At 40.8% G+C, this 72,089-nt stretch overlaps 1 protein-coding gene across 1 annotated transcript; it reads left to right on the top strand.

Annotated features, from left to right (window-relative positions):
• Positions 1-15,480: 15,480 nt before the first annotated feature.
• Positions 15,481-65,788, top strand: ISM1 (isthmin 1). The gene is made up of 6 exons (XM_067469078.1): positions 15,481-16,463; positions 52,245-52,484; positions 56,586-56,859; positions 58,499-58,642; positions 60,491-60,580; positions 64,469-65,788. The coding sequence occupies exons 1-6, from the start codon at positions 16,314-16,316 to the stop codon at positions 64,984-64,986; spliced, it is 1,416 nt and encodes a 471-aa protein (XP_067325179.1). The 5' UTR covers positions 15,481-16,313; the 3' UTR covers positions 64,987-65,788.
• Positions 65,789-72,089: the final 6,301 nt, after the last annotated feature.

Genomic DNA, 72,089 nt, shown 5'->3' with positions numbered 1-72,089 from the left:
TATTGCTGTCATTAAAATTTCTCTCTCTCCCTCCATACATCTAGCTACTTAGTATTAGCCCTCTTGTTTTGTTTAATCGATTTTAAAATAATCTACACTAATTTGCACCACAGCACTTTGTGGCAAAAATTTCAATGTGTTAATTGTGCCTCTGCATTAATAAAATAAGGCAAAATTGAGAAAAAAGCAGAACTTCAAGAGTTATTTAATGTACTGAAGAATAGATCCTTTTTCTGAATTGCCTAGGGGACATCAAAACCATCTGACTCTATAGTTTTGAGGTTAAACCCACACTTCTTTGTTGCTGAGGTTCCCACTGTCAGGAAAAGAGATGTAAAACAGAAACAAGACTATTTTTAGATTACCAAAGTTTTATGGTTGCCAGAACATGCAAGCTTGATGAACAGTTCATTGTAATCCTCAATTGCACATATGTCTCACTTTGTATGGACAAAATGATATCATCTTGATAATTGTTAGCAACAAAGGAATAACATCCACAAACTATGCTCCTTTCAAGGAATGCACAAGAACCATTCTTCCCAAAGGTCTATCTCTAATCCAGTCTCTTGCTTCATTTTAATCAAGCAACAGTCTTCAAATCCTAGTTTCCAACAGACTTCACAATTTTCAAATTTTCCTAGTTTCCAAGAGACCTCACAACCTCTGAGGATGCCTGCCATGGATGTAGGTGAAATGTCAGGAGAGAATGCTTCTAGAACATGGCCATATAGCCTGAAAACCTACAACAATCCAGTGATTCCGGCCATGAAAGCCTTCGACAATACATAAAACCCTCTGTGCTTTAGGAAGATAGGGAAATGGAAAAGAACTGTGAAATAAGACACACTTTGACATTACAGCTTGTGTGATACAAAAAGGCCAAGATAAACAGCAATGGCAAACAAAAAGCAAAACAAAAATACATGCCTAGCATTAAAAATGGCCCATGCAATTCTTGGGAAATATGAGAAATGACTCTCTCAACACAGTAAATAATATGTCCAGCAAAAAATGGACTGTTCACCAGCCCACTTCATCCCATACACAAGATCTAGCAGAGAAAGAAACAGAACTTCGTCTTCTTCATAGGATGCATAACAGTCTCAATCAATACAAATTGAAGGTAAGAAAGGGAAAAGATACAACATGCTAGTTGAAAAACAAAAGCATTTCACACAGGACCTCATCACATGATGGAAATTCAGCATTCTAGGATGCTGCTGCACCAGTTGACCCACAAATATGGTTTGATTCATATTTGATATTTCCTTATCACCTGATGTTTTGACTCTTCCATTGTTGCACTGTATTATCGGATCCCATATTTAATTATTCTAATATCATTGCAGTTCGGCTATTGTTCCTCGTGTGATTATTTTATTTCAGTCTGATATCTTGGCAGTCATGTGGTGTGAATAGCCATGGCTCTCCTCTTCCCTTCCATATTTCTAAGGAGGGTGGAGCCTTTCTACTTCAAGTGTACCAGCAAAGAAGACAATATGGTGTACAGTAGCATGCCTGTACAATGTTGCCCTTGTTAAGGACCAATATAAAAAAGCCCCTTCTGCGAGTCACCCCTTCTCCCTGCCAAAGGAGAAGCGCCTCTCCCAGACTCCTGCCATTTCTTTGGAAAAGGCTCAAAGCTGGGGAAGTGCCTGGGCTTCTCCTTCGCACACCAGCTCACTTTTGGCCTCTGCAGAGGCAAGAGGTGGGCGGGCGAGTGGGCAGGGAAGTGATAGTGAACTTTGATACTATTTAAAAAATTAATCATGCATCAAGGTATTTGTCCACCCCGAAGAACTCCATAGAATTAATAGTGGAATATATGTTACCTGCTAATTTGGAAGACAGTTCCCTTCATATATCAGAACTGATATTTTTGGAAATAGTAGTAAAGAGGATCTAGAACATTAATTACCGTCTTGGCAGCTGTATGTCTGTCATATCTTGCATCACAACGCAATTGGTGACCAGTCTAGACTGTAGCACGTCAGTGTCGAGCTGTAATTTACATGCTGGACTAGGACACTGAGAGACCAGGGTTCAAATCTCTGCTCAGCCATGGAAGCGCACTAGGTGTCCTTGTGCAAATCACATTCTCTCCGATTCAGAAGAAAGCAAGGGCAAACGCCCTCTGAACAAATCCTACTATGAAAACACCATAATGAGATGAAAGACACAACAATAATACAACAACAGGCTATAGTGACCACTTTCTGTCTGATAGGTAGGGCTTGGGCAAACTTTTTTGCCTTGGGGCCGCATTGCAAGTCTAGCCAGAAAGGCTGGGCTGGGCCAGGAGGGAGGAGCAAACAATGCACAAGTATCTATAATAACATAGAACAAAAATGTATGTATGTATATCTTATATCTTGAGAGTCTTATAAGATATACATACATACATTTTTGTTCCAGGAGGGAGGAGGCCAGGCACACGTTGGGTGGGAAGGACCCAGGCCTGGGGAAGGGCAGGGCCAGGAGGGGTCAGGGCAGGGCCTGGACCATTCTCAGGTTGTCTGCCCAGCATAAGAATGGGATTGCCTGCTCCATCCCTATGCCAAGAGTAAGGCAGGACACACAGTGACTCCCCCGATCCTCCTCCCCATTCTCCTCCCCAATCCTTGGGCTGCCCTCTTGGCATTATGCCGGGAGAAGGGCGAGACAGGCAGCAGCTGAGAGTGCTTTGGAGGACTCTCAGCCACCACGTGCCTTCCTCAAGCTGTCCTCCTGGCATAAGGATGGGGCTGCTCACACAGCCCTTATGCCAGGAGGAGGGCGAGACAGGCAGCAGCTGAGAGTGCTTTGGAGGGCTTTCAGCCACCACGTGCCTTCCTCAAGCTGTCCTCCTGGCATAAGGATGGGGCTGTTCGCACAATCTTTATGCCGGGAGGAAGGCGAGACACACAGTGGCTGAGAGTGCTCTAGAGGGCTCTCAGCTGCAATGTGCCTTCCTCCCCCATATTTTTGGCATAAGGACACGGTGGGCCACTGTGACCCTCTTCAAGAGGGCAGGGAAAATGAGGAGGGCCTGAGATTATCACCCAGGGGGGCGCATCCAGCCCCCGGGCCTTAATTTGTCCATACCTGACTTAAACCATTGATTTTCATTACATGCACTGCAGGAAAGAACATTAGAGTGAGAAATTGGAACAATGTGACAATTCACTATAAAGGTAACTGCATTGAAAGGGCTAATTTCATTAGAAATTTAAGAACCTAAATTTGTCATTTAAATCTGTATAATTTAAGCAAAACTGTTCTTATGTCTTAAGTATTAAATCTGTGCCTATGTCAACTGATACTTTATCCTCTCTTACTGCAGTGGCTTATAGCATAAAGCAATAAAATATTTTTGATTGGTGTAGGCTAACTAGGGAAGTACATCTTTATAATTAAATATGATTTTCTGTACTGTTTGCTGTATAGAGAACCCCATTTTCTGTATACAATCAAATTTCATTGAGAAAGTTTTTTTTCCTGCAAACACACATGTGTACACAGAAACATGTGTTTGACCGAAGGCAAACTTTGAGCTGAAAATATCCAGACAGTAAAACAATCTCTTTCAGGACAATTTCCCACATAAACCTCCTTTCCATGAAAGATTAGAAGATGCTCAAATATCATTTCCATAAGTCTCAAAGGACTCTAGAAAGTTGGTGCTTCAGCTTTCTGAGCCATTATTCCTCAGGAAGACTTGGTCATTTCTCAGTTCACTACTTGTGTCTTTCAGTAATCTTTTATTCTTCGGTATTTTAGTTTCTTTTGGACTGACTGACCTCATCTTCAAAAGATGAAGATGACTGGAGAGCAAATAACAAGAAGAAAGCAGTCAAGCATTTGATAGAGTCATTTGTATGTTTAGATGTTTTATTTCCAGTATAGTTTTGGCACATATGAATATCCTAAGAAGAACCACCTGCAATGGTCTAAGTAGTTGCACTGTCTAATAAAACTAGCCAGGCAACTGATTAGTAAGGGGGGCATATTTTGCATCAAGCCAGACATTGCCGTTTTTAGTCATTCATTCTTTATCATTATCTGACTATTGTCTCCAAAACAACAAATACGTTTGTTCGCAATTATATTGAAGTTTCTCTGACTTGACTGTATATCACTTTAGCCAGGACACAATGTACCTTAAGTGCTTTGAACACTCTAATGCACTATTTAAAGGCTTAGGCATTTACTAAAAGAAGCTTCCAGGCAGGCCCGTAGCCAGAATTTTGATTCGGGGGGGGGGGGGGCTGAGGTTTTTTTCGGGGGGGTTGGGGGGCCTGAGTTTCGGGGGAGGGGGCTGAGTCTGAGTGAAAGAGGGTCTACCCTAGCAAACCTTTTGTATCATTACCCCAATACCCCCATGCATATGGGATATATTGAGTATGGTGATCAGATCATGATATGAATAAACATAACAGTTTAAATAATGCACCAGTAAGGCCTTTTCGCGAACCACCATGAGAATTTCGGGGGGGGGGCTGAAGCCCCTCAAGCCCCTCCCCTGGCTACATGCCTGCTTCCAGGCATCTTACCTGCAGAGATAACATTTGAAAATGAGATTAATGGATAGCACTATAACTCAGCAAGCAGGACCCCATGAACTGATCTTGTCCCCTCCTAGCCTCCCCACTCTTTCTAGACACTTTGATCCTTATCGCACTACACTGGTAGAGTGCAATATTCAATTTTAATAACATCTTGTGGAAGTCTGCTGTTTATAGTTTAGTGAGGTCCAAGAGCTCTCTGACTGGAAATTCTAATGGCTCCATTTGCTGAACTGCAAGTCCCAGGATCCCATAGGATGTTGCCATGTGGAACATTATAGTAGAACGGTGCAATGTGGTAGGGCCCTTGCTATTATGCCAACTAAAAGTCCTTTTGTGGAACTTTAAAAAAGAAAGATCACGATAGCATAAGTTTGTGTGGTCTAGAGCCCATTTCAATCAAATGCATCTGATGAGCTGGACCACAGTCCAGACAAGCATATGCACACACAGTAGTAAAACGTGTTAATCTTCAATGTTATACTAAACTCTATGTTGTGTTTGTTACAATAGATTTAACATAACTACATCAAAATGTCTATTCTACATGACAGAGGATCTAAACATGTTTTTTGTATGCTTGTTAAGCAGTTGTTGACAAGGACAGGTGTGATGCATGGATATTGCACAGTGTTAATGTGGTTGTTTTGGCTTTTAATGCTGATTTAAAAAAAAATGAGAACCCAAGAGCTGGTTAAAGGGGGATAGCGCAATGGGTTAAACCCTTGTACTACTGAACTGCTGACCTAAAGGTTGGCAATTCGAATGCATGAAACAGGGTGAGCTCCCATCTGTAAGCCCCAGCTCCTGCCAACATAGCAGTTCGAAAACATGCAAATGTGAGTAGATAGATATCGCTTTGGCGGGAAAAGACAAAGAGACTCTCCAAGCAGTCTTGCCAGCCACACAACCAGGAGGTGACATCTCAGGCTCCTCGGCTTGAAAATGGAGAAAAACATATCCCCAGAGCCAAAGATCACCACCACCTCCAGAAGCCAGAAATGAAAGGTGAAGCCTCTGCCTTTGTTTGTGTTTGTCTGTCTCACTGAATATGATTGTAAAGGCATTTAATGTTTGCCTATGTATGTAAATGCTGTAATCTGCTCTAAGTCCCTTATGAGAGAAGGACGGAATAGAAATAAAGTGTATTATTATCATCCCTCTTGATGTAGAGTAGTCATGTTGAGTAGCTGAAACAACAAGATTAAGAATTAGATATGGAATTTATCTATTATTTTATATATTCCATCATTGGGAAAATAGAAGAATATCATCTATAACGTTGTGGGGTTGTTAGAAGCATTGGTCATTGATTGAAAGTTCAAAGTTGGCTTGCTTCTTAGGGGTTAGGCAAGGTAAAATTAGTATCTCGAAAGATGAATAAATTCGGCTGTGTTCTCTTATAGGAATACTACTATAATAAAAAGAATACTGATTTGATTGACTGACTTAATGAAGTTTTGATCTTATGACAACTTAATTATCAATAGTTTCAAGAAGTGATATTTTTAAAGCACTAGTATGACATTGTAATCAATGTATTGCTAAGTTATTCATTATTATCATTCACATTTCCACCATTTTGTATTTCCCTCATATTTTTGTAGCAGATGCCCATAACACATGAAGAGAGATCATTGAGAATGAGAATAAGCGCATGGGGCATTATTAATGGCAAATCATAATTGAACGTGAGAATTCACTAATATACCACCATGATTCCAATTCCTTTTAACAGAATTTAGACATGCTTTATTTTCATCTTCCTATAAAAGAAATTACTGAAAATCACTTGGCTTGTAACACTTTAACCATCTTGGATCCATTCAGCAGTTTCTTTCCCATGAAATACAAGCTGGATTTGCAGAGAAGATAAAATGTGGCTGTTTTTTCCCTTGTACAGTTCCAGAAACATCTTTTCAGTTCCCTTGAAACAACTTTTATGGACTGCTTTCCATTTGTCTTAATTGTGTAGCTTGGCTCTCTGTTGTACTACAAATAACGTTAAACCCAAGGTACCTTGTTTAAGTGTAACTTAAGTGTACATAATCAGTTTATCCAAGCATCCACTTATCCATATGTTTTGGATGTCTCTGTTCCACTCAGCTAAATGAGTCATAGTCTTAAGTAATCACAGAAGAAGAAGAAAAATAAACAAGAGTTGTAGTGTCAACAACAATACATACTTTCATCATCCTTCTTGTCTCAGGGCTAGGGTCCAAATCCATTTTCCTACTCTTCATTTGGGAAAGAGGGAGAACAAAAGATAAGCATTCAGCTCAAGAGTCACTTCTAAATCCATTACAAATAGCTACTCTGCAGAAGAGGGAAAACCTTCGCTATCTTAGACCTGCTAAACATATTATGCAAAACAAAATGGAAAAGTGGAGTGAAAGACTTCTATGGTATATGACTGCAGTGAGAACTTGCTTCGTATTTCCAAGTGACAACACAGAAGCCATTCCTTCATATTGTCAACTTGCATGCAAGATCAAGATGGATGGGGAGGAAATTTAAACCAAGCCGGCTTTCCATCTGTACACTTCCTGCTTAGTGAAATGCCATATTCTGAACAAGACAGAATTATAGCAACATGATTTCACATTAAAAACCATAGACTTTTTTACACCAACCCACTTTTCCATTACAGTCACCCAATTGAGAATAGTGGACATATGCTGTATTGGGCATTCCTAATATTGCATGTTTCTTCATTAGCACAATTGTGCCTCTTCATGCCCCACTATCATGCTTCCCATACTTGCACATGGTAATAGGAGTCAAAGGTGGCAATCCAGCCACAATGCTGGTTTGCCTACATCTTGCAATAAATTAATGTGATTTCACCCTAGGAATCCTTGAGATACGTAGTTTTGGAATTCTTATCCAGAAAGCTCCAGTACCTCGTAAAATTACAAACTCTTTAATTCCATAGGATGCAGCCATGGCAGTTAAAGTGCAATCAAGGAATCTTATAAAGGTCAGATTGCTTACCTGTAACCATGTTTCTTTGAGTGGTACTCTGTGAATCTGCACATATGGAGTATCTGCGCCTGCGCAGGCTCCATCTGAAAACTTCTTCTAGCTGAATCTTTTAATCCTGCCGTTTGGGCTGAAAAGGATTGGTCCGGCAAACAAGCTTCAATGCCTGTATAGGATCTGAATCTGCATCTAAGACCAGATAATCTACTGCATTTTGTGACTGATTTTCCTCCAAGTGTCAACTACAAATGTTTCTTTCTTCCTTGGAAGCTTACAACAGACTGACAGTGACTTGCACCCATACATTCACCATTCATGCAAAATCGGTGTACTGGAGTATATAGATTGAAGGTTGGAAAGAAAGCAAAGCCAATAGGCTATGTGTCTATTGCCTCATATTGTTTACACTGAGCCTTGCTGGCTTGAAAATAAACAACACTGGTTAGATGCCTGGCCATCCAGCCAGTGGGATTGAAGCAGCATGTAGCTTGCTCATGGCAAGGAAGCTTACCCAGCTGGAAAGATCCAGTTGGGGATTCCTCCCTGGTCAGGAAATTCATTATTTAAAGGGGAGCTTGTGCTCTGAGCTTCAGTCTATCTATTCTTCATATTCCCTGGAGGTCATTCATAATTGTCATGACTTTGTATGGATAGTTGGTATAGGTCATGGATCCATGAATGACCAGTGTACTTGGCACTGGTTTAGTAGAAGGTCCCAGGAGGAGAGCCGGGCAGTGTGGGTGAAGATCTTGCCCAAGTGGAGGGGCAGGCACTTTGCACACTTCCCTGTTAGCTGAAAGACCTTGGCTAGGGTGGCCCAGCAGGACTTCTCAGGCCATTTCTATTAGATATGGTACTGGGAAGGATCAGAGGGCTCATCAGTAAACAGCTCTGGATTCAGACCCATGTGCAAGTCAACCCAATCTGCAGCTGTAATCAAAGTTATGTTCTTTTCCTCCAAATAATTTATTATTATTTGGTCTCCTTCTTGTTTGTATGTGGAGTGTATTTGTCACCTACACACACAGTTTTGAGTAGCATGGGCCTCCATACTGTAGCTTATTTATTTGACAATGACCTTGTTTTGATTATGTGCTTGTTTTATTTTATGAGGAATGCATCAGGTGTTAACTGGCATTGAGAGTTAAGAAACAACACCCTGGCAAAGTATAACTAGCATGCCAGATAATAGTGCACACAAAAAAGTGTACGCATGTACCTTAGTTTAATCCTATCAATTTGCAAATCAGACTAAATGTGATGTAAAACATAGGCCTGTCGGTTTCGTTTCGTTAATTCGTTATTTCGTATTAAAATCGTTTTTTCTTGCATATCCGAAGCGATATCAAAACATATTTTTAAACCCGGAAGGGTTTAAAAATATCGAAGCAGCAGCCCCATGTATTTTACGAGCTGAAGCTCCGCTCGTTAATGGCATGGAGGCTGCTGCTGAGTGGTGCTGCAGTGGTGCCTGGGAGCCAATCCGGCGCTCCCAAGCACCCCAGCAGTGCACCGTGGCAGAAGCCATCTGGGAGGAGGAGGAGGAGGAGGAGGAGGAGGAGGAGGAGGAGGGGGGCACAGAAGCCGGAACCCATTGGATGGCGCGCGCGCGCTCACAAGCGGCCTCCGCGCGCCATCCGGCTCTGGCTCCTGCGCCCCCCTCCTCCTCCTCCTCCTCGAGGCAGATTCCCCAAAGAATGCCTAGTTTTGGCTCTTCGGAAAGAGCGCGAGACTTGCAGCCCCTTTAAGGCTGCAGTGGCCAACAAGAGGGGCCAGGATCTGCCTCTGCAGCAACCCAGGGCTGCGTCCCATCCTTGCCTCGTCGCTCTTGAGGAATAAGCAGCAGAGGCAGCTGACCTCTTGGCTCCGCAGAGATGGCCGGCAAAGCCCTTCCAACCTGTTCCTTTCTCACCCAGAAAAGCTGATCCGTTCTGACTCTTGGCCCTGGCGTTTTGCTGGCTGGGCAGGTGTGGGTGCCTCTGCGTGCGACGGTTTACTCCTCCCATTCCAGACTGTTGGCTCACATTAACCTCAGGGATGTGCTGGAGACAAACATTAAATGCCGGCATCTGTGGGCAGGGATGGGCTTTGCCTCGAGGAGGAGGAGGAGGAGGGGGGCGCAGGAGCCAGAGCCGGATGGCGCGCGGAGGCCGCTTGTGAGCGCGCGCGCGCCATCCAATGGGTTCCGGCTTCTGCGCCCCCCTCCTCCTCCTCCTCTTCCTCCTCCTCCCAGATGGGAGGAGGAGGAGGAGGAGGAGGGGGGCGCAGGAGCCGGAGCCCATTGGATGGCGCGCGCGCGCTCACAAGCGGCCTCCGCGCGCCATCCGGCTTTAATGTGTAACTTTTCAGGGCTGTATGACCATGTTCCAGAAGCATTCTCTCCTGACATTTTGCCCACATCTATGGCAGGCATCCTCAGAGGTCTGTTGGAAACTAGGCAAATGGTGAGTTAATATATATCATCTAATACTATGGAATGTCCAGGGTGGGAGAAAGCCATTCAATGCTAATCATTACTGCAACATTCACACTTAGCCTGTTTGATCAAGAAAAATTTTTTTTCTAAAATGTTTTGTAAAATATTTACGAAAATTCGTAAATAACAAAACATTTTTTTGGAAAGTTTTGTAAATATTTTTAATATCGAAACAAAAAAACACCCCAATTAAGAATCGAATTTAGAAACAAATTTTTTCTTGATCAAACAGGCCTAGTAAAACATACTGATGAATCTTGTGCTTGGTATTCTCTTCTTTTAGAAAGATGAACCGACGCCAGCTGGGGGAAAGCCAATCCAGCTCAAGACCACAGCACTAGGGGAGATGTAATCCTTTCTCCTTGCACCAGTCTCCCACTGAAATCCACCAGCATCTTGAAACCTGGTATTCTCCGCAAGATCTACTTTAATCCAATACCCTCATTTAAGTGTAGTGCAGACAGATTGCAACCACAAAGAATGAGCTAAACCAAAGCCAAGAGAGTCTTTTACCAGCTCTCTTTGTTTTGGTTTTGAGGTTAGTTTTATTTTTGCTTGGCTTTTTTGCAGAGGAAAGGGGCACAACTCCCTGACACAATGATCTTTGGTCCATCGGTTTGGGTCAATGAACTCATCATGTGTGTGGCTTTTGATTCCTACTCAAAAGCCACCATGTGTGGGCTACCCAAAAGGCAGCAGAACAATTTTTTGTACTGTTTATACTGTTTCCCGTTGCCTAAGTATTTTTCCATTTCTCCTCACTCTCGCAATCCCGCTGGCACTCTATCTACAAGAAATCTCTTTTTAAAAAAACACAATAATACTTCTGAAACAATATGAACTCATACATTTTTCCTAGAATAAGAGAATCCAGATTCAAACTGCCAGCTCTTTACTGCCAACAGTGGTGTTCTCCAGTCCTTTATTGTCATTGCACAACATCTTGACACATAAAAGTAAATACTGCATCCGGAAATGCATGCCAAATGCAAGCCTGCCTCAGATGGCTTAAAGATGTGTCTTTTTTTGTTTGTTTGTTTTATTCATAAGATCATGGTGAACTTACATTACCCAGAAACCAGCTGTAGATCGTATGTGTGAGGGTTTTTTTTTCCTTCACCATGCTGTCACTTAAGCTGGTAGATATTATGATCTTTCCACCATTCTAGCTACCAATTTGTAGCCTTAAAATAAAGCATAACATACACCAAGTTCTGTTTTCTCTAATAACTCACATCTCCTGCCATCCATATTTTACAACTCCAGCCCTTAAAAAAGCTAGAAAATGTCGATACCGAGAACTTTTTCATAGTATAGTGAAAACAAAAAAAAATTGGGGCATCTTGAAGGTTAACAAGTTTTATTTGGCATAGGTTACTGTGGTTTGCAGCTCAGGTATATTTAATGGCTAAAGTATAGCTATTTTGCACCTTCACAAAATCACTTTGGAGAATTATATTACTAAATTCAGGTGTTGCCACTTATTTCATTGCATGAGCTTATGCTAGTCCATGCTCTAAAGCCTATGACATTATGTACATGTATTGGATATAAACGAAGGCACACATGAACATGGACAGAAACGAAAGAAAGCCTATAAAATTCATAGGAGTCACCATAATTTGAAAAGAACCATGAAAGCACATGCACATGAAATCAGTAAGTGAGTATATAATTAAAGTGCACGATTCTTAAAATATATCTTCTTCAAATATATTATCTTCTGCTGACATTTGAACCAGCTGATTGGCTCCATATTTACATGTACATTCACTAGCTGGAGTTCCCCTAGATATTTCCTCACATGCAAGTTAAAGGTAGAAGGAAGGAAGGAAGGAAGGAAGGAAGGAAGGAAGGAAGGAAAGAAGGAAGGAAAGAAGGAAGGAAAGAAGGAAGGAAAGAAGGAAAGAAGAACACCTCCTGTAAATATGTCACCAGAGGCGGCCCTAGGTAATTTTCAATGGTAAGCAAACAGTATCCCCCACAACCAATCACTGATATATATTTTCTGTTCGTCATGGGAGTTCTGTGTGCCATATTTGGTTCAATTCCATCATTGGTGGAGTTCAGAATGCTCTTTGATTGTAGGTGAACTATACATCCCAGTAACTACAACTCGCATATGTCAAGGTCTATTTCCCCCCAAGAGCGCCTCAAGAGAGCCCCTGGGCAAAATCAACTATATTGCAAATGCTTACTTTGTGTAATGGGTTGAGCTGCCCCTGTATGTCACACCTCCTTTTGCAGAATAGGAACTAAGCTTTCTTGACATAAACTTAATTTGCTGGAATACTGGTAGTTCAACTGACCAGACAGCAGAAATTCAGGTTTCAAGTGTAGTATTTTGTGAATCTATTCATATTCTATGAATATATTAATTATTCACATTATTCTGGAACATATTTACATCTGTGGACAGGCATCAGAACACAAAATATAACTTAAATACCTATATAAATAGTCACATATAAAGACTTACCTTTATTCAACAAGGTTTATGTACAATTCAGGTTTCCATTACTGTGAATGAGCAGAATAAAGATATGCTTTGTAATAAACAGAATTCAGAGATTTCATATGGTTCAGTTATAAAATGTAGCAAAATCACCCAACTCTAACTTTTTAGTGCAAGATTATTTACATGGATCTATATAGGCAAATCATGGTCATTAAAAAAAATCTTTTTTAAAGCTTCTCAAAATCAAACTTCTCAATGGAATATTACAATGACTGTGATCAGTGCTTTACATGTCTTATGTACCATAGTGCAGTTAAGTTCTACTACTGACATCCAAAGGATTGAAAAAAATTGTACTGTGTTTGATAGCTACAGTGTCAACACCATTCATACCCATGCAGCCTAATCTTAGTCATGTTTACTCAGAATTAAGGCTCACTGATTTAAATCTTATGGGTTTTTTCCAGGTGAACACGCTGCTTTCATGACGCAGCAGCCTCAAAGTCTTCCACTTAAAACCCCAGTGGTACAACTTTGGGAAACATGCATGTAACGACAATCTTCAGGGAAGTAATGCAGCCAATTTGTAATGAGGAAGGGTTCAGCTCCTTTCCTCACCTTCAAATACACTTTCCCTCCCTCATGAATGAAGCAGACATTTGAGCCAGCAACATGATTCCTATATTCCTATCATATAATAATAATAATAATAATAATAATAATAATAATAATACATTTTATTGGCTATCCACCTCTCCTAGTGGCTCAAAGTGGGGTACAACCAAGTCAAAACATATCGCATAAAATGCATACAATACATATATAAAAACACACCATTAAAAAAAACATACACATAATAGAATGCAATACAGTATAATCCAAATCCAAAACTCACGATTAACAAAATTTCCAGGAAAAATGAAATGCAAAAATACAGAATGGATGACACCTGGCTTGACAACAGTCCATGTGAAAAAGATCTTGGAGTCTTTGTGGAAAACAAGTTGAACATGAGCCAACAGTGAGATGCAGATGCTTAAAATGGGATTTTGAGTGCATCAAAAGGAGTATAGTGTCAAGGGAAGTCATGGTGCCTCCATATTTTGCTTTGGTTACACCTCACCTGGAATACTGTGCCCATTCTGGGCACCACAATTCAAGAAGGATATTGATAAGCTGGAAGGTGTTCGGAGGAGGGCAACTAAAATGATCAAAGGTCTGGAGACAATAAATCCCTATGAGGAGCGGCTTAAAGAACAGTGCCAATTTAGCCTGCAGAAGAGAAGATTGAGAGGAGACATGATAGCCATGTATACATATGTGAAAGGGTGTCATAAGGAATGGGGAGCAGGCTTGTTTTTTGCTGCCCTGGAAACTTGGACTCTGAGCAATGGGTTCAAGTGACAGGAAAAGATATTCCACTTGACCATTAGAAAGAACTTCCTGACAGTATGAGCTGTTCAACAGTGAACTCTGGCTTAGGTGTAGTGGAGGGTCCTTCCTTGGAAGCTTTTAAACAGAAGCTAAATGGTCATCTGTCAGAGGTACTTTGATTGTGCTTTTGCTGCATGGCAGGGGGTTGGACTAGATGGCCCATGTGGTCTCTTTCAACTCTATTATGCTATCATTCTATTATAATTCAATTAACTGTAAATTCACAGATAATTCCAGGCACTGATAGGAATTTCCTTTGCTGGTTAAGCATTTCCATGTTTGCAAGACTTCCCAACTCTGTTTTGCAGAAGTCCCTACTTGTACTGGCCCCTGCATCCCAAAACAAGGCTTGTACATCAAGTACCCTTCCTCCATGCAGATTACACAAAATATGGAAAAGGCTTGAGATGATGAACTGCATCTATACCTTGAATTAATATCTTAAGTGTTTGTAGGCACAGTGCTTGTGTACTTTGCAAATGTAGAAGTAATTAACTGTGCATTTGCACAGAGACAAAGCCTGTCTTGCAAGATTGCAAACTCTGGGAATTGCTCAATTCCTCCAGAAAAAAAAAACCTACAAAGGGCAGAAGCAGCATAGTCAGAGAGAGGCAATGTATGGTTTGGGAGGAGTTATGTCTGAGCTGATGTGCTTTAACTGACATGCTTTCAGTTTACTGAAAGTGCTTACAAAAAGGATTGGTGCGATAAGAATGGCTATCCTGGCAGGTTCCAACCCAATGGCTGAAGAGAAAGTCAGGAGAAGAGGTGACTTTTGGTGCGCATGCTGGGGTCTTCAGACAGGCCTCTGGACCCGAAGCGGGCCAGGTGGCTCCACCCCTTGGCCCACCCGTGGATTGGGGAGAGGAGAGGAGGCGGGTGGAGCGCCAGGGGATCAGGAAAGGGAGCCGGTCATGGGGAAGGGATCGAACGCAGAGAACGATTGAGCACCGGCTCTGCTGGCGCATCTGGTGGCTGAGTGGAGCAGGAATAAGAGGGGCTAGGCGAGGCTCAAGGGCCCTGGCCCCTTTGGGAAGAGGATCGCCAGGCAGTAAGGCAAGAAAGCCGAGGCTCCCCCCAGACTGCTAGGGCTGTTGTGAGTGGAGGGGGTGCTCCTCAAGTGGTGGTCAAGGGGCATTTACGGAGGCGCCTCTGCGCCCTTGGCAAAAAAAAGTGTTCTGCGACCGCTTACTTCGCGTAATGGATGAGCCGCCCCTGGGTGTAGGTTACAGACATCCTATGATTATTCTGAACGTTTCATTCAATGCTATGTTCACCTGCTTTGCATGTTTTTTATTTGTTTGTTTTGGTACTATTGTTGGAGAGTGGTCGCTGGTCAAAGTGGTAAAAAAAAGTTGGGATCCACTGTCTTAAAAGGTCGGTCAGCGATGCTTCCCGCTCCCAATGTGATGAGGTGGTAATAAGTTAGCCAAAGGGAATCAAAGCCTGGCGCGCGGGGGGCGGGAAGAGGTCGTGTGTGGGAGAAGCGCCGCGGTGACGAGATGAGAAGTAAACCCTGGGAGGCGGCGGCGGAGCGGGGGGGGGGGGGGAGGAGGTGAAGAGCGCGAGTATATAAAGCCGGGGACAGGCGCGAGGAAGACGAGAGGAGGCGCTGAAGGGAAAGCAGTGGGCGCTCTTCTTCCTCGACTTCCTCAGGACCTGTTGCTTGGGAGCGCACTGAAGAAGGGCTTTGGGACCAAGCCTGAGGGGCTTTGGGTCTCTCTTTTTTTGACACTGGAGCCTATGGGCAACGACAGTCCTCTCATGGGCTGAAGGAGGGCCTGGGAGCCGCTTGTGGCGCGCGCGCCTCGCTCAAAAAAAGAGGATTTGAGAAGAAGGAGCAGAGCGCGCGCGAGGCGGCAGGCAGGCACGCGCCTTTCAATTCTTCTTCCCTGGAAGCGAGGAGGAAGAGGCGCGCGCCCTGTGTTTTTTTTCCCCCGGGAGGAAAGGGCGCGCGCCCTGTGCTCTATCCCCCTTCCCTGGATGAGGCACGAGACTCCACTCCCCGAGGGGGCGTCCCTTCTGACCCTATGAGGGCGCCCCGGGCTTGCCAAGGACGCCGCATCCGCAGCTCACCCCTCCGCCCGCGGCCACGGCCCTGCTGCTGCTGCCGTCGGGCGGGCGCCCCCGTTGCTCTCTCTCCTCCTCCTCCTCCTCCTCGGAAGCCCCCTCCCCGCCTCCCGAAGTGGCTCCTCCGGCCTGCAACAGCAGCAGAGGCGGAGGGGAGGCTGGCTGCAGCGGCTCCCCCTCCTCCTCCTCTTCTTCCTCTTCTTCGGACGGGCCGCTCGATCCAGCTCCTGCTCGGCTAGACGTTGCGGCCGAGGTGGCTCCTCCTCCGCCTCTCCTTCCCGTCCCAGTTGCTGCCTCCCCTCCGCCTCCTCCTCCGCGGAGCCCTAAAGCCGCCCGCTGCCGGAGGATGGTGCGCCTGGCGGCCGAGCTGCTGCTCCTCCTGGGGCTCCTCCTGCTCACGCTCCACATCACCGTCCTCCGCAGCAGCGCCACAGAGGAGGGCGACAAGGAGGCGGCGGCGGGGAATCATACCCAGCGCCTCCTGCAGCAGCAGCAGGTGAGGATTGATTGACGTGCGCAGGGAGAGAGGGAGGGGGGCTCCAAGACCCGCCTCAAAGTGTGTGTGTGTGTTGCGAAGGGGCGGGGCCCATTGTGATGTCAACCCCTGTGGGCCTCCCTCCGAGGCTGAGAGAGCGCGTCAGAGCCCTTCCACACAGCCATAGAACCCAAAATATCAAGGCAGACAATCCCAACAATATCTGCTTGAAACTGGGTTATCTGAGGGCTCTTCCACACAGTCATAGAACCCAGAATATCAAGGCAGACAATCACAATATTTGCTTGGAACTGGGTTATCTGATAACTCTTCCACACAGCCATAGAACCCAGAAAATCCCACAATATCTGCTTTGAGCTGAGTCCACACTACCATATAATCCTGTTCAGTGTGGTTCGCAGTTTGGGACTCCGGTAATAGTGTGAAAGCTAGGTCCGGAAGCTCTGAGTGTTACGCTGTTTCTGTTTTGCTCCTTCAGGAGCGCTGTTTGCGCAACGCAATATTATAAAAGGAATGTAAGAGTTATTTAATGGTAAAACCCTAACCTAAACCATAGCCTTTACCCTAAGACTAACCGTTAACCCCAATCCTAACCCAAACCCTAACCCTTACCCTACCCCAAACCCTAACCCTAACTCTTCCTTCCTTTCTATCCTTCCACCAAATGCAACTATGAAGTCTATTCCCGCCCTCAGTGTGCCACTCTCCCCTTCCCTTATTCACAACCGCCGTTGTGGAATGTGCATAACGCTCAGAGCTTCCGGATCCAGCTATCATACTATCATCAGGAGTCCTCCTGGACTCATCGCTGAGCCTGGAACCCCCAGGGGCGTTCACACAACTTGTGCGCCAACTGCGCCCGTACCTTGGGAAGTTTGACCTAGACACAATAGTCCATGCTCTTGTTACATCCTGTCTAGACTACTGCAATGCACTCTACATGGGGTTACCTTCGAAGACTGTTTGGAAGCTGCAAATAGTCCAACTTGCTGCAGCCATGTTGTTAACTGGGGCGTCGCACAGGGAGCAGAGAACCCGCTTGTTGCTGCAACTCCATTGACTGCTTATTAGCTATCGAGCATGATTTGAAGTGCTGGTTTTAGCCTATAAAGCCCTACACAGCTCTGGTCCAGCTTACCTACCCGAACATATCTCCCTTTATGAACCAGTTCGTAGATTAAGATCTTCCAGGGAGGTCCAGCTCTCAACGCCTCCAGCCTCACAGGTACGGCTGGTGGGGACGAGGGACAGGGCCTTCTCAGTGGTGGCCCCATGTCTGTGGAACTCCCTCCTGAGTGAGATCAGGTTGGCCCCCTCCCTCCTGACCTTTAGGAGACATCTAAAGACCTGGCTGTGGAACCAAGCGTTCGGCCCATCATAGGAATATTTGAAGTTAAAGAGAAAGTTGAAAGTGCAATGACCCAGGACTGTTTACAGTGGCTATGTCTCTGTGTGGTAGGTGATGTTGTTTTATGTGATGTGTTTAATGTTTTATTAGGGAAGGGTCAATGTTTTATACTGTTTTTATCAATGGCATTGAATTGTTGCCAACACTGTGAACTGCCCTGAGTCCCCTTGGGGGTTGAGAAGGGTGGTATACAAATATTGCAAATAAATAAATAGAGAGCTGTATGGAAATAGAGGACCACAGAGAGAGGTGAACATTTTTATTATTTATTATTAGTAAAGGTAAAGGTTTAACCGTTACCTTCCCGAAGAAGTGGTACCTATTGATCTACTCACATTTGCATGTTTTCGAATGGCTTAGGTTGGCAGAAGCTGAGCCTAACAGCAGGAGCTCACACCGCTCTCCGGATTTTAACCGCTGACCTTTCAGTCAGCAAGTTCAGCAGTTCAGCGGTTTAATGCACTGTGTCACCGGGGGCCCCAAATATTAGTGCACCATTTAAAATATACAAATATGCAAACATTAAAACAGAATTGAACACACACAGCACTGCAAAAATCACAATTAAAATCCATCAAAAAAAAATAGCAGCTCCTGACTAGATCTTCAAAACTTTCATATTTAAAAGGCTGCCTGAATTAAAAGGTTTCAGCCTGCTACCAGAAGGACAGCAGGGAGCTGGCCATTCTGGCTTCCCCGGGAAGAAGAGAGTTCCAGAGTCGAGGGGCAGCCAACAAGAAGGAAGGCCAGCTCTCTCATTCCCACCAACAGAGCTTGAGATGAGCATGGAGCTGAGAGAAGGGCCCCGGGTAGATTTGTATAAGTGGATGCAGTTAGCCAAATAGCCTGGACCAGAACCGTCTAGGGCTTTAAAGGTCATAACCAGCACTTTGAATTTTGCCCAGTAACAAACTGGCAGCCATTGGAGCTGCTGCAACAGCGGGGTTGTCCACACCCTGTAGCCAGCCTCAGTGAGCAACCTGGCTGCAGCTCTTTGGACCAGCTGAAGTTTCCAAGCACTCTTCAGAGGCAGCCCCATGTAGAGCACATTACAGTAATTCAGGAAGGATGTAACTAAGGCATGGACCACAATGGCCAGATCTGGCTTCTCGAGGAATGGGCACAGTTGGCGCACAAATTTTGAATGTGCAAACACACTCCTGGCTACTGCATGTACCTGGGCTTCCAGGTTTAAATGCTGAGTACAGGAGGACCCCTAACTTTGGACCTCTGTCTTCAGGGGGAGTGTTCAATATTACTATCAATACAAATGAGTTACAAAATCCGACTTACAGACAACTCATAGTTAAATTGTGAGAGAACAGGAAGTGAGAGAAATCTACCCATAAAGGAAATTCACTCCTGTAAGAATAATAATGGGGGGAAAGTGCCTCTACTGAAGATTTATCACCAATCCCTGTTTCCACAACGAGCCATTTTTTCCAAAATCCAATTGTCACGGGGACAGAAAGTGAGGTGAAATTTTCTGAACAGGGGCAAAGACATCAAAAGAAACACCACTGTGATATTAATACTTTCCTTTGCTATTCAAACCTTTTAGAGAGGGGGGGGGGAGGGGCTGGAGTTATAAATATTCCTGTTCTGACTTACAGACAAATTCAGTTTAAGCACAAACCTCCTGAACCTATCTTGTAATTTAGGGGCTGCTTGTACAGACTTTATAATATGGCATAGTGTGGGGTATTGTGTTACTTGCGCCTATTTTAATGGTAACTGTTAAGCAACCAGAAACTACATTTATCCAGCATTTACCAATCTGCATGGGTGCTAGTTAAGTGAGTCTACTGTCCTCCAAAATCGTCTACATTGTGGCTGAGGTAGCTTTCTGGTCGTTCTTTGCTTTCTGATAGTTATGTGTAGATAAACTTTGTTTCATACACACAGTTGTTAAAGCAGTTTTGTATAAAATTACTCTCAGGCAATGTATACAACATGTATATAAAATATAAATGAATTTCATATTTAGATGTGGGTCCCACCTCCAAGATACCTCATTATGTATGCGTTTTGGATAAAGGATACTCGCTGTTTCTGTTTTGTATCAAGGATACTCCCTATTAGTAGGTTGTAGCAATTTTTTTGTCTTCCACAAAAGGATTTGGCCAGCTGCCTTGCATCATATTGGACTAATGACCCTGCACTGTGAACACTGGTTGACTGCTAGTGCTCCCCCCCCCCCAAAAAAACTCCAAAATATGGAACACCTCTGGTCCCAAGCATTTCAGATAAGGGATACTCAACCTGTATGTACTTATATGCCACTCTATGATGCCAGCTAATAATTTGATGATATATACGCCAGTCCCTGCAGAGCAGGCATGGGCAGATTTCATCCCAGCTGTTTGGGTTTCCAACTACCAGAATTCCTGGCCATTGGACAAGCTGGCTAGGGCTACCGAGTTGGCCAAAACAGCTGGAGGGCCGCAGGTAGGTCAGGCCTGCTACTTAGAGCAACCTTTCTCTACATATTTTATTCTGAAGAAACCCTTGAATTATTTCTCTAAATGAAAACTATTATATTCTAAAAAGTATTTTTCCCACCACGGTCTGTAGCAGAACCCAGAGTTTTGGAGTTAAATGGAATCCTACCATAGAGTTTTAAACAGATTGGAAATGGAAATATACACTATGTAAAACATATGTTCTGCCACTAAGCTGCAGAGTTTTCTCCTCCCCAACCCCCCACCCCTCTATTCTTCTTCTAAAACAAGAAAAGGGCCCATTTTGGGAGATGGAATGAATGGGGAGTGAAGGTGCACAAACTCCTCCCTATAGAACACATGTATGTTTGAGAGCAGAAGGAGGAACTCCAGACCAGACAAAATGAGAGGGAAGGAAGAGGTTTTCTTTTGCTCCTATCAATTGAGACAAAAAAATCTACACTAGAGTCTGCAAAACCACAAGCCACCCTTTTGGGTTGGGACTCTGGACATGCAAGAAATTTATATCCTGCCATGTAAGCTAGTGCTGCACTTTAAAACCTCAGATCTTGTGTACGGCCTTGATTCTTCGACATACGTAAAATTGTTGTACACCTGAAACAATGGCATTTATGCTATAGCTGTGCAACACATGAGTGCAGAAAGTGGAGACGTAAGCCATTTGTGGCTACCAGGCCCCAATTGCAGCCACCAAATACCTCTAAAATGAGCAAAAAAAAAATATATATAAATAACTCCAGGTATTCACAAACTGGTATCCATTACTCCTAGTAGTTGTGGTTTCAGTTGTTTCCAACTTCTGATCACTTCCAAGTGTGATTTCAGGGCAAAATGTGGGCCATTCCATCTATTGTAGTGTAGCTTTTGTTCAGTAAGGCCCCTTCCATACAGCTGAATTAAATCCCACCTTATCTGCCTTGAACTGGAATATATGGCAATGTGGACTCAGATAACCCAGTTCAAGGTTATTCTGCCTTGATATTCTGTGTGTAAGGCCCTAAGAGGACTTTTCAGGAGGTTATGCATAACCTGGTAGAAGTGATAAGCTTAACTCCCCCTCCTCCAAACCGGGTTGATTTTATCCTTCTTTCAAAACTAAAAGCTGTCCTCATTTGTTTTTCATTCTGGATAGGTGTGACTGAGTTTGTGCAGATGGGTTAGAGGAAGTATACATTTCTGTTGTAGCCTCCAAGAAAGGCATTAAGCTCTGAGAGTGTGCTGGAGGAATAGCAACTGCCACAGCAAATATAGTGTTTTCACAAAAATATCTTTTTTCATTCATTCCACATGTATTTCCTATTGGTTTCTCCTGTAAGGATGGAGATGAGCATTTGAAGCTCTGCTTTATACAGTTGTTTCTTAACTGCAAGTACAGTGTAGTCCCCTTATCCACAGAGTCAATATGCACAGTTTCACTTTCCTGCGGACCAAAAATATTTTCTCATGAAAGTGTTTGTGGATCTCTCAAGGTCCCCAATGCTATTCTGTTGTATGCTTTTGGCATACATACAATCAAAATATAGGGTTTGCTATTATCCATGGTTTCAGGCATCCCCAGGGAGTCTTGGAAGGTGTGCCCCAGAGATATGGGGATTCTATGTATAGTTTCAAGCAGTGACTTCCAGCTCTTAGTCAATCAAATGCTTTGAATTTCAGCTCGCAGCATCTCTGACCATGCTTGAGAACATCTGGATGACAAAAGGTTGAGAACCACAGTCTATGTGTGTGTGTGTGTTCAATATAATCTTGGTTTTATTAATAATGTCTAGGAATCTAGCTCAGCAGTTAATGCCAAACTTCAAGTGTTGTGTGGAAGACCTTTTCAGTTCCCTAGTTTTCATGGACAATGAAAATCCATAGAGACGTCCTCTTCTAACTTGCTTGTACTCGGGTGTCGCCTTGCATTCAAATAAATTACCTCTGTAACAACATAATTAGCTTGATACTGATGAAATGCTTGACGTCTCAGTGATAGTGCTTAAATTATTTGAGGGCGGGGGATAGAGGGAAACCAGACTGTGCTTTTAATGACATCCCCTTAGCTATTCTTGTCTTTGCATAACTTGAACTGCTCATTAACTCAATGACATATTTAGCCTGTCCAAATCCTGTAAACTCTTACTTGAGAGATAGACCTGTTGAAGCCAAATGTATTATTATTATTATTATTATTATTATTATTATTATTATTTGATACACAACAAGATTAGTACACAGCAAACAAGATCCCTGTGCTGGCTTTTGAATTTGATCACATGTCGGACACTTCCCAAGTTGTTGTTGTTGTTGTTTTGCAAAGAGGGGTTTTGATAAGGAATATGTGGGGTGTGGGGTGAATTTGCAGGGTTATTTTAAATCTCCTCCTGCACTAACCATACTTCCTACCACTGCTTTGACAATTAGAGTTGCAATGTTTAGGTATCCAAAGAAAGGAACCAAGCAAAGTTACCAAGAAAATGCAAGCACAGTAATTATGAGTTCAAGACATGCACAATTTTCAATGTCTCATTCCTTGCAATGCTAGAAATATGGGGACTGAAGGAACATTTTGTGAGGGCAGCAGAACTGTTATTGGGGGACAGTCCCCTTATTTTACCCCCTGTTGCTACTTCCCTGTACCACAGCAGTGTTTCCAAGCCAAAAAAAAATTAGACAACTTTTAAATGCCCATCTACTTTAAACATAGTGACTCACCCTTATATTAACTTTCCTTTGATAGCAACAAGTAATAGCTCAATGAAAGATGGATTTTAAAAAACGTTGGTAGAACTCAGTTCTTGTGGGTTTTTTCGGGCTATATGGCCATGTTCTAGAGGCATTTCTCCTGCCTCTAGAACATGGCCATATAGCCCGAAAAAACCCACAAGAACCGAGTGATTCCAGCCATGAAAGCCTTCGACAATACGTTGGTAGAACTGATAGAATAAGGAGATTATTTGGTTGCTTCTCTGAAGAGTGCTTCAATGTGAAGACACCAAACCTTATTGCTCTTGCAGTATCTCATACCAATCTCCCACTTTCCTTTAGTGTTAAAATTCACTTGATGAAAGTAGTTTTTCCTTACAAAATTAATGTGCTGTGCACTGAGTAATAAGAGCAAACACCTAATTGTTTATTCTCCATTGTTGTTGCATAACATCTTGGATACCTGTTTTAAAAATGTCTCTAGGATGGCTATAACATTTTTATGAATGATGCATTATTTCTTTATGGGCTCCTGACGTGACAGAGAATGAAGTTCTATCTAAGTCAACTAAAGATATAGATACGTGTCCTTTTTTAACGAGGTGTGTGGTACCATTTGAATAGCCCTGAATTTACCTTTGTTGACAAGGTAGTAACATAATGAGCAAAGCAGCTGGGCAAATGAAAACTCAAGGTGAAACTATTTCCTAAAGGAATTCTTTATATGCCCTACCGTGGCGGGAGAGGGATGAAGTGTTTGCATTCTAACAAAAAAAAAAGGCAGGTTTCTTGTTTGACACCAGTTTATTCATTTATGCATAGACTCTTGAGTCCATGAAATCTTTACCAATTCACATAAAACTGTTAAATGGATTTTCTGCATTATAATGACCTTGTAGGGCTTAGTGGTTCGCTAGATCATTTTCATCGTATTCTGCTGTTTGTAGCATGACAAAGTTATATATACTTCCTGACGGAATTGATTTTGCAGCTCTGGATTATGGGAGAAGAAAAAATTGAAGACATTAAGGGCAAAGAGTATATCAGGTATCACGCTAAGCATTTAAACAGATGGAAGCATAATTTTTCAAACCTGCCCTATATGTAACTTTCAAATGGATGCTTTTGGGTCTCTCCAAACTCACAGTGTTCTAATATTCCTAGAATGGACTCTGGTTTCTTCTCAAGACTAATGTATTACCTATAACCTGATAGTTTGGAATGTTTCTTTTAAAAAAGTGTGTAGAAAAGGAAATCTATCTGATCCTCCAAACTAACAGTACTATTTGTGTGTGCATGGGCGACACACCTCCCACAGGCAGAACCAAAGATGACAGATTTATTATTTATTTATTTATTTGCTATATTTATATACCACCCCTCTCAGCCCAGAGGCGGCACATACACCGAATTGGGAGATAAATTGCCACAACTTGTTTGTTGATTACTGGAACAAGGGTTGGCCACCATGCATGGGTCCCGGATCGAGATCAGGCAGTCCGCTGCTGACCGATACCACTTTCCACACCACAGTGCAGTTGGCACAAAACCAGGCTAATGTTAACACCCCTGGTAACCATTGGATGCTCCCCCTGCTTCTGATGGTGGGGGGGGGGGCGGTAAACAAGCCAGATCCAAGTTAACATGGAACCAAAAATGTAAGAACTATGCAGGGTGGGTGGGATGGGTCAGAAAAAGCAGACACAGTGTCTGCAGTGGCCGGGGGCAGCCTTAAATAGGCTGGTCGGTGAAGATGGTGGTGAGCCCTAGCCAATCAAGTAGCAAGGCGGGGCCTGCCACCAACAGGCCAGCTAGCAGAGTGGTGGGAAACTTCTTGGCAGGAGAAGCCCCCCCCCCCTGCAGGTGCCATGGCCAGCCAGAGGATGCCCATTGCCGCAACGGCTCTTGCCCAGTAAATTGTGCAATGCGTTTAGCTGGCTAATGGCCATGTCATAGGGTGGCTAAGGGTTTAACTGTATTTCAAGTATGTGATTTATGTAGTATGTTGGATTCCATGTCTGTATCTTTTCTGAGGAACTAAATGAAAGATGGCAGGTGTTCTGCATAACCTCTCCTGTGTGTGTTTTGTGCTTGTGCACTCACTTGGTGTTTATGAGGGATACTTGTTTGGATAAACAAACTACTTCCTAACCTGTGAAGCAATTTGTTTGGGTAGTGAAGCAAGTCTTCCTTCTTAAACTTAAAAGCAATTATAATTATGTACAAAAAGTACTGCCAAAATATTCCTGTCACACTCAAGAGTTCCAGTGATGGTTTCAGGATCTTGGCACATCAAAAATCTGCTTTGAATCTTCATCTGGGCAGTTGTTCTGCACTCTTTTAAAAAAGACAGCTTGATGTCTTTCCAACTTCACTACCTTTTCTCGGATTTGTAGCTATTCCTTCCAAAGAAATACTGCCGCCTTAATGCTTGAATTGGTTTATGTGCTGTTTTGCTTAAAAATGAATTTTTATTTATTTATTTATCTTGTCAGAAGCAAATTGAAGGTACAGTTATAAAGTATTTAAAAACACAAAGTTAAAAACTTGGCATTATACTAAATGTCCTTTGACCAGAAGTAGCTACTTGGAGTATCTCTGTCACTGTGAGAAAGTCCTCAATTGTGCATGTGGCAGAGCTCAGGCTGAGGAATCTTGACTGTAGCACTGAGAGTTTTTAATACACTTAAGAAAAAGTGAGAATGATACATGAAGTGTAACTTGTCTTTCGGGAAGTGGTTGCGGCCTTCAGTCGGCATGCATGGCACAGAATTTCTATACAATTAGCCCACAAATAAAAAAATCTTTGTTTATTTTTTTAAAACAATATAACACTTCTCTAGAAATTCCTGATTTAATCAGATTTATGAATTCCGAAAAGTCAAATGTGGACTGATGACTATATTTCAAGGCAAAGCTTGCCAAAGGTGGGACACAGAAGGAGTGGGATCATACAAACCTCCCCCAGTTGATGTCTGTCTAAAACATTTAGTACCTGCACAAGACTGTGGAACCTAATACTGTGGATCTATTCTGCATTGTCAGTTGTAATGTAGGTATAGTATGGAGTGAGCCTAAGGTTGGAATCCAGTTCGTATAACATACAGCATTTTCTCCAGAGTTATCCAGTGAGAGAGAATGTGGACTTAATTTTTATCAGGTGGGGAAGGCTGCTGCAGCATCCAGTGCATGCCTTTTGTCTGGAGGGTATCCTCAACACCAACAATTCTTGGAAATCTGGCTTGTCCCAACACCTTTGAAAAACAAACCTGTAAAAACAAAACACAAATGCCTTTCACAAATGATTGTCCTAAGGTACATCACACTGTAGAATTAATGTACCGGTAATTTGATACCACTTTAATTACCATGGTTCATTGCTATAGAGATCCTGGGATTTATAGTTTAAACCTTGTAAAACTACAACTCCTAGGATTCCAAAGCATTGAGCCATAGCAATTAAAGTAGTGTCAACCTGCATTAATCCTGCAGAATAGATGCACCTGTACTCATGCTTCTTAGATGATCTTTCTGTAGAGCAGATATTAAAAAAACAGGCAAAAGGCGTCCTTCCCTCCCACAGAGGACAGTTATGTCTGTCTCCTTTCTCAAGCACTGTTCCTCTGGTGTTAGTTATAATATAAGTTACCCAACAAGATCTTGATTGAAGAGCATCAAGTTCTAGGTCTCCAGATTCTAGCAAAATGGTTCTCAAACTTTGGGTCCCCATATGTTTTGGCCTTCAACTCCCAGAAATCCTAACAGTTGGTAAACTGGTTGGGATTACTTGGAGTTGTAGACCAAAACATCTGGGGACTCATAGGTTGAGAGCCACTGTCCTACACTTAGATCCCTTCATGACTGCCAGCGCAGGTGGGATGTGTTGGTATCATCTCAAACCTCATGTTTGGATTGAATGTGTGTACTAGTACTCCAATCAAATATTTACAAGCATATCACCCAAGTAAGGAACAGAGAAGGGGCCTTTGCTAAATCACAATATGTTCTGGGAAAGGTTCCTCATAGAATCATGGAATCATAGAGTTGGAAGAGACCTCATGGGCCATCCAGTCCAATCCCCTGCCAAGAAGCAGGAATATTGCATTCAAAGCACCCCTGACAGATGGCCATCCAGCCTCTGTTTAAAAGCTTCCAAAGAGGGAGCATCCACCACACTCCGGGGCAGAGAGTTCCACTGCTGAATGGCTCTCACAGTCAGGAAGTTCTTCCTTATGTTCAGATGGAATCTCTCAGATGTTTGTTAGGGTTCTTATGAATATAGCATAATTTGTACTACTTTGTATAATTATACTTCTTAATGATTATATATTTATCAACCTGTTTAAATGTGTCATGAGAATCAGCTCTTTCCAGGTAATAAAATATTATTTGCTTGTCTCTTTCTATCAGTAATAAGGCAAAGAGTTTTTACCAAGCCCGCATCATGGTTGAGTGTTGTTTGGCAACATTTAGGGAAGGGATGAATGTGTGTAAGTCATTGTGTTAGTCATTTAAGATTATGTTTTGTGTTAGTCATTTAAGCATATGGAAATCTGCTTGTAAGCCCATTCCATTCTGTTCATGGAAGTGTACTCCCATGTGCATGCACAACATTGGGTCAACAGTTTCAAGAATCCTAGACAAGTATGACATTTGCTTTATTGGGCAACTACCTAAAATGTGTAAGATTTGAATCTTAATTGGAAACATATTCATGTTGAGAGCAAATGTTAATTTGGATAATTAAACCAGATATTACTTTAAAGGTTAAAACCAGTGTTTGGACTTGCGCCTAGAAATAGGCTAGAAGATAGTCAAGATGAATTAGTATCACTGAAATATATTCCAGAAAAGCAGAACTTATCACTGACTTGTATCTTTACTTGCTGGAGGATCTCTTGTGAAGGTGTTGTTGTGATCTGATCTGGATAATTGTGTTCAATACGATGAACTGTTTGTTGGGAATGCATTAGTCTTTGCTTATTTATTTTGCTTTTAGAAATTTGAACATAAACCACAGCTTTCTTGATGGTTAGTAGTATGAGTGAGACGTTATAACACCACCAAAACTTAGTTTTACAAATGGTGAGGTCCTGCATTGAAAGAGTTCCCTGTGGTTACATAATCAGCAATAAGACATTTAACATAAGAAGCTGTTATAATCCAGATTTAAATGAGTTAGCCTTGTTATGTAGCATCTCAGCTGCTACAAATTATGTTGCCCCCGTGGCATCAGAATTTCTGCTTGATAAAACTGTGAACATAGGAACCATGTGGGCAGTGCCAGTGGCGTCATCCCTTTTTCTTAGCCAAGTCACATTTACATAATAAGGAATCATAAAGTTGGACCCATCTATATGTAGTACGTTTTATTGATAAGCCCATTGGCCATATCAAAACACTTGATAAACACATTTAACGGACCCACCTATAGGGTTCTTGCATTCAACCTTTATCAAGGGAAACATGGATCCACATACTGCTGCAGAAACATAGACGTTCTTCTGAAACGCATGTGTGTTATATTACAGGATAAGAAAAGAGGAGGATTTTTTATTTTCCAAGTAATAATAGCCATAGTATTTAGACAACTGCAAGACATGTTCCAGCATTGCCTTTTTCCAGTGTTGGAAACACTGACAAGTCTTTTCTTTGTTAATACAAAACAGTTTATGGCTAACCATCCCTGTTTACGTTTACTTTGGGATATTTTTTTTTCCCCTTTAGACAAAGTTGAATGGATTTTTCATGTTTTAAATCTTCCTTGTCAGAACAAAGGCATTCCTCCTTCTTTCACATCTTGTTTTTGTATTGTGACATTTTAAAGATGTTTACAATTGCCTTCTGAATATGTTGACTGATAGAGTCAGCTAATGGTTTGTTAGACCTTTCCATATTTGGCCTCTTCCACACTGTCCAATAGTTCAGGAGTTTTCTGGATAGCACATCCTATAATACAAATTGAATATCCCTTATTTGAAATTCTTGAAACTAGGAATTTCTGGATTTTATTTTTCGTATTTTGACATCTTTGCACATACTGTAAAGATATCTTACAGATGGAACCCAGGTCTAAACACAAAATCCTTTGTATTTCTTATACACCTTATATATATATAGCCTGATTTTGGACACATTTACAATGACCATTTAGGTTAGTTTTGAATAGAAGAAAGCAGTTTCAGCTGAGTCTAACAGCTGGAGCTCACCCTGCTCCCCAGATTCAAACTGATGACCTTTCGGACAGTAAGTTCAGCAGCTCGGTGGTTTAACCCACTGTGCCACCAGGGGCTCCTGAAAAACAAGGTATAGCTACCATAAAACATATTTGTTACAACATTAAATAAATAGATAATCCCGCTTAAATCACTAAATTAGAAAATAGTAAAATGTGTTTCATTGTCTCTGGCATCATCTGCACTGAGCATTTAATGCAATTCAAAGTTAGCTTCAAACTGCGGTGGCTAGACAACAAACTTCTACAAAAGAGCATGAAAGGAAGCCCTTAATGTGCATCCATTCTCTGTGGTTTATGTCTTCACCATCCAGACCTCAGACCAGGATTTTCTATATAATTATTTGCACAGCAAAACCACTGTCTTCAATACTAATTTGAGACCGCATTAAATGATCAGTGTAGATGAGGTCTCTATCTTTTGCCAGCAATACTAAACTAAATTAGGAAAACAGTCAGATCACATGCCTAGTAAGGCACCGATTACAAGGGGTGTTTTTGGGGGGTTTTTTGTAGATAGTTTTGCTTGGTTCCTTATTAGCGTTTCTCCAGTGGTTATCCAGTGTGATTGTTTCCGTGCACAAATAACTAAGCTGAAGCATCAAATAAGAAAACATTTTTGTACGAGTCATGTATCCTTGTTGGGTCTTGGGTTGTTTGTTTGTTTTTCAAGGCTGTCTAGATGGGCAGTTTAACCTTAAGTAAACTAGGGCAGCAAATCCCAGCTGAACTTTGACCTAGTTCAAGTAGGGGGCATCTGAAAATTGGAAAACCATGTTTGTGCTGTTGCCTTTAGCACCCACAGCTGACTCACTGAAAGGCCTGACCCCATGGCCAGGAATTCAAGAATTGCGCTGGAAGAAATAAATCGTTGCTTGATTTTACTCTTTTTGTCTCTCACTTTTGGAATGGAGGGAGGGGCTTTAAAACCTTTTCTCAGGTGTTACATTGGTCACAAGAAGCAGATTAGTGCTCTTCGCTACATTAAAAAAATAATCTGAGACTCTATTTAATTCCAGAGGAGTCAGGCTGTACTGAGCTCCTACAATTCCTCACATCTAGTAAACTGGCTGGGATTTCTGGGAATTGGAATCCAAAGCAACTGGAAGACCAAAGGTTGGGAACCACTACTATAGAGGGAGTTCGTGCTTCTTTTAAATTCTCCTGGGATGCACTAAGCTCTCGCCTTTTACCATGCTACTCACATATGGAAATGGTTCTTTCTTATTTTGGAAAGGTTTCAGGTACAAGGTTGACGTTCACCTGTGGATAAGTTGACTTAGATTTCTTGGGTTGGTCTTTTGACTGAAATATCCAGACGTATGCATAAATATATAGGGTATGTATCTAGAATGTTGGTCTTACTATTAGTTATTATTCAAGAACATTGTGAATTAAAATGATAGTTGTCATATAGGTGCTCTTATTCAGTGTGCACAGCAATACAACAAAAAACAACAACACCCTACCATTGTTCACTTAATATGAATTTTAACGTTATTTCTGAGTCTGATCATTCGAAGGCCCTCTGATTCTCAAACCAGATTAGGAATGGCAGGCTCAATTGTGTAGATACTCCATTCTTGGCAGTAGAGTATCTTGTTCAGGCCCTCTCCAAATCTTAAAACTAAAAAAAAAGAAGTCAGAATTCAAAAGCTGATTTACAAGATGGTTAGTCCTCTTGGTATATCCCCAGAAGCAGGAAGGTGGTAGTTTTCTCATCACTTGGGCAGGGGAAAGTACTGTGGTGTATCCCCATTGCTTCCATCCTTATCCTTCATTATGAAAGTGAGGCAGGAGGGGTAGATTTTATAAAGCAGAGCTGTTTGCCACGTGGTGTGCCCAAATTCTCAGCAGATCAGGAAGGTCTAAGACACTTCATTGTCTGGGAAGGGAGTGTCCTAGAAAATCACGGGCCGCTGCAACAGAGGCAGCCTTATCACAAGGTTTGACTGCAAGGCAGGACACCCACAAAACCATGCATTTGTGGCCTGCCTGATTATAGAGAGCTCTGTATTTGCAAGGCTTTCGGGGTTGCGTCACGAAGATTTGGGGCCCTCCGGGTGAGAAGCATTTACAGTTCTCTACCTTTCCTGCGCACTGCCTGAGGCAAGCTATTCCCTCTGTCTAAAATGCAGGAGGCAGCCACGATTGAAGGCATACATATCGTAGAAAAAAAACCCATGCTGTATATGAACCTGGGGAAAGTAGGAGGAGGTATAAAGAGAAACAGATGCAAAGAGTTTGTGAATATATAAGGTTTCCCTACACAGAGTAACTGCTGTCTGCTCTTTGACTGCAGCAACTCTCAAAGGCCTTAAGCAGATGTCCCTTCCTTAAGATCTTATAATTGAAAATGTCAGAAACAAACCAGACCCTGTCCATATAAAGAGCTAAATTTCTTCATAACTATCAAACTCTAACCCCAATAAATGAATGGCTCAAATTCTCAGGGATCCCACTTGATATAAGTCGTCTGTTCCTGGTTTAAATTTTCAGATTTTGGCTACCTAATTAGTATTAAAGGCAACACATCTGTTCCCAGCTAAACTCATTCAGGTGTGACTCTTACATCATAACAGTAAATTATGATTACTATATCAATCAGCTTGACTTGCAGCTTGAAAACTTTTAAAATCCAATAATTTCCAAGTGTCTATAAAGAATCTTCATACTAGCCGTCCCCTGCCACGCATTGCTGTAGCCCACATGGGGATTCTGTGTGGGAGGTTTGGCCCAATTCTATCATCAGTGGGGTTCAGAATGCTCTGTGATTGTAGGTGAACTATAAATCCCAGCAACTACAACTTCCGAATGTCAAGATTCTATTTTCCCCAAACTCTACCAGTGTTCACATTTGGAAATATGGAGGATTCGTGTAGAGTTTGGTCCAGATCCATCATTGTTTGAATCCACACTGATCTCTGGATGTAGGTGAACTACAACTCCAAAACCAAAGGACACTGCCCACCAAACCCTACCAGTATTTTCTGTTGGTCATGGGAGAACTGTGTGCCAAGTTTGGTTCAATTCCATCGTTGGTGGGGTTCAGAATGCTCTTTGATTGTAGGTGAACTATAAATCCCAGCAACTGCAACTCCCAAATGACAAAATCATTTTTTTTTTAGTGAAGGACATACATGGGGTTATTAGGTGTCTTGTGTCCAAATTTGGTGTCAATTCGTCCAGTGGTTTTTGAGTTCTGTTAATCCCACAAACGATGTACCTAGTCCTGTGCTATTCATAATAGTAGTAGTAGAAACTGTATTTCTTACTTGCATCTCCTTGTGGCTCGAGGTGAGTTAAATTGTCAAAATTGTATTAAAAGAAGATAATTAGAAAGGGGAAGAAATATGTTGGTTTATGGATTAGATATGTTAGTTTATGGATTAGTTACTTACAACTAACACAAAGCCTAGTATAGGTATAATATTGGATTTCTGTGAATATTGAGTCATCAGTTAGTTGTCAGCCTCAAAAATGCGCATTTTCTCCTATTTACTTTCTCTTTCTTGATTTCCTTTTTGCTGCTCTCTTCTCAAGCTTCACTGTGATTTAGTATTGCATCTTTTCAAAGGTAACCACAGTTAACATTGGCCATGACTTGACATCAAATGAAACCATTGTTCGGCATGATATGAACACTAGGCCTGTCGGTTTTAGTTCGTTAATTCGTTATTTCGTAATTTATTCGTTATTTTTAGCATATCCGACGCGATTTCGAAACATATTTTCAAACCCGGAAGGGTTTAAAAATATCGAAACAGCAGCCCCATTTTTTTTACGAGCTTCAGCTCGTCTCATTAATGGGATGGAGGCTGCTGTGCTGCTGGTGCCTGGGAGCCAATCCGGCTCTCCCAAGCACCCCAGCAGTAAATGGGGCGGGCGGGGCGAAGGGGCGGCGCGAGCAACACAGCTGGGAGGAGCCGGAGCCGATCGGATGGCGCGCGCGCTCCTGCGCCCTCCTCCTCCTCCTCCTCCTCCTGGCACTTCCTGCAACACAGCTGGGAGGAGGAGGAGGAGGGCGCAGGAGCGCGCGCGCCATCCAATTGGCTCCGGCTGCTGCGGCACTAGGCAAATGGAGTTTCAGTTTATCTGCTACTGCACCATTAGCTTCCACTTCCCAATAATTCCTCTCACTCCCTTTCCTCCCTAGCAACCCAAACAGCGCCTTAGAACTACGTTTCCCATGATGCTTTAGGGCACCGCTTGAGTAGCTCAGTGGAAAAGAGGCTGGGTTGTCTCTGGTGCCTCGGAGCTGCCTTTTTAGCCTCCCCGTGCCCCTTGGAACTACGTTTCCCACAAGGCACCGCTCCAACAATTCTCTGGAGGGAGGGGCGGGGGACGGGCGAGGGAATGGCTAAGATGGCGGCCGGTCTGAGGGGCTGTGTTGGGAGTCGGGGGCGTCGCGGCGGTCGGCGGCGCTGCTGAGGGGCAAGCAGCGCTCGGAGCAGCCGGCTAGCCATGTTCCAGAAGCATTCTCTCCTGACATTTTGCCCACATCTATGGCAGGCATCCTCAGAGGTCTGTTGGAAACTAGGCAAATGGAGTTTCAGTTTATCATAGGCCTGTTTGATCAAGAAAAAATTTGTTTCTAAAATGTTTTGTAAATATTTACGAAATTTCGTAAATAACAAAACATTTTTTTGGAAAGTTTTGTAAATATTTTAAATATCGAAACAAAAAAACACCCCAATTACAAATCGATTTTAGAAACAAATTTTTTCTTGATCAAACAGGCCTAATGAACACATCTTGCATCCCAGGAGTGTGAGTTTCTCCCATCTGGCTAAGAGGAGATGTTAAGAAGCTTACACATCTGCTTTTCTTTAAACTCAGCTTAAGGTCACATTTGAATCTTCAGGGATTATGGTTTTAGCACCTCTATGTAGTTTCAAGAAGCAATAGTTTGATGTTAATGTGCTTTGAGACTAAATGTAGTTAGCATTAAACCACAATCCTCAGAGAGTCAGATGCAACAAGAACTTAAGGAGGAGTATAAGCAAAAGTTCTTCAACTTCCCTCAGTCAGGGATGAGAAGAGAGAACACAAATTCTAAAAGAAGAAAACCTTATTCATGTTGTGCTAAATTATGTTTTGACTCTTAAGGATCCCCCCATATCCTTTATGGAGTGTGGAGAGAGGTTTACCATATGGGGGACAATGATGGCTGGAAATTGAGTTAAAGTTTATTTCCTGGCTTGAGCCGAAAACAATGAGCTGTCCTACAAAATTCACCTTACTAGCATATGAATGAATTTTATTATACGGTCACAAACCAGGAGTTTGACACATTACAATTAGATGGATTTTTAAAACATTAAAATCAGAAGTTCACAACATTAAAATCAGAAAGTCCAGGATATGCAACCATCCTAATTGGCTTCATATAGGACACTTAATTAAAATCTGTCGCTATAGATATTAAAATGAATAGGTTAAAACATTATCCACTAAAATCATTTGCAATCTGCTCCTTAATTTTATGGCAGCACAAAATGTAGCCACTCTAAAAGGGATCCTTGCTTCCCTGTCCTATATTAGATGACTTAAAGAATCATAATTTCTGCCAGATATCTTCTGTACAATAAGACTAATAAAGCAGATTGCATATCCCTATAGAAGTGGCAATGTAATAGGACATACCTGGAAGTTTCTACTTGTTTTCTTGGTGAAATGGGGAGGGGGGATTAGATGTCAGGGAATAGCATGTCCTGCAGGGGACAATTTGCAGGTGACAATCTGGCTTTTCAGCCCCTGGCAGTTGTCCATCCCTAGTATGTGCTATGCCAGTTTCCAGGACACAGAAAGGAAAGATACTACTTACACTTCATTGAGTTCACTTTTATGTTTTCCATTTAGATGTTGGATGGCATGAATGTAGAGTTTGAAAAATAATGTGTGTTTTTGGGCATGGATGGACAGTTCTTGCATTCCAGATGTTGGCATGTAATTCCCATTATAATAAAACTATAAAAGGTCAACAACTAGTATCTATTGAAGTATTAAGTTACTATGGTTATTTTTGATGTACCGTGACATACATAACATTTACTCCTAAGTAGCTCTCTCCCCCCCCCCCCCCCCGTGAGTGATGGTGATCCACAATCAAGAGATTATAAGCTTGCAGTAAATTCAGTGTGCTCCATGTCTTCACATTGTGGTGTAGTTTTAGAACTGTGGGGAAATAAAGGGGATCCTGTCTGCAAATTCCTTCGTGCGATCTACATTATGACTGGAACATAGACTTCCCATTTTAGTGATGCAGTGAAGCAGTTCTTTAGTTATCACCAAAGGTTGTTGTGTGATTTAGATGAATTGCTCTGGCAGAATTTAAAGATCTAAATTCTCCTCTTGGGAGGGGTAAATCATCTTTGGAGGATGTGATTACTCCAGATGTTTTCCCTTTGGTTGGTAGTAGACTTCTATGAAGCCAGTTTTTCCTCTTGTAAATATATCAAGTACTGATCCTTGCCAAAAGAGTTATATTGTCCTTTTAAAAGGGGAAAAATACATCCAACCAAAAGCATAATGGGCTTGTTAGCTTTCAGACTCTCTATTCAGATATATATTCTTTATATGTATTATATAAACTGAGCAATTGGGAGATCAAAAATCATTTTGCATTTAAAGTACAATGGATTGGAGTTTTAAGTTGTATTATTTTGAATATTTCAAGGCTTCAAATAAATTAATGAGGTTTGGGGGCTACAGCATTTATCTTTTTTATTTGCTTTTGATTTTCTGGATGTGGACCATTTAAGATATGCACGCAACTAACATTGTTGACAGTTGCAGCTTATTTCATTGTTACAGTGAGATAATACAATGCAAATCAAATTCAGTGTTATGGATATTGAGTAGAAGCAGGTAGTATTACTTTCAGGATTGTATCCTCGCTAACTTTCTTTTTTATTTTTACAATAATGACATCGAAATGATATTGTCTCCTTTTTATGCCTCTCTCCTAGAAAATGTAAGTTCATATTTTATTTTATGTTTATGACTTGGTTTTGATTTAGTAAAAGAAGTTTTAGGAGTATCTTGGTCACCTTGGAACTTCTATAGCAACAATCTGTTAATTATTTTAATTAAAGAATTGTAGTATTTCAAATCCATTATTTTTAATCTAGCCAAGAATAGCTAACATTTCTTTTAAAGTTTTTGTCGGAACCCACACATTATGTGGAACTTAAATCTTGGGTGAAAGAACTAAAGCCTCTTTAGAGATTTTCCAAAATAAGTGGGGAATATTTTTGGGCATCCTTCTGGCACACCATTTGCCTTCCTTATTGAATACCTAAGACTACAGTCTAGTTCAAAAAAGTTTCTGTCTGCTATCCATCAGGTACAAGTTGAGATTCAGCAGAACAAGTAATGTCTGTTTTAGTAAGCAGTGATAGCTTGGACAACTGAAGTTTGAAGTCTGGGCATAGCCTGCCACCTTTGACTGAGAAATGTGATCTCCCCGTGGAAACTTTGTCTTCTGGATTTCATTCTGTGGCTGTCATAAACTATCCTTGTTAAGGCTTCAGAAAATGATAGATAGGGAATCTAAAATGGCAGACAAAGAGCTGCACTGGAGATGTATGAATTACACACACACAGATAAACACCTCTCTTTTTTGGCTCTGATTTTTCCAGACTCCTCTGATCAAAAAAAGAGGGAGAATTATCAGTATTGGAATCACCTAAGACAAGCAAATGCTCCCAGCACTCAGGGATTTTATTGAGTGAAAGTCTCCAGCAATGAAATATTTGGAGAAGCATATGGAGTATCTGGGTTGTTCCACTTTCAAAATAGCTTTTCACATTACATGTTGACTTGTCCTCTGTATGTGTTGTTGTATATCATTATTCAGTATCTTTATCCTCTTAGGTATCACAGTAGGATTTGTGTGTGATGGCCGTCCTCCCTTTCATAGTCCCATAGTGACCTGGTTTGTTACGAGTTTATCATGGCAGGCAAACTTTTCTAAAAACTAACTTGGTCTTTACTTCCAAACCTTTCTTGCAATATCTGGTGGTGCCCTCAGTGTTTCCTTGATGAAATTGAGCAAGTGTTGCAAATGCTTGGCAGAATCCTTCCTCCTTTCACAATAGTTCTGCAGCAGGCTCAGAAGAGTCATTTGGCAGACTAGATAGTGACACTGGGAGGATTCCACGAAGGGCAGAACTCCTTAAAACTCCTGCTGTCAATCATGTTAACATACTGTTCCTTCTTAGAAGAGAGTGAACTGCTTTTTTGGAATGAGGGCACAAAGATCTGCCAGTCAATGCAGGAATCTCATGACTAATACTAAAAAAATGTCTCTAGCACAAACATGCCCAATGATGCATTTGTTTTAGTAAGTCTTGGACCAAAAAAAGTCAGAAAATGACAGCTCAACTTTGATTTCAGGGATAAACATCTCAGAAAGGGCAGATGACTAATAACACTTCTTGGAAGTTTCTCATACCCTACGGTACTAATGGATAATTTTACATTTATCCATAACTACATGCAGACTATCTACTGGTAACATTTCAAATTGGTTTTTTTTTTTTTTTGTGTGGTCTTTGGGGTTTTGGAAAATAGGGTATATCTTCAATTTATTTTGAAAACAAAGAGCACTTTTGTATGTATGTTTGTTTGTTTTTTTTATTAAAAAAAACATTTCCAGGCATCTCTGCTTCTTCTTTCCATCTGTATATCCAGGTGCCATTTCACAAAGCTTGCTTCTGTTCATGCACATTTCATCTCTTTTAAGAGGAGAGCATCTTGCAGTAGGTCTCTGTTCAGTTTTTAGGATGATAGTAAGAGAAACATAAGGGCCTAAACAGCACAGCCTGTAATCTAAATCAATCGTGATTCTCACAATGTTAGCATAAGTGCAGTTTGTATCAATCCCAAGAGAATAATGATATCTCTAATCCAGGGATGGGAATCAAATGACCCTCCAGATATTGTTTGGGTACATATCACATCGGCTCTGTTCAGCATAGCTCATAATAGTAAAAATTCTGGGAGGTGCAGTCTAACAACATCTGGAGACCAGCATGATTCCCACCCTACTCTAATTAAAGTTTCTGTTATGAGTTACTCTGCCTGTACCATTTCTGTTACTCATTAGCATGGAAGCCTAATTAACAATGGTTGCTGTTTTTTGGGTAGTTAAATTTGTCCAAAGACCTAATTTAGGTTCAACAGTTTCAGTGGCTCCACTCAAGTTAGAATTGGATTTAGGCCAGGATGGGCAACAGATGCCTTTTCAGGGGTTGTTGGACTGCAGCTTCCATGGTCCCTCACTATTTGTTATACTAACTAATCCTGCTGACAGTTGCAGTCTAGAAATATCCAGATGGTCTTGAGGTGCCCATTAACCTAACCTAAACTTAAAATAGATCAACTGCATTAACAGAACATTTGGTTTGACTTACCAGATTCCAGTTGATTCAGTAGGCATACTCTAAATCAAGCATGGGAAAACTTTGGCCCAACTGTTAGGAGTTGTGGGAGTTGAAGTCCAAAACACCTGGAAGGCTGAAGTTTGCCCATGCCTTCTCTAAATGGAACCAACAACTCAATTTAGGCAGTTTGCAGTCAGCCCTCTATATCTATAGGTTTTGTAGCCGCAGATTGAAAATACTGAGATAAAAGGCAGTGTGAGACATTTCTCCTTCTGCCCAGCCCTTCTAGAGTGATCTAGCAAGAGTGCAATGAAACTGCTGAGGCAAGAGAGTGGAAAGATGGAGATTGTCAGGATGGGAAAGGGGGTTGTGATTCATGCACATACATGGAAGCCGCTTTTGGATTGGATGCAGAAGTGGTGGACTGGAAGGCATTTGTGGATGCTCCAGCTCCCTTATCATTTTAGAGCTTCCTTGCAATATGCAAATGTTGTGCTTCTTGAGAAATAGACAAATGAGAAGCCATGCTAGTGGGGAACCTTTCCAGTATTGACCCAGTAATTATTAACTTACAAATGAGATAACGTAACACCACACAACCCAATGTACACTATGCTGAATCCATATCAGTGGATTCTCTTTCTGCAAAGAACTTGAGCATTTCAGAGTTGTCTGAGGAGAGCTATGGACTGTACAGGCTGTATCTTGTAGAAAGTGCAAAAGAAGTGCTGGAAACCAAAATAATGATGATAGATGGTCTACACAACTTTGAAGTAACTGACAATTACATTGAAATTGCCAAAGATTTTATATATTTTGGCTCAGTCATATATCTAAATAGAGCCAAGAATTCAGAAGAAGAATAGGACTTGGTAGGACAGCTCTGAAAGACTTGGACAAGATCCTCAGATGCAAATGTGCATCACTGCATACCAAAGTCAGGATTGCTCATGCCATGCATCTCCAATTTCCTTCTGTGGTGATGAAAATTGGACAGTGAAGAAAAATAGTAGGAAGAGAATCAGATCGTTTGAATTAGGGTGCTGGAGAAGAGTTGCACAGATACCACGGAGTACTAAAATGACCAATAATTCAGTCCAAGAATAAATCAAGCCTGAACTCTCCCTTGAAGCCAAAATTATCAAATTGAGGCTGTTGTATTTTGGGAATGTCGTGAGACAACATGGTTCATTAAAGGATTGTAATATCTGGTAAATTGGCCAACGCTAGAAAGAGAAAGGCTGTATTACAGTTGGAAAGACTCAATCACTGAAACCATGCCCTTGAGTTTGCAAAAGCTGAGCAGAGCTGTTGATAACTGACTATTTTGGAGTCTTTCAGCCACAGGCTTGTCTTAACTTGAAGTCAACTTGACAATAATTAACAATAACAACATCTTGTATTAATAATTGCATTACTCACTGGGGTATCTTAACCCAACATTTGAAGATCAAGGGCATGGACCATTGCCCATCTATAAGCTATCTGCATGTAATATCATCTACTGCTTTTTAGCTATTGTCCTATAATCATCACATTATAAATTATAACTGCCTGGTACATAGTTTTAAACCCAGAGCGATGCCAATAAATCTGTTTTGGTGATTGTGTGTAATAACAGGAAATTGAGCATCTGCACCAAAGTTGGCAGGTGTGCAGAACAGGAAACGCCTGGAGGGACACAATTGAGAGACGGTGCTAACTTCCCCAGCAATTTAATTGAAGAACACTGCCAGAGGGAGAATAGAAGAAGAATAAGAAGGTATCATGTATATCTCATGCCAGACATGTGTGGCAGTAATATTATTCAGAATAGCTACTGATGCTTGTTCTTGCAGGTATTTCTTTAATTGAAGATTTTAAAAGCAGGTTCTTGAGACGAGGTGGTTCCTTGCAGCATTGTTTTCTCAAGTTCAGGATATTCCTAGTAAATTTAGCTATCTTCTAAGATATAATTACAATTTTTTCACAGAAGTCGCTTGGAATTGAAACCATTTGATTTCTGTGAGGTGACAAACAACTCTGCAAATTGAGCGGTGCTTAGAAAAACCCCACCCTTCATTTTTCTCAATGTTTTCAGTGTGGCAGACCTTGGAATCTGGGAAAACCGTCACCATGTTCATCTGTTGCCTCCCGTTTTTAAAAAGTCACTAATCTGAAACAACTATAGCTCAGAATAAGTTTCTTAAACTCCCAGAGGTAAATGAGGTGGGGAAAGTCTGAAACAAACTAAGGGATTTGGTGTGTTTGTTCCTTTAATCAAACAGCAAATTAGATATTTACAAAGTGTTTTAATGCAATGCCTAGGCCAAAGGCTGGTCGTTCATTCATATAGATATGTAATAGGTTTGGTGCTAGTGGTGAGTAAAATTTGGGAGAAATAATGGCTTTGCTACCTGAGAATTATCCTGAAGTACCATCTTCATACTATCTGAGTATCTGGAAGAAAAAGATGAGTACTTGAGCCACATTGGCCTGTAGCAATGTGCAGTCCATAGCCACCACCAGTTATAGGCAGTATCTGAATTTCTTCCTCCCGTTCTCTAATTTCTATTCTTGAAAAATTGAGACAAGGATCTCCCACTCTTTCCCATCTTATTCTCTTTCCAGAAAACTAGCAGTTTGAGCTGGTAGATTTCATGCCCATGTAGTGGAGAAGCTGCTCTAGGTTTAAGCACAAAGGGCATATCTATGGTACTAAATGTGGTGCTCAAAGGGTCAGAACATTGGAGAGCTCCTATAATGTTTGAATTAAAATCCAGAATGTACTCACCCTCCCATTGTCAACAGAACCACCAGGCACCACTGAACACCAATTAGATCTAATAGACAATATGATATCCATACTTGAAATTCATGTCTTCAGTCCAAACAGAGTTAATAAACATACCAGGGTTAGATAAGGGAGACATTATTTCCTTAATCTTATTTTGTGTGTGTGTGTGTGTGTAGATCAGGCATGGGCAAAATTCAGCCCTCCAGTGTTTTGGACTTCAACTACCACAATTCCTAACAGCACCAATATTGTATCTATTTTTACAAATGAACCATCTCATTGTGTGTGCAGAGTGGCAAAAGGTGAGAGCTTAGTTCATCTCAGGAGAACCTGAAAGTTACATCAAGTCCCTCTACTCACTCTGCTGCAGCACTTCTGGCTTTTTAAATGTATGGGTGGGGAAATGGCAACAGTCAGGGGTGGCACTGGCATTTTTCTACTCTGGAGAATGACCTTCAACTTATCCACAGGTCATATCAAAATCCATAACTTTGTCCCCAGAACCTGCCCCCAGCATATAATAATAATAAAACGCAATAATAATAAAACTTTATTTATATTCCACCCTATCTCCCCGTAAGGACTCCGTGCGGATTCCAAACATAAAAGGCAAACATTCAGTGCCCGAATACAACAACAATATATCCATAGTAACAAAATTTAGCAACCCAGTATATAAACACAAATTGTGACTTTAAAACTAAAATTAAATAAAAAGCACAGCCTGTTATATCAGACATAAGACAAAACATCAAATATGGAACAGAAGCAACAATTTCCCAGTTTCTTGAGGGAAAATAGATTGATCATTGCTCAAGATATCTGTTGAGCTGGTGGGGTGAACAAGGTGCCGATACGGATGGCAACTATTCATGAAAGGTATAATGATAGTAGTACCAACTACTATTCCTCATAAGCCAGTGAGCAAAAGTATATCTTCAGCTGTTTATTGAAAGCGGGGAGGGAGGGGGCCATCTTTAACTCCTTAGGAAGGGAGTTCCAGAGGTGGGGGGCAGCCACAGAGGAGGCCCTTTCTCTCGTTCCCACCAGCCATGCTTGGGACAGGGGTGGAACCGAGAGGAGGACTGCCTCCGATGACCGCAGTGTTCAAGTTGGTCTATAGTGGGAGATGTGGATTGTCAAATAGTCTGGACCCGAGCCATTTTGGGCTCTAAAGATAAGAACCAGCACTTTGTACTTATCCTGGAAGCAGACCGGCAGCCAGTTGGAGTGATTCTCTCCCTGAACAGCGTTCCAGTTAGTAACCTGGCTGCCAATCACATACATGAGTATATATGGTATATTTTGAATGCATATTCAAAACCATGTCCGCAGTGTTTTGGAATGTCTGCTTTGCCCTTCAAACTGTACATCTGCCTTCTTTCTTACGTCATGTCCTTTCTCCTCCTCCCTCCTTTTTACCTTAACATCTGGCATCTGGCCTGAAAAATCATGCTCACTGTTCTGTGACATTTCAGTTAGCAAAGTTATGGCCCTGTTTTGGAACTTTGCCTTCATTTATTTTTAATAGGTCAAAACAGCTCCCAGTGTCCTTGCTGATGTGGTGGGGGCAAATAGGACACCCGTCCTGTTTTTCTTGGCCTTCATGCTTCTGCCTCCTCCATGGACCTTGAAGCATGCTGTGACCCCATTTTTAACATAGTTGTAGCATCTGCAACTGTTAAAATAGCTCAGTAACAAGGATGGATTAAATTTCTCATAGTGAATGAAGATGTAGATTCTGGCGGTATTATGTGTAACTGATCTTAAGCTTTATTTGGACCAAATAGCTTCAAAACATTCACTGCTCAGAATGGAAACATAATAATGTAACGAGGCTATATATGTTTTTTCTCACAGCAAGACATTTCTTAATTTGTAGTTCCATTGGATAAGTCATAATTAAACATCAAAACATATTAATATGAGGTGAGGAAACTCCTTGTGCAGTGTGTAGATTTGTGGTGTAATCGGTTTCCAGCTATGGCTATGGCTATTTCACTGAGTGGGAAAATAAATCAGAATATAGAAGGTAAAAGTACACAGCCCAGCTGAAATATAATTAAATTACTCAGTAAAATAAAATATATCACCAAAGAGCTTTGAACTAGGGCCAGAACATACCAAGCATTTTTAAAAGTGGTAACCACAGTGATATTTTTATAGGGAACGTTCACCTCATGGGGATCCTTTAAAGGTGCTTCACGTTGTTCGTCCCTTTTTTCCCTTTCTGCAAAGTTATAGCTCCACTTTATTGTACATGATGTCCTATAAAGAAGATCTATGTCTGCGATGCCTCTTTGAAAGAGGACCAGGCGCTGTCCATTTAAAGAGAATGCAGTCAAGCAGTAAATTTAGGGGGGCATCTCTTTTCATATTGACTGTATCTGAGCCAGCAGTGGCTCTTTGATGTTGTAACAATAGAGCATAGGCGGAGAGGAGTATTAGGACTTGAACAATGTCGAAATGAGGCTGCATTCATTCGTTTTAAAGAGAAAGCCTTCTAATATGTGCCAGGACTTTTATTTCTCTGGGCTTTCTTCCTCGTAGGAAGAATCCATGTAGTGTGTCTGTATTACAGTCCTTGTAGACTCATCGCTTGGACTGTGTGTCTAAAACATTTTAATTGTAAGCCAGGTGCTGTGCTGTGGAAACCTCATTTAACTAGCTTTATAAAGACTTTAATGCCTTCTCTTTCTCTCTCTTTTAAAAATAATATATTTGCTGCTCAAAATAGTCATTCTATATACTTTTCAAGTACCCTTACCATGCAAAATCGTGGATCAGTTTGAGATTGAGTCTTGAATCAACATGCCCACACAAGATGAAATATGTGTACCATGGAAATGTTTGTGAGAATTCAGAGTAAGGTAATTTCTGACAATATATGTATGTACCTTCCGACTTCAAGCAAAAGATATTAAGGTATAAGATCTCTGAAGTAAATATGTCTGTTTCTCAAGTGCTGACTCATAACTCCCTGGACTGTTTAGCATTTATTCTATGCCACATAGTTTCAGCTAGTAAGTTTGAAGAGGCCCACAGTGAAGGAAGGAAGGAAATATATTTTTTTCCAAAAGAAAGCAAAATAAAACCTTGAACACTGCAAAGCAGAATAAAAATATGAATTGATAAGCACAGAGGGAAATGCCCCGAGAGTACCTTCTTGGCATGGTCAGATTAACCGAGGTTCCTTAGTGCTTATCCACTTGGTATTTAGAAAGAAATATTTCAATTTCACAGTGTTTACCATTCTAGTCCCTCAGATACTTGTAACAGCTTTTTCCACATAAAATGAAAGTTGACCTATAGTTGACATAAAACAGTTTAAAATCCAGCTTTTCATCCCCAAGCTGTCCTACCTTGTCAACATTAGGGCAATAAACTAGAGCCAGCTTAATCTGTTAAGGTTAGTTTCAACCAATTTCTTTCATTTAAAGTTTAGTTTGTATGATTTTCCCCATGTGAAGATTTGTACTTATGTTCATGTGTATTTCTCAAAAGGTTTGAGTTTTTACACAGCTGTATGCATTCATCAGCAATATACAAATATTTGTATATTCTTCTATAGTTTCTTGTTTTGATATATGGACTTTGATGTGAAAAAATTGGAAATGTGGAGAAATTGAGGTTCAGCTGTGCTCTGATTTGTGTATGAGTTTATGTAGTATAGATTTGCTAAGTTTACATACAAATGCAGTGAAGAGATTTCTTCTTGATTCTTAGATAACTTTTTTGTTTGTTGTGAGAGCAAACAAATAAGGCTATTAATATTAAAATGGCTCTTGTTCTCCCAAGGCAATGAATAGGCAAATCCAGAAATCTCTTGTTAACTTTTGTTCTTGAAAAAAATTAGATGTGTTGTTGCTGTGCAATATCATAGTTACATGGCTAAGGTCTTTCAGCCTAACACCATCCCACAGTTCCCGTGTACTAGGCAGCAGCTGCTGTGAGTAACCGGGATCTGTTCCTCTGCTGATCAGGAATCAGCAGACTAGCATTTCTACCCACTCCCATGAGTTCTTTTGTGTGTGTGTGTGTGTGTGTGTGTGTCAGGAGCGACTTGAGAAACTGCAAGTCGCTTCTGGTGTGAGAGAATTGGCCGTCTGCAAGGATGTTGCCCAGGGGACGCCCGGATAATTTTATGTTTTATCATTCTTGTGGGAGGCTTCTCTCATGTCCCTGCATGAGGAGCTGGAGCTGATAGAGGGAGCTCATCCGCCTCTCCCTGGATTCGAACCTGCGACCTGTCAGTCTTCAGTCCTGCCAGCACAAGGGTTTAACCCACTGCACCACCGGGGGCTCCATGAGTGATTTGAAAGTAGTCATATCTGTCACACAATCCCCTCCCGCATACACACGCTTGATATTGTTCATGGGAGGATGGGAATGTCAAGACAGCTGCTTCAAAATAGGTAGGGGAACAGAACCCTGTCACTTATTGCCTCATGAATAGAGATTGTGGAAGTTTCACGGTCCCTAAATATTCACCAAACTAGTAAATAAGGATCCTGAGTACAGAAGAGTCAAGAATTTGTAACTCTGCATTATGCATTTGTAAGTACCTTCGTGAATGTCGACCATTGTGTTGGAGCTGATTTTGCAGTGTGATAATAATTTTTAAAATAGACTTAATTATATATAGTTTCCGTAGATGTAATTAAATTTATTTTTTAATGTTTAACTGGAGTCATAGGAATATTCTGGAACCAATCATTTTGGGTAGATTCTCTGGTTAGAATTTCCTTTGGCTCCAATCTCACATTGATGTTGACTTTCAAGATTAGTACAGAGTGGTGGGATAGAGGCTGCCAGTTAGAAAAGAGCTAGAAGAACCAGTAGAAAGCAAGTTCATGTGCTCTGCTCGCAACCCACTGAGCCTGATAAAGTGGATTCAAACCTAGGAAATCCAAGTTCTATCTGAGATTTAAGTAACATTTTTTTTCTATTATCAGTAAAATGAAAATTCTAACGATGAGTCAGTATGAGAAAACCCAGGCTCAGCTATCTCTTCAGTTGTGGAATCATTGTACTGTAAGAGTGTTGGAAACCACCAAAGTAGAAATGCTTGCAAGCTGTGTGCTTCTCTGCTTGAACATCTCAGGAGCATCTTTTTCCATACTTCCTCCTCCTGGATACATCTATACAATCCTAACATTGGGTAAAGAAGAGAAATCAGTAAAATGCTGGACTTAATCCCATCCCACACTGCTATCTTCTTTTCCTTTTGTGTCATTTCCTAGTTAGAATGCAAACTTGGGGGCAGGAAACTATTATGTCGTTCTTTTACTTGTAAAGTGTCATGTATAGCTATGGTGTTATATAAATGGATGATGGTGATATTCAGTGAGTGGCACTTTAGGAGGCCTTGTGCTGTGGAAACTCTCCAAGGTGCTGTTTCCCATCAAGAGTTTCTGGGCTGCCATCCCACAAGTCCGCTCCCTTTATTCAACCCTGTGACAAACTAATGTTGCATAATATGTCTGTTCAAAATGTTTGCAGGGCTGATGCTTTTTATGCTTTATGATTTCTTTAACCTATTTGCTAAAATGAAACTTTATTGCTGTTATTATTTCCAGTTTTTAAAAATTATATTTGTGGCTTTTAAGGCTTTCCAGGCAAAATAGCAGACTGTAAGATGTTTTAATTATTTTTTACACAGAAATAAAGAGGAAAAGAAGACACAAATAATACAAAGAAGCAATGTTTCATAGCATATAAAACTGGAACTACTTCATTTGACATAATTTAATCCAAGACAATCACCCTGACATAAAACATACTTAAACTAATAAGTACATATTAGACTAATCCATGAACCTCACATTCATTGTTTGTTGCTTTTGACTCCTTGTTTTTCAACTAACATTACATGTTCACACTTCTACTTTTAATAACATTCTTCTAATTTATAAATCCAATAGTTGAAGTTTGCCTCCATCATTGCTACAGAAAAGTGATTAATAAGTCCCAATCTTTCTTAAAGTTAGTCAGGGATTTTTCCTTGATCAGCATCATCAGTTTGTCTCCGGTAATTCACAAATCTTCATCTTCTTGTGTTGGGATGACTGGTTCTTTCCATCCCTGCACATAGGTGATTCTCGCTAAAGCAGTGGTTCCCAACCTTTTTTTTGACCAGGGACCACTCTAACCAGGGACTACACTCCAATATTAGTACCAAAAGTTTTTGGTCGACTTTAAATTCAGTTTGGTTATTTGGCTGATTCAGAAAATGCAATGCTTTTGATACGAAATAAATAAAGTACCAAAAAGGTTACAAATCAGTTTTTGGCCAACTCTAGGATCGGCTTGGTTATTTGAGGTGTTGATTCAGAAAATTGCATTGAATAGACCTCATCAGCTCTAGTTTCTGATACAGAACATATGCCATCCAGTAGTCGCCATCTGCTCGCCCACAGAAAACCATATTTAATAATCTAGAACTGATGTGGTCTATTCAATGCAATTTTCTGAATCAGCACTTCCAATAACCCCAGGAGCAGGCCTAAAAACGAAGACACCAAAGCACCCCACTTCCAGATGCCACATGGAATGGCTCTGCTTAGGAGGAGGGAGGGGGAGGAGGAGCAGTAGTCAGGAGGCTTGTTGTCGCGCCTTTTGTGGGTAGTCAGTCTCTTCCCTCCCGACATCCCCGTTGCCTCGGCACTATAAGAGGGTTTCACGAGACCAGTCGCTCTTGTTGCAATGGTGTTATAACGATGAGACTGTGGACCATATTTTAGTTCTTGGGGACCACTGGTGGTCCGCAGACCACAGGTTGGGAACTACTATGCTAAAGTAATCATATGTTCTGTAATCTTCCGTATTTCCTTCCTAGTTGATCATCTAGCATCCCCAAGAAATAAAACTCTGGTTTCATCATGATTTTAATAATAACAGTTTCTTGCAGCATCATATGAATTTGAGTCTAGCATTTCTGGGCCTTTTTGCAAGACCACCACATATGATAAAATGTCCCAACAATTTTTTTCACATTTCCAACATTTACTAAAATTGTCTTTATATGTCTTTAAAAGTCTCTCTGACATCAGGTGCTACCTATTTATCATATTGTAAAAAAATCATTATTCAAATTAAACTTCAAACACTTTGTCCAAGCCTTCTCCTATTGTTCCAACTGAATTTGTGGGCCTGTAGTTTGAAACTGTTTGACCACACAATCTCTCACTGGTAATTCTTCAGTTCATCTTTTAAACAACAATTTATACTTTTTTGCAATCAAATTGTCATCCCTGGAGTACAATAAAGCAGAATGTAGAACAGAATGTGAGATTTAAAGCAAAATAGATTCCCCTAAACTAAACCTTCAACAAGGAAATTTTGTGATATCCTTAATATCTCAGCTGCAGATTTAGAATTCAGCGACCAGTGCTTTCTATTGTTCATAAATGATTTGGAGCTAGTACTGAATCATGACATAAATGATGTTTGCTGTAGCAATTACATAAATGTGGGTGCTAAGGAAAATGGATTTCAAAGAGCTCCAAAAGGAATCTCTCCAAGGGGCAGTAAAATATCAGATGATACTCTATACAATACAAAACTTTATTACGGTCATTGATCAGCACAAAGCGGAGCACAAGCTCAGTTTAAGCAAGTAGAAGATGGTGCTTATTAACGAAAATGTTTCAATTTTTCACATACAGTTTGGTTCTATGCCACCCCCTCCCCAAAATGCATGAATCTCAAATCCCAGTATATGCGGTGACATTGTAAAATGATGTTCCTTATAAACATGGCAAAATCAAAGTTTACTGTTGGGATTTTTTTACATTTTTTTAAAAAAGCTGAGCTATGAAAGACAAAGAAAGGGATCTTGAAGTTTTTGTAGATATTACTGAAAATGTCAACCCAGTGTCATATTGTAGTAAAATAAAAGATGGACTACATGTTAGGCTTTTCCTCTTGAGAGTTGAATAAATAATCAGGAGGCATTTCTCTGTCTTTGATATCAATCTGAGATGGAAAATTTATTCAAGTTTATTCAGCTGGGTAGACTTGTTCTCATGACAGATGTCATTGGTAACTTCACAAATAAAGAAAAGAAAGACAAAGATTATCTGACCACCAAAGTATCTTCTACCTAAATCCGTTACTTCTTCAAAGTTCAAATATAATATTTTCATGCTGTGTCCTTTTGTTGTTTTAATGACTCATTATGTGGTGAAATCCCCTTGTTACTCATGAGCCCTAAGGGCTTTCAAGATACCAAGGAGAACAATATTTAACAGGTGATGACTCCAGAAATAAATTTTGTAAGACGATGGTGAATGATTTTAGGAGATGAACAAGAGGCAAGACTAAAGTACAGGAAGCAGCTGCTTATTGGAAACCATAAACAGCTGTGGCAGGTCTTTGAAAAAAAAGATTATGTTTTAAAGCAAGATCTTCCTTTCATAATGTCAAGAAATTAAAACCCAGATGAAGTCAACATGAGAAGAAGGGATATAGCTAAATAATGTCACTAAATCAGACCACAAGCCAATTTTTGTATCTCCGGTTATTCCTCCATTTCAGCCCACACCAAAACACCAGGAGAACCGTGCCTTTGAGGTACAATTCGTTTTAACACAAAATGCTTCTTGACACCACTTATTATAGCAGAGCATTCTTTAAATGTTCATTCCAAACAAACAAAAATACTTTTCCTGTTTCAAGTGGTGCAGTTCTAAACATGTTCCTTGCTTCTCAAGAAGATGCCCACTGCCTCTCCAAAGGGCCTGAGTTGTTGGCTTTATGACGTGATCTAAATGTCATGCTGAGAGTTAGATTCAAATCCTCACCTCACTGTTTTGTTGTGAATGGGTAGGACATGTGATGGGGCGCGATTGAGGTTCAGCCACTGCTGCTTCTACAGCAAAGGGAAAGAGCCGGTTAGTCTCCACTGCACAGGCAATCATTCTGCTTTGCAACAGAGTTGTCATCCCTAATTATCTTTGTGTATTTACATTAGTAGAGTACTGAGACACAAAGTAAGTAGCTTTGAAAATACCTTCTTTTGAATTTTATGGTCTTCCCCGAAAGACTCCAGGCTTGCTGAACGTAGGTTACTGCAAATGTCTCACAGCAACCCTTGACTTTTATTTTAATTACCTTCATAAATCCAAAGTGTTGTGTGAGTCAATGGTATTCCAGTCTCTGAAAGCTGGATCCTGAGGTGCCCTCCAATGAGTAGAAGATGTCTTCCATGTGTTCCTTTTTTCTGTCTTCGTGCAAAATCCTTGTGTAAAAACAAAAAAAAACCCCACAGATCTGAAAGCTAGGCATATGTTTGTGTTTTTGCAAGGTATCATTCACCATGTCTGGCATAAGGCATTCCATAAGTTATTGCCTTGTTTCTTGGAGAATGTCACGACAGTGTCTTATGTCTTCACGGGGATATATAACTGAGAATTTCTTTTGCGAATTCATCTCTGCACCCAACCCATTATGTTTTATTTGTTGTATTTTTTCCCCACAGTATTTTTTATTGTTTCAACATTGTAACTTCTATCTATCTATCTATTATCTATCTATCTATCTATCTTGTAAGCCGCTCTGAGTCCTCTTCGGGGTGAGAAAGGCGAAATATAAATGTCGCAAATAAGTAAATAAATAAATAAATAAACTTCTTGCTTACATTAGTGCTTATGCTTATACACACTCCAAGTTCAAGATCACTTTATTACATTCAATGACCAGTTTGAGAGAAGAGGGGCATAATCCCATACAAGCATATCGGAGTTAAGGGTTAAGAGATTTACATCTTTAAAATAAACGTATCCTTGTTAGGAAATTAAGATAATTAATTTAAGAATCTAAGCTAAAAGACATATACAGGATTATATTAAATCCCAACACAATTGGTGGTATTAAAGGGAAGGGAATCCAAAGGGATTCATGTAACATTTATTTTATCTGCACCTTCTTTTTTGTATACATCCTTCTCTTCAATGACATTTTAAATTTGTTGACACCCCTCATCCTCACCCCCTTCATCCTTTCCTCTGACCACTTATTTACCCTCTATCTTTATCTTTAAGCATGCACACAATTTCCTTAATTTCTATACAATATTTACATTGGCTTCACCTCTTTCAATCCATTCTATATATATATTTCATTTATTTGTAATTTCTTCTGTTATATTCTTCTGTGTATCCTTCCAAATTACATATGCTATAATTTCGGATTGAAACATCATAAATATAGTTATTCCAATTTTGTATAGTCCCATTTTTTTCCATTTTTCATTACAGCTTAATCATCATTTTAAACAGTTATTGTTCTTTTGTATTGTTAGTATTCCCTAACACCCCCATTAACATAATTTCTTCATTCATTTTGAGTGGCATTTTAAATAATTTCCCCATTTTTATATATTTTTTTAAAAAATGACTTTTGAACATTCCCACCACATATGGGTATACTATCCTTTGCCTGTACCATAATGCCAGTACATTGGGCTTATCTATCATATATGAGAGTAGTCAAGTCTATTCAATTCTTAGACCATAGGTTTTTCACGTACAAGGCAAATAGATAAATACATGAATACATGGTTTCTGGTTTCTCTTCAGATTGTATAAATCTTTCGCCTTTTACTAAAGATATGAGAGTAGAGCTCCTTCATTAAGCTCACTATTGTTTTAACTTGTCAGTGGCCCTTCTTTCTGTATTGTCTTTATCATATATTCACCGTCCTTGACCATCAGTTTATATATTAGGCCTGCTAATTCTTTCTCTAATGTCTCTGTTTTATTTGTTGTATATAATGCGAATTGTGCTCTTTCTTCTTCCCCAACCTCTTCTCCTGACCTCCCAGGACATCCTCCAAACAGATGGGCTTACATCTCCTGAAGCCACCTTGACACTCAACCCAGAAGACCGTCAAGGTTATCCTGACCACCAAGGAGTACACAGATCGTTTGCCAAACAGAGATACAGGCAGGCAAACGGGCATACATCTTTGCAAAGAGATGGACCCAGATCTTTCCTTCTGGATCTCCCAAATTTTCCTGACCTCTCAAAAGCAGACATCAATGGGCAAAATCCTAACATTCAGGTAAAGTTTCTCTATTACGTTTACAATATTGAAGGTCATTTTTGATGTAACTTATGGCTTGTTGAAGCAATTTCAAATACTTAAAATACAGAAAAATTCTCATATCTGTAAAGTAAATTAAGTAGAAGACCATTTATGTTATAACTATAATTATATAATACATAATGAGAAAGAAAAACTACACAATCTGGTTTGTAACCTGATCACCTGAAGGTTTGTAGAAGAATGTGTGCATATAGGAGAAAATGTATATTCTTAATGGTGTCACGCATATCTTCTGTATAAAATTTAGTTTGGAGGGTGATAGTCTACTGAACTGTGGAACAAAAACAATGTATCTCACACGGCCTTTCCACACTGCCATATAACCCAGAATATCAAGACAGAAAATCCCACAATATCTGCTTTGAACTGGGTTAACTGAGTCCACACTGCCATATATTCCAGTTCAAAACAGAGAGAGTGGGATTTATTCAGCTGTGTGGAAGGGGCCAAAGCTAACAATGTAAGCAAGGTCTTCTGGAGGCATCCTTTGGAACTTCTACCATATATGAAATCGAATGGCGCATTTAAAAACATTTGAAATATAGACTATCACCAGTTTAATGTTTCTCCTTGCATAAGATACAATTCTATCTCTTTTGTGTTATTTCCCAGTTGATAATCTACTATCACAATTTTCAGACAGGTATATGGAAAGCTTCGTTTTCTTCATGTCTTGGGCATACACAGATTGCCCCACACATAACTACTACCATTGTTTTTATTTTGAAAAGGACAGGTAAATATTCACAGAGCGTGGCAGCAATCACTCATTGACTGTCATCTTACACAGAATTTCTAGGAGTGCACTAGTTTACCACACACTGAAATGAATACAGTGCCTTTCTGTTTACTAATTATTTTGGATGGATCTGTTTCAAGTAATGAAATATTTTTATTCAGTCCCCATGCCATTTGCGCAATTGTTTCAGTATTAACAAGACAAGAAAATATTTGAAAGAGTAACCTGAGCAGCTGTTACTTTTGTGCTATTGCTGCTTTTTTAACTTAGTTGCCAAATCAGCAGCCAAATGCACCACTGCACTCAAGTAAACGAATTCACAGGAAGTCCGTGAAAACGAGATGCTTTTTAAAGCCAGCAGTGTATTTCCTTTGGGAGCAGAGATTTCTTGGATCTTGGTGAAAAGCTCTTTTGTTGATCGCCATTGATTTGATAGATACCAGCTCATGCGCTCATGCCAGCAAAGCAGGGCTATTCAGGGTGCAACAGGTTCACTTTCTTCTCCTTCGGAACAAAGTGAAATCATGTGTCAAGTGAGTGGGCTTGGCTGCCAAATTATTTTCAGTGTGATGTTCTTTTTGCTTTTTCAGTCCTATTTAAATATGGTTTTACTCTGAGGAGATCCTGAGCCTGGTACAGATCCTGATTTTTGAGACCTTCTTCATTTGAGGTCTTTCATCCAGATTTTCAGGCCCTTTTACCCATACTTTCAGAGTTGTAGCAGCATTCAGCTGTGACTACAAAAAAAGAAGTCTGGTATCATGTTTCAGATTATTCATAGAATGAGACAAGAGCTCAGTTTAATTGGGTTTTATGAAGGGTTTCTTCAGAGAGCAGATACAGATGTGATTACTGACAGTTGTAAATGAATACAAGAGATACAGTGTGTGACAATGCATCATAAAATATAAACGTACACAGAATAAGAATAATGCCCATTCACAGCAGCAGTACATAGTGAATGCATATTTCTTCTCAATACTAGTAAGTACCTGTATTGGAACAGGAAACCATTATTTGAAGAGTAGGATTACAGAATAGGATTAGAACTGCTATTATATGCACAATTCATTGTTGTTCTCTGCCTCAATATATAGGGACAGGTGGGTCAGGAATACTCTGGGCATTTGGCATTCACTGGGAATTGGCTTCAGGACCCACACATCCCCCCCCCCCCGTGTTATCCATATAACACCCCCCCCCTGTGTTATCCATTAAATACAATAGTGTAGTAAAATGGTGTCTTCTATGTAAAAAAGGCAAAAATAAGGTTTGCTTTTTAGATATTTTTTTGAGGGAAGGGGCAGGAGTGGAAAATCCTTTCAAGCCATGGATGGTGGGATCTGTGGATGCAGAAAATGGATACAGAGGAATGGCTGTACTTTACTAAATAGCTGTGGGCCAGCCTCTCAATGCTGCTTGACCACGCAGCATCTGCTGCCTATTCAAGCAATATTGAAAGACTTTTACCATTGTGGCAATAATGCCATAATTGTGAGTATGTAGAGACAGTGAATACAGATCAGAACAGGTTACGCTCTGTATCCATATACATGGATACTCAAATTCAGTCCCGTAGCCAGAAAGAAAATGGCAGGGGTTGAATTTTTTTCCGTCCAAGATTACTTTTGAGGCCAGTGTCTCCTGATCTGGCACAAGATCTCAACAAGGTCCATGTTTCGCCTGCAGAATAGAAGGCTGAGAGGAGACATGATGAGGACCATGTATAAATATGTGAGGGGAAGCCATGGGGAGGGGGGAGGAGGGAGCAGGTTTGTTTTCTTCTGCCCTGGAGACTAGGATGTGGAACAATGGCTTTAAATTACAGGAAAGGAGATTCCATCTGAACATGAGAAAGAACTTCCTAACGGTCAGAGCTGTTCAGCAGTGGAACTCTCTGCCCTGGAGTGTGGTGGAGGCTCCTTCTTTGGAGGCTTTGAAACAGAGGCTGGATGGCCATTGATCAGGGGTGTTTTGAATGTGATTTTCCTGCTTGGCAGGGGATTGAACTGGATGGCCCATGAGGTCTCTTCCAGTTTTAGGATTCTATGATTCTATGCTAATCCCAGCAACCATGGTGAGCAAGAACAATGGTGAAAAATGCTGGAAATTGTGGTCCAACAAAATCTGAATGGCTCCATGTTTCCCATCCCTTCTTGAGGGTAATCAGACACAGATATTAGTTTGTGAGATGGGAGCCAGAATAGATTCAGATTTTTGGACCCAGATGAAAAGTTGTTGTGTACCAAAATATTTTCTAAGCATCCCTTGCATTATTGGGCACTTTATCATAGAAACAGGAAACCATGAATAATAGCAAACCGTGTTGAAATGAATGACTTTTGCCAGAAGTATCCTTTCTAGAAATATGCAAGGCTCTCCAGGGCCACTCTATGGTAACCTTTGGTAGAAGCATACCACAGAATCACCTGGAGGACCTAGAAAATCCTATAGAGGATACTGACAAAAATGTGGAAGTGCAAGTACAATCCCTAAGGGAACTGGGGTCATTCTTCCATTTATTTTTTTAAAATAGGAAACCTCTGTCATTTGTATTTAATCATCATCTCATTCTTTCTCTCCTTCACCAAACCTTTAAACAGAAGCCTGACCCAAAAATTTGGGGTTTCATCACTGTTATGTGCCATGTTAGATTCAGATGCAATGCACTTGAAAGTCTTGATATATCCATTAAAGACAAATGTAACAGATCACAGCAGGAAACATATGGCCCTCTCGATGTTGGATTATAGTTCCCATCATGTTTCCCCTATGGTTTTGCTGGCTATGGCTGATGAGTGTTTCAGTCCAACATCTGGAGGCTGGTATGTTTCCAACCTCTGCTTTGTTTGTTCCAACACCACCTCTACTTTACAGCCCATGTCTTTGGACTCTTTATAAAATACTGTTTGTATTAATGAAAGTTGAGTAGCCCTTATCCAAAATGTTTGGAACCTTGAAGTGTTTTGGATCTTGGAGGGGTTTTTTTTAGATTTTTGAATACCTATATTTGCATTTATGTTACATAATGAGATGTCTTGGAAATGGAAAGCAAGTCTAAACATAAAATTATTTGTGCTTTGTATACCTTATATACAATTTTTTAATCATTTTGTGTGTGAAACAATTTTGTGTGCATTGAATCATCCAAAAGCAAAGATGTCCATGTGGACAGTTTAGGATTTCGAAGTATTTTGGATTCAAAATAAAGAACCCAATCTGTACATCTAGAGAGGCAAGGGGAATTTGGGGAGGAAGGGGACCGCTGCCTACCTGTCGTCTTCTTCTTACGAGCATGTTCTCTTGGAATTCTTTAGGTGACCATAGAAGTGGTTGATGAAACAGACTCTGAATCTGAAAAAGACCTTCAAAAGGAAAGCAGCAAGCCCAGCTGGCCTGTCGCATCACCAGACTGGAGGACTTGGTGGCAGAGATCGGCACCCACAATCACCCGCATGAGTAGTGGTGACCAGGATTACAAGTATGATAGCACAACCGAAGACAGCAACTTCTTAAACCCTCTTAGTGGCGCATGGGATAGGCATGCCCCTAGTCACCGGACGTTTGAATCAAAGGAACAGCCAGAATATGGTAACTGAGCATTCAAACTCTCTTGCAGGCACCTTAGGTTTGTAGAAGGGGCTCTCGAGATTGGAGAATGAGTAGGTGCTGCTGACAGTGAAAAGCAGAGCATGGGAAGGCTAGGTGGAAATCAAACCAAAGTAAAACTATTACCAAAATCCTGCATCAGGAGATATATCTTTGGACTATAGCAATGATGTGTCTCCTGATGCAGTCTACCTTTATCTGCTCCAGCCCCTCCTCCATACCTCAGACAGCCATTTCCATGCCAGTGAAAAGTGAAAAAAATCCAACTGTTTTCCCTTTAGCTGGATGTACAGTTTTCCTCACGAACTTCATAGGGGATCCTCAGGAAATTCCTGAACATTGCGTTTTGAGGTATTTTGGTCATTGTGTAGTTGGAACAAATTTCTAACTCAGGGATCCTCAAACTTTTTAAACAGAGGGCCAGGTCACAGTCCCTTAAACTATTAGAGGGCCAGATTATAATTTGAAAAAAGCATGAATGAATTCCTGTGCACACGGCACATATCTTATTTGTAGTACAAAAAAATACTTTAAAACAATACAGTAATTAAAAATAAGAACAATTTTAACAAATATAAATTTATTAGTATTTCAATGGGAACTGTGGGCCTACTTTTGGTTGATGAGATTGCATTGTTGTTGTGTGCTTTCAAGTCATTACAAACTTAGATTGACCCTGAGCGAGCGCCGGGTAAATGACCTTGGTGGGCTGCATCCGGCCCTCGGGCCTTAGTTTGAGGATCCCTGTTCTAACTTAACAACAACTGGATATTGTCATTATAATAGCATAATTTCTGTCAACACCTTCATAAAGCACTAACAGAATGCCAATGAATGTTTCAAAAGCTTTAATTGGTTACTGTCTAGGCTTTTCTTTTACTGTTGTTTGTCTTTGTGGGGTTTCCGGTTTATAGTGGCCCTAATGGGATACTATAACAGGGTTTCCTTGGCAAGATTTGTTTAGAGGTGGTTTCCTTTCCCTGAGGCTGAGAGAGTTTGACTTGCCCAAGGTTGCCTAATGACCTTCCATGGCCAAGCAGGGATTTGAACGCTGGTCTCCCAGAATCCTAGTCCAGCACTGAAATCACTACACCACACTCGCACTCTGATTAGAAGCCTAAAGGGACACACAGAGAGACAGAAATAATTTCCTGCATTCTTCAAGTGAGACTTCCTATATTGTCAATGTGACATTATCCACAAAGATGGAGAAATACTGACAGGCTTAAGGGCCACAGGGTTTGTTAAAGTCTTTTCCACCAGCTCTCTATTTATGTGTTTTGTTTTTTGCTGGAGCTCGGAAAAAGAGAAGAGCTGATTGAGGAGTAAGCATGCTCACTGTACACCAAATACTAAATGTCTGCAAGGGAACAGGGAATGGGAAAAGGGAAAAGGGATGTTGGTGGTAGAGTGGACTCTCCTGAAAAGAAGCATAGTTGATTAGATTTTGAATAGCTGTGGGCACTACTGCAGCATTGAGTTGCAAGGTTTCACCTCAATGCACCTAAATCATAAAGCAAAACATATTGTTTCCTTGCTGTGTCTGTGTTTTTAAGTGTACCAGTTATTCTTCTGTCAGTTTTTTCTTGTTCTAGATCTGTTTTTGATATTTTTTTTTCAGATTATATAGATGGTGAAGGAGATTGGAGCCCTTGGTCTATTTGTAGCATCACGTGTGGAAGTGGGAATCAGAAGCGCACTAGAACTTGTGGATATGCCTGCACAGCCACTGAATCAAGGACATGTGACAGGCCAAACTGCCCAGGTAAAGCTTTGCTAAATAGCTTCGATTCAGGTATCAGAAGTGGTTATAATGCCATGCCAGTGAGAAGTTTTGTATTGGGTTATTCATCCTGTATGTAAATGGTCCAAGATATTTGGAACGATCACTTTTAAGGAGGCTTTCCAGAAAACAAGACCAGAATCAAAGGGGTTTTGACTCTAAAGATTTCTAGAATCTTTCTGTAATACAGTCGGACAGCAAAATAATTCATGCTTTATGCCTACTGATTTCAACAAGGGCTGCAGTCAAGAGAAAACTGCATTTCTTGCCAACACACACTAGATGGGTTATCATAGTATTAAGAGGACCCTGCCACCTGAAGTTCTAATTGCTTTCTCTATTATTCTATTGTTTTAAAAATAGTTTTTAAAATTGTGCATTGGAGTTTTTGCAGTGAAACTAGATTTTATAGAACAGGAAAAACTAATACTGTGCAATCTATTTTATGTTCCGCTAATAAAAATATCTATGAAGGATCTAGGCCAAAATGCCTCAGTTTGGTGTCTTGCTTGCAGTGCAGCACATTTTATCTATAATCAAGGAGCCTTTCACCTGAATGCAAGCATGCTGGTAACCAAAGATGGGTTTAGCCATTAAAGTATTCTAAACCCAACTCTTCACCACTGTTAGATCTATAACAACCCTGTCATTTTTTGACAGTTGTTACCTCCTCTGCAGGCAAAGACAAACATTTCCTAGTGAAGGGGAGAAAATGGGATTTCCCAGTAGCTCCAACATGGAGACAAATACCAGCCTATCTAGAGCGTAATACCACCACCATCCAGTGTACAAAATACATCGCCAACACAAGCAACTTCATACAACAATTATAGAATAAACATTGCGGGGGTCATGCTCCTAACAGTGGGTAGGCTAGTTGCTCGGACACAAGCTAAGATATAATAGATGGCATTTCTTAATTTAATTTTAGTTGTTAAGTTACAATTTGCTTTTATATGTTGAGTTGTCAACTCTTGTTATTGTTTGCTTATAGCTTGTTATGTTTAGACATTGAATGTATGCCTTTTATTATTGGAATCCACCCTGAGTCCCTTCAGGGAGATAGAGCAGAATACAAATAGAGATTATTATTATTATTATTATTATTATTATTATTATTTACATATATTACATTACATTACATTACATTACATTTATTATATTGGAGCGTATGGGCATATCTACTCATTCTTGCTTCTTGTGTTGGAATTCTTTCATGTTGGCATGATTTCCAACAGATACACTATATTTGTTTTTGAACATTTGCACTGTCATGTGTGTCAGTCACACTGTCTTAATAAAGCTGTAATACCAGTAGTACATCCTGTTTTTTTTTAATAAAAAATAAAATAAAAATCTGCTAGTTTAGCAGCTGGAAACTCTACACTTTCTGGCACTGCAGATCAAAAAATAAAGGGGGGGGGGGAAATCTCCTCCTCCTTAGTTTTTCTAGTTGTTGGAGTTCCTAGGGTTTTCTTGATTGCCAATAGAGCTTGAAAATTTGGACGTTTCATAATACAGCACAAAGGAGTGCTTAAATTCTGCATCCATCTCTAGGCAATTTTAAATATTGAAAAGAAAAGAGGCCAGGTGGGTGGATGAGAGAAACTTGTCAGACCTTTTTCTGTGCATTGAATCCAATGTTTTGTTGGGATCCAAATGTAAGCGTCATTCCCTCGTACAGTCTGTCTCTCCCCCTGAGCGAATGCAAGAATTTAAAGAGCACGAATGTTATGAGAAACGCTAACCCTGCTGGGATGCTGATGCAAGCACAATGTCTCCTCTGCCCTTTCATTATTTCCTATTAAGGGAAAAAACTGCTTTCTTTAGGGATTGAAGACACCTTCAGGACAGCAGCCACAGAAGTGAGTTTGCTTGCAGGGAGCGAGGAATTCAACGCTACAAAGCTTTTTGAAGTCGGTAAGCAGCAGAAAGCATCCTTTTTCAAAACTGGATCAAATGAGCAAGTTTCACATGGTATGGCAAAAGCCTCTTTTAACAGGAAAAAAAGCCTTCCTTGAAGAGAAGTAGGACATGTCTCAGGAAGGGAAGTGAGCTCTCAAATCCAAGCAGCGTTTTGTGGCCTTTGAATGAGATAGGAACACGGCCCTTTATTGATCGCCTTAATACATTTATATCATGCAAATAAGAAAGGCTAACAAATGAATTCAAATTCTCACTTAGGATCCTGTATGGGATTTACATATGTGTAAGGGGCCGTGTTAGTGTGTGTGAGGGTGTGTGTGAGGAGCAACTTCAGAAACTGCAAGTCATTTCTGGTGTGAGAGAATTGGCCATCTGCAAGGACATAGCCTAGGAAAGCCCGGATGTTTTTGATGTTTTAACATCCTTGTGGAAGGCTTCTCTCATGTCCCCACATGGGGAGCTGGAGCTGACAGAGGGAGTTCATCCACGCTCTCCCCGAATTGGAACTTCCGACCTGACAGTCTTCAGTCCTACCGGTACATGGGCTTAATCCACTGCGCCACCGGGGGCTCCAGTGGTCGTGGTGGCACAGTGGGTTAAACTGCTAAGCTGTAGGACTTGGTGATCAGAAGATCAGTGGTTTGAATCTGGGAAGTGGGGTGAGCTTCTGTAGTTAGCCCCAGCTTCTGCCAACCTAGGTGTTTGAAAATATGCAAATGTGAGTACATCAATAGGTACCACTTCTGTAGGAAGGTAATGGCGCTCCATGCAGTCATGCTGGCCACATGACCTTGGAGGTGTCTATGGACAATGCCAGCTCTTTGGCTTAGAAATGGAGATGAGCACCACCCCGCCAGAGTCGGACACAAGTGGACTTAATGTCAAGAGGAAACCTTTACCTTTAAGCACCACGATTGGGATACTCTGTCGTGAATCCTAGCCCAAAGCCTCAAAAAGCCTAAGCTTATGTTTTATAGGGATTTATTTCCAGCACATGAATTGACCCTATAAAAAGATGAGTCACTAGAGAAGCCATTATGACAAGGGGGTCATGAGTTCCCTGTCATCAAACTGCCCTTGAGCAGAATCTTCCAACCAGTTTCAAAGGCAGCCCCGCATAAACCCTGTTAAGAGTTTTATAGATGGGATGTCACAAAGGCATGTGCCATTCTGACCACGTCCTTTATCTCCAGAAATAAGTCACTGGCTTTTTAAATCACTGTAAGAAAGCTTTTATTAAAGATAAGAAACAAAAGCTGAGCATGTTGGTTGAATACACATTTGCAGAGGGAAGGGGCTGTATTCTGTTGCCTGGATACTATGTCACTCTCTCCTCATGCCAGGTTGAATACTATTCATATGGAGCATTGCAAGGCTCTGCATTTTCTTGAAAGTTTACTCTAGAGAGATATTTCACCACATCTATTTCCCACCTCATTATTCATAGGGACCCTGCTAGTAGGACATCCTGATTCTCACAGATATCTTGCTGTCTCTGCACATATTTCAGGTCTGGAATGTGAATCACTTATGGCTCTAGTTATAAAGAACTCTTCCAATACCTTCAGTGAAAAGGTTATCATTTTCATGCTTCGGAGCAGCTGGGTGTTCGGCCAAAAACTTAACAAAACAAAGACCAAATAAATATTTGCCTTTCTGGTGATCCTGAAGTATTGCACACCTATTTCAAGTTTTAGCACAGCTGCGAAATGTTTTAGAATCTGCCTTGTTTTCAGTTGAAGACATTCAGGTTGGAAACTGTAGCAAACACAGCTTGGCAGTGAAGCTGATACTTGCATATCTGTTTTGAAGCATTAGCATCCATCTGCTGCAAATTATCTTGCTGAATTCACACCGGGTTGTGTGCACATGCACGCAGAATCATCATGTTTTTCCCATTTCTTTCATGAGATAACTGGTTGAATGTTAAGGGTTGGAAGAAGACTATCACCAGAAAATCTAACTTCTCTATGTTTGAGATACGTGGGATGAAATTCCGTTAGGTACATCTGTACATGTCACTTTCTATTTGGAGGAATGTCCTTTTTGGGTGCTCAGAGGATTGATGTCCCCTTCCTCTCTCAGCAAAAGTTTATCCCTTTCTGGCTCTGCCATGCTTCACGGTGAGCAAGCAAACCCTGAGGAGCTGTAAAGTATGGAGCGGCCATGCAGGTGGTTTCAGGGGCTTCAGAGTAAGATGAGGGAGTGTCTATGGATCAGCGTAGCATAGGTCCCCATGCAGATACTTACATTGTGTTGAAGGGATTTGGGGATTGAGGACTATCATCCCATTAGAGACATGCACAAACATGATTCTGTCATTTTTGGTCATTGCAGAGGTTGATATTCCCTGCTTCTTGACCAAAGCCTGTTCACTGCAGTACCACTATTTTTGTGGATGGATGGATGGATGGATGGATGGAAAAAGAGGGAGGGAGAGAGGGAAGAAGGAAGGGAAAAGAAGGAAAGGGAGAGAAAGAGAGGATGGGGTAAGAAAAAAAGGTAGGAAAAAGAGAAGAATGGAGGAAGGGGAAAAAGACTGGGAGAGAGGGAAAAGCAAGGGAAGGAGGGAGTGAGAGAAGGAAGAAAGAGAGAAGAAATGATCAGTATGAAACAAAAAGGGAAGAACCATAGAGTGTGTGGTGTAGTAGACTGAACCTCAGACTATGACTCTGACCCTACTGGGTAATTTTAGGTAAGTCATATTCTCAGCCTCAGAGGAAGACAAAGACAAATCCCCTTTGAATAAATTGACAAGAAAACTCTTAAGTCTGAAAACTCTAAGTCTGAAATGACTTGAAGGAACACAACACCAACCTATCATCTGGCCCTTCAACAGTCTGAGGGACTGTGGATTGGCTCTCAATTTAACAATAAGTTTGACGACCCCTGGTTTAATAATAATAATAATAATAATAATAATAATAATAATAATAATCTTTATACCCTGACACCATCTCCCCAAGGGGATTTGGGGCAGCTTACATGAGGCCAAGCCCAACAATAATACATCAGTAAAAACAACACAGCAGCAAAATAAAATACAATACAAAGCATTATAAATAAGCAGTAAAACAGAGTATTTAAAATACAAGAATCCAACACTGTGGGCACGGCCAAATGTAATAAGTTAAAAATTTAAAACACTGGATGTGAATAGCTGTCGAGTATGTCTAAACAGGGGGTTTTTGAGGGTAATGTAGGCAATTACTCCAACGGGTAGATAAAGCGCTTTCGAGGACATTTTGCAGAAAATCGGTCAGATCAGGGTATTGTTTCCTTTATTCAGGGAAGGCACAATAGAACAGCCAAGTTTTCAAGCTCTTCCTAAAGACTGCCAATGTGAGGGCTTGCCTGATGCCCTTGGGGAGTGAGTTCCAGAGTCAGGGGGCCACCATAGAGAAGGCCCTCTCCCTTGTCCCCACCAGTCGCGCCTGTAAGGGGGACGGGAGCGAGAGCAGGGCCTCTCTGGACAATTGAAGAGATCGCGTGGGTTCATACACAGAAATGCGGTCACGCAGGTAGGCGGGTCCCAAACCATTCAGGGCTTTGTAAGTGAGAACCTGCACCTTGAATTGGGACCGGAAAATGAACGTCAGCCAATGGAGCTCCTTAAACAGGGAGGTTGACCGCTCCCTGTAAGTCGCTCCAGTTAGTAATCTGGCTGCCGCCCGTTGGACCAATTGAAATTTCTGAGCTGTTTTTAATTCAGAAGCCCCCAGTGAATCTTGGAGGGAGCTCTAATTTTTCTCTGGCTCTGGGATCATTGCAGAAATCTTATGTTACATTCAGTCATGTATGATCTTGGCCTATGAGACACATTTTGAATTTCAAGGCAATAAGTTTTCATTGTCCTACCTCTCTCTTCTTGCTACCCCCCAGACACTGACAGCTGTGAAAGATGGATGAGCTGCAAAAGTGAATTCTTGAAGAAGTACATGCACAAAGTGGTCAATGACCTTCCTGCGTGTCCTTGCGCGTACCCCACAGAGGTGGCCTACAGCACTGCAGATATCTATGACCGGATGAAGCGGAAGAACTTTCGTTGGAAAGACGCAAGTGGGCCGAAGGAGAAACTGGAAATCTACAAGCCTACTGCTCGCTACTGTATCCGGTCCATGCTGTCCTTGGAGAGCACCACACTGGCAGCACAACACTGCTGCTATGATGATAGCATGCAGCTCATTACCAGGGGCAAAGGAGCGGGCACGCCCAACCTGATCAGTATTGAATTCTCAGCAGAACTCCATTACAAAGTGGACATTTTGCCCTGGATCATCTGCAAAGGGGACTGGAGCAGATACAATGAAGCTCGTCCACCTAACAATGGCCAGAAGTGTACAGAGAATCCTTCAGAAGAGGACTATTACAAACAGTTTCAGGAAGCAAGGGAGTATTGAAGGCACAAAGTAAAGGAGTCGTCCTGTGTCAGAGTCTACAGAACATGGGCAATTGACTAACAGGGCACCAAATCCAATAAACTCTTGGCAAAAGGAGTAAACTTCTTCCCCTTTCCTACTTATTTTGTATAGCTGTATAGTATATCCATTTTTTTTTCAAAATTGTGTGTTATTTATATATGCATATACAAACAATACAGATATGAAGTTATCTTGATAGACATTTATATGATGGTTTGCATCCTGCAGCATGGTTTTATCTTTGAACATCATATTCAATGCAGAATCCCATTACAATCATCAGCTGAGGGCAGTTGCTAAATCTGTTGGATTTTGTGGGGAAAGCCCAATTTCTGGTGGCTAAAAAAATTAGACCTCAATGACTCAGATCCTTTGGTGCAAACCTGCTCATTTCGAAGGGACATTTCCTACTGGATACAATACCTTGTTGGATTACCAACTAAACATTATTATGTGGTTTTAAGACTGCCTCTAGTGGTACTTTTTATGCTGAGGAGCAAGAACAAGTTCCACCAAAAATGGAGTATCAGGAATAATGTGTGCCTCTTTAGGAAGTCAGGTTTCAGCTTGTATCAAAAGGCCAATGTTTGGTGATTGGCATCAATGAGTTAAAAACGATGCCAACAGCATCCTACAATTACATGAAGTGTGTGATTCTGGAAGGTACAGGAGCTTACATCCTGGATAGTCTGGTTCCCTCAAAGCCAAGGAAATGGGAGTGAGAAGTAGGAAGCCATTTCTGACATGAATTATTTAATAAAAATGCAATTGCTAAGCCTAATTGCTTTACAACTGTATATGTGAAAATATTTAGACATATTTGAGAGATGAAGCAAGGAAACTTGTGAAGCAGGTAGCCACAATAGACAAAGCAAACCCACGCGTCCATTGTTCCTTGCTTTGTTTTGTTTTTGGACTTGCATTTGCTTTGCAACTCAAACTGGTATGGGGCTATCCTCAGTGGGCACACATACCCCCCCCCCCCCCCGTTGCAAATAGGATCTTGGCCTCTGTGCAATAAAGCTGGTGGAAGTGGGCATATCTGTCATGTACAAAGCAAAAGCAAGGCCATTATCTTTAGAATGAGAGGTCAAATTAAAGTAGTCACAAAACAAACTAGTTAATTGCAAATGCAGCAGCAGCGTTTCTGAATTGACAATGGGCTTGCATAATTGATCAATAGACTGTTTGCTTTATGGCTCAGGGTGGTAACTTCCCATGTCTAGAGTATCTGTGTACTTGGATTGGATATGTCTTTTGGAAAGGCATGACCTTGTTAGAAATCATAATCTTTTGGAAAACCACTGGTCACAAAACCTTTTTGAAAATCATAACCATTTCGGAAACCAAGAATCTTCCTGAGAAGAGTTGAAAACTCGCTTGGGTCAACCTTCTTCTTGATGGTAAACATCCACTAGTATTCATTCAAGGCAATTAGGTTTCTCAGCTGTTAAACTGAAATCCTAGATGTCTCTTTGAACTGTTAGGGACAAAGATATGCCAATGCACAAAAAGAAATATATAGAGGGGGGGGGGGGGGACAGAATTTCAGAAGTGTTCTCTTCAGTGCCCAAAAACATCTACTCTCCCTTAAAACATCTTGGTTTAAACTATGTTCTCAAAAGACCAAAATAAGTAGACTTCTTTAAAATTGGCATTGTTGGTTTATTCAAAAACTTCATGTATTCAGCATACAGGTACTTATCAATCCAGTTACAGATGAGATTTGAAGTAGTTTCTCTGTGCAGATAACACAGGGCATTTTTCTTAGAATTAGCAGTTCATAGTCTAAAGCAGTGGTTCTCAACCTGTGGGTCCCCAGTTGTTTTGGCCAACAACTCCCAGATACCCTAGCCAGTTTACCAGCTGTTAGGATTTCTGGGAGTTGAAGGCCAAAACATCTGGGGACCCACAGGTTGAGAACCACTAGTCTAAAGCATCTCTCTGGTCTGAGAGTCTAATGGAGTCTCTTCTCTAAAGCAGTCTGTTTCTACATACTTCTAAACTGTACTGTACTGCTACTGAAGCAAACACACACACACACAATTCTAAAATGGAGTCTGAGATCTGAATAGTCCCAGATCTGATCACATGGTATACTGCCCCTCCCACAAGAAAGAGTTTAAGGAAAACTGCATACCAATACACACATACAATACATAAGAAATCTCAATTATATATAAACAAGTAGCTAGTATAGCAGACTTGTAGAAGGTTACTATTTCCAACAATGCCAGCTCATTTTCTGATTTAGGGCCCTTCTAACTAATACATGATCATACAAGATCTACATCCAAAGTTTCAGGGAGAAGATGGCTTGCACCCTATTAGTGACATAAGCATTTCTAATTTTGGATACAGTGAAGGTTGCATTGAGTCAGTATACCATATTCTGTGAATGGAAGACATTATGCAAAAGAACATCTTCTCCTTTATAAGCTTCTGTCAATGAAGGGAAGTGGAATTATACTTTTTAAAATTCAACTGCATTATTTTTATAGTCTATTTATTATATAAGCTTTAGTAAGAATGGATCTGCAACATTAACTGAGCAAAGGAAAGAGTTTACTGGAAGGTACCAATAAGTCCATGAGAGGAATGACACATAAATCCAAAGCAAATGTACGAATAAACCCATGCTCACTCATCTGCCAGCTTGCATTCTCGTAAAGTGAAGGTAACAAGGCAGTGCTGAGTGAGGTAGAAAGGGGAAGGCGCCTGTGGTTGAGATAGGTCAGAGCAGGTAAATGCAAGAGAGACATAGCACGGCTACTTCCAAGACCACCCATCCACCCACGGTTACTTTGGGTAAAGTGGATTAAGGAGTTGTGTTAATGGTCTTACTAGTAATTGAGGGTGGAATTGTAGGAGAAGGATATAGGAGGCAGAATCAAAACATAATTTCCATTGTGAAATTTAACGAAATTGTTAAAACACTGTTAATGCAGACGATTGCAACAAGACTTGTCAAGGTGAAAGGAAGGAACTATTTCAGAGTTTGCCTCTCACCTCATTTATTAAAATCTCATTGCTTCTGGTCTGCCAAAACTAGGAACACTTTGGCAGACCACAACAATATATTTTCAGGATCACTACAGCTTTTCCCAGCAAACCAAGCCTGGCACAGCTCGCAAGGAAAAAATGTTTCTCCCTCTGTGGTCTTCAGTAATAGCATTCTAAAATAATATTCCTGTTATTGTTTTTGCTTGGGGAAAATGGTTTTATAGCCTGTTAGATTTAGTATCCCATTGACAACTTTGATAGAACGTGGTCCAATTTTACTTCTGGCCCCAGCTTGGAGGAGTACATTGGTGGCTGGGCCTCAGTTGGGTAAGTAATGAAGTGTGACTCTGTGTACAATGTAATGAAATCTTTCTTAACATAACATGGAATGTACCTAATCAGAGATCAGAAAATCATAACATCCTTTATGTATATACCCTATGGAGACATTAGTGGAGTGGTGGATGTGAACAAATGAGAAAGTACGTGACCAGGCACTTCAGCTCAAGGTTGCTTAGGAATTGCCTAACAACCAACATGGGATGATTTGAACTAAAAGGGGAGGCACTCACCCTACTTGGTCCTTAGCCACCAGTGATTAAAACAGCCCTGTCGTAAAATAATGATGGGGAAAACACAACCAGGGTCAGAAAGGGAGAACCGGTTTATATGTGGTCCAGGCAGAGGCACAGGCATACATACACATTTTCAAGCAAATATGAAATTTACATAGCAATATCATTGAGATCTGAACTGGAGTGTGGTTTCTGTTTATAAAGTTGTAATGGGTTTAAGAAGTGGAAATGGAATTTCATTACTAGTATAATAAGGAACACTTTCCTACATTTAGGCAGGATCATGTTTGTGCTTCATCCTGCTCTTTCCTCTATCCTAAATCCCCTCCCCACAAAAGAGTAACAAAACTAACCAAAAAATGTCAGGAGCGACACCAGTAATGCACTGAGTTACTCTCAGCCCTCCACGTGTCACAGAGTCACAGGATTTCTGCAAAAGTGGGAAAACAGTAACTAAAAAAGCACGCTTCTCCAGGAATCTCTAGGTCCTCCATGGGAAGGTGGCCATAGAGTCATGCTGGAACACCTTGAGCCATGATGGTGAACCTATGACACTTGTGTCAGCACTGACACACATGGCTATTTTTGATGACACGCGGCCACATGCGGCGGCATACAGAGAAGTACACCTTATAAGAGCCAATCTAATTCTATCCTTAAATTTGTAAAAGGCTCTACAAATTTAACATCTGCACTTTTGAGCATTGTTCACTCCATAACTCAGCATGGAATATACATTTTTCTTATTTAAACTATAAATATTGCAAAATTATGTTGTTTTTTTCTTGAAGTTGACACCCCACCCAAGTTATGCTCAGGGTTTTGGCAAATTTTGACACACCAAGCTCAAAAGGTTGCCCATCACTGACCTAGAGATTCATAATTAATTCTGCAAATAATCAAATTCACAAAATATGAAAGGTGGCACATTTCTTTCATAATACTGTAACACGGAGTGGGAATGAATTATTCCTAAAAAGCAGTTTCTTAAGGTCTCTGGACACTCAGCTGGCACCTTGTTCAGTGACATACTCAGGTGTATGTCACATATAACCTCCCTATGTCTTTTCTGAATCACTGAGGAGGTTAGAATTTGCTACCTTCCTGATGTAATGTCCCAAATCTCCTTTCGTTCACCTGTGCCTGCCCCAGCCATTTAGTGGATGGAGGATGGAAGAGAAATGTCAGGCTATGTTGATATAGCCAAATAATTAATGGCTCTAGGGGTTCTTAAGAAGTCCTCTGGAATTTCTGGAACATGACATTGTTATGCATCTGGCTACAGCCACTTAGCCGGGTACCTTTCAGGCATCCCTCGCTCTCCAGCAGCCACAAAATGCCTACAGAAGGAAAGAGCATCTTGCAGAATGGGAGACGTAGTTCTGCCATGGCACTCTATGTTCTACCTATTTTTGTACAACTTTTGTGACTGCTTCCAAATGCTCCTTGGATATTTGCTCAGTGTGACAGAGTTTTTAAAGTGGGTGGCTGTTGCCAAAGCTCTCTTTCTGAACTTCTCAATTTCCCCTTTCCCCTGTATGGCATCTCCATTCCTCCCTTTGCTTCTGAACTCCCTTTTTGGAAATTGAATGAAATAACACATTCAAAATATGATAGTTCTAGAATTTTTCCAAAAAGATTGCTAAGAGGACTGGATGTGGAAAGAAAGAAAAGAAAAAGGGAGGGATTGGAGTTGCCTTTAGCAGAAAGAAACCAGGCATTCTCAAGTGAAACTTAAATACATCGTAACTACACAGAAAACAATACCGGAAATCAAATTGTCCTGCAACAAGTGTACAAGACCAGAAAATTCCACATGTTCTCAATCGGTTGTTTCAGATACTATTCCTTAGTGAATCCAGAAGAGAGATGGGGTTACTAAAGAACCAGGCATGGATAGTGTGTGTTCAAGGGAGTGCTACAATACGTTTGTGCCTCATTCACTTTGTGTTTGAACTTTATGTGCACAGTAAAAGAGTCCAGAGGAACACCACCTTTCCTTCTGAAAGAGGTGCAATCAAGTACACGAGGACCTGAATTAGGGTTTTGTTTTCAAAAGTATGAGGATCCATAGAGAAAACTGCAGTGTCACAAAGATGAGAATAGAAACATTGGGTTGGCTTTAGAAATGCACCAATCAAAACTCCACCATGTGTGGATGGTTGTGTGACTTTTGTGTCCTGCTACAAGTATTGTGTCCTGTTGTAAGTGAATGCAAGAGAGAAGATCCTTACACAAACCCAGATGCCAACTCTTTCCTGACATCATAGGTTAACAACACCATACACAGCCTCACAGGTGCTTTTTCTTGCTATTCCTCCAATGTGAAATTCATCATCTTCTTGTCAGCAATGCCTCACAACATTCTACAGTGGACAAACAAAACTGTTTCCATACAAGAAGATTAAAGGACACAATTCTATTAGAAATTGCAATATCCAAACACCAGCTACTGAATATTTCAACTTCAAACTGAATTGAATTATATTAATCTATTCCAATGCATGAACAACTGTGCAACAATGACAATGGCTTCATAACACACTGCACACATTAATACAAGTGTCCTCACCAGAGTCACATAAAGGCATTTTCTCACAGAAGGCTTTGAACCCAAGGAAACTGACTTTTGGTAAGCACTAAGCAGATCTATTGCTTTCACACTACCTAACCACCAGGCATGGGCAATCCAGGGTTCTAAATGGTTCTAAAGTACTTACGAAACTAGGGGATGCTGGTGCTTTGCTTCTACAGTGTTGCTGAAGTTCTGGTGGTGAAAATTTCAGAACTCTAACAAAACTTTCTAAAATTTATTATTATTTCATTATTGGAGATTTTTATGACAGAAGCGATTAGGATCTGCCATTTATAATGGAATTTTGAAAGTTTTGTTAGAGCGCTGAAATTTTCACCACCAGAGCTATAGCAACACTGTAGAACCAAAGCACCAGCGCCCCCTAATTTAGAACCATTTAGAACCATAGATTGCCCATGCCTACTAACCACTAGTAGGGATCTGAAAGCCTACCAGTGGTTAGTAGGCATGGGCAATCTATGGTTCTAAATCTTATGCAGCTCCTTGAAAATTTGGAGCAAGGGTCATGATTTAAATCCTTCAGGATCATATTACATTCCATTCCACTCCCGCTACTGTTTAAATATGTTTTATTACTGGACATTTATTATCACTCTACTGCATCCAAAGAAGTAGATTTATATTGACAAAACTCCATGCAAAATGAAAACAGTTAGTTAGTATTAAATGGGCTGCTACATTCCTTTTCTTCCTTTTTTATGCTGCAGGAAACTTGTGTGTCTACTTATTTATTCATTTATTTATTTACAGTATTTATATTCCACCCTTCTCACCCCGCAGGGGACTCAGGGCGGCTTGCAATGTACATAGACATGGCAAACATTCAATGCCATAGACATACAACATATATAGACAGTCACACAGAGGCTATTTAACATTCCAGCTTTATCATGAGGGTATTCTGGCCA

Source organism: Anolis sagrei, chromosome 1 (genome assembly GCF_037176765.1).
Source record: "Anolis sagrei isolate rAnoSag1 chromosome 1, rAnoSag1.mat, whole genome shotgun sequence".
In the NCBI taxonomy this organism is placed as follows: Eukaryota; Metazoa; Chordata; class Lepidosauria; order Squamata; family Dactyloidae; genus Anolis; species Anolis sagrei.
The sequence above is the reverse complement of the archived record's forward strand: the minus strand, read 5'-3'. Positions and strand labels throughout refer to the sequence as shown.

Bases quoted from the DNA above. Each gene is read 5' to 3' on its own strand.
- ISM1 (XM_067469078.1), top strand. From the start codon at position 16,314: ATGGTGCGCCTGGCGGCCGAGCTGCTGCTCCTCCTGGGGCTCCTCCTG. The intron at 16,464-52,244 runs GTGAGGATTGAT...CTGACCTCCCAG, and splicing joins GCCTCCTGCAGCAGCAGCAG to GACATCCTCCAAACAGATGG. The intron at 60,581-64,468 runs GTAAGCAGCAGA...GCTACCCCCCAG, and splicing joins TACAAAGCTTTTTGAAGTCG to ACACTGACAGCTGTGAAAGA.